The sequence below is a fragment of the Sapajus apella genome, unplaced genomic scaffold (genome assembly GCF_009761245.1).
Source record: "Sapajus apella isolate SASKATOON/1434 unplaced genomic scaffold, GSC_monkey_1.0 scaffold17, whole genome shotgun sequence".
Taxonomy (NCBI): Eukaryota; Metazoa; Chordata; class Mammalia; order Primates; family Cebidae; genus Sapajus; species Sapajus apella.
In genome coordinates, this window is record NW_022436957.1 from 30,757,472 (window position 1) to 30,829,560 (window position 72,089).

Here is a 72,089-nt window from a genome sequence, read left to right on the forward strand (position 1 = left end):
TATTCTTCACAGAACTAGAAAAAAACTATCTTAAAATTCATATGGAACCTCAAACAACCCAAATAGCCAAGTCAATACTAAGCAAAAAGAACAAAGCTGGATCATGCTACCTGACTTCAAACTATGCTATAGGGATACAGTAAATAAAACAGCATGATACTGTTACAAGAACAGACAAACAGACCAATAGAGCAGGTAAGAGAACTGAGAAATAAGGCTACACACCTACAATCAGCTCATCTTCAACAAAGTTGACAAAAACAAGCATTGAAGAAAGGACTAGTCAATAAATGATGCTGGGTTACGTGTCTAGCCATATGCAGGAGATTGAAACTGAACCCCTTCCTTACACCATACACAAAAACTAACTCAAGACAGATTATAGACTTATATGTAAAATCCCAAACTATAAAAACCCTGGAAGACAACCTAGTCAAAAATCATTCAGGATATAGGCACAGGCAAAGAATTCATGACAAATATACCAAAAGCAGTTGCGACAAATATACCAAAAGCAGTTGCAACAAAAGCAAAAATGGACAAATGTGATCTAAGTAAAGATCTTCAGTACAGCAAAAGAAACTATCTATAGAATGAAGAGACAACCTTCAGATTGGGAAAAAAAATTTTGCCAACTATGCTTCTAACAAAAGTCTAATATCCAGCACCTATAAGGGACTTACATTTACAAGAAGAAAACAAACAACCCTATAAAAAAGTGAGCAAATGGCATGAAAAGACACTTTTCAAAAGAAGACATACCTGTAGTCAACAAGAATATAAACAAAAGCTGACTATCACTGATCATTAGAGAAATGCAAATCAAAACCACAATGAGATACCATCTCACACCAGTCAGAATGACTATTATTAAAATGTCAAAAAATAACAGATGCTGGTGAGGTTATGGAGAAAAAGGAACATTTATACACTATTAAAATGTGGTATAGTTTTTCTGTATCCCCACCCAAGTCTCATCTTGAATTTTAGCTACCATAATTCCCATGTGTCATGGGAGATACCCAGTGGGAGGTCAGTGAATCATGGGGGCAGGTATTTCCCATGCTGTTTTCATGATAATGAATAAGTCTCATGAGATATGACGGCTTTATAATGGGGATTTCTTCTACATTAGCTCTCTTACCTGCCACCATGTAAGACGTGACTTTGCTCCTCAGTCACCTTCTGCCATGATTGTGAGGCATCCCCAGCCATGTGGAACTGTGAGTCAATTAAACCTCTTTCTTTTGTAAATTACTCAGTCTTGGGTATGTCTTTATTAACAGTGTGAGAAGAGACTAATATAGTAAATTGGTACCAGGAGTAAGGTGCTGCCATGAAGATACCTGAAAATGTAGAAGCAAATATAAAACTGGGTAACAAGCAGAAGTTGGAACAGTTTGGAGGGCTCTGAAGAAGACAGAAAGATGTGGGTGAGTTTGGAAATTCCTACAGACTTGATGAATGGCTTTGAGCAAAATGTTAGTAATGCTATGGATAATGAATTTCAAGTTGAGGTGGTCTCAACCAGATAAAGAACTTGTTGGGAACTGGAATAAAGTTGACTCTTGCTATGTTTGAGCAAAGAGACTGGTTGGTATCTTCCTTTTCCCCTAGAGATCCATGGAACTTTAAGCTTGAAAGACATTATTTAGGTCATCTGGCAGAAAAAAATGTCTAAGCAGCAGAACATTCAAGAGGTGACAGAGCATTAAAAAAGTTTGGAAATTTTGCAGCCTGATGATGCAGAAGAAAGAAAAACCTGGCTAGGCATGGTAGCTCATGCCTGTAATCCCAGAACTTTGGGTGGCCAGGGTGGGCAGATCACTTGAGGTCAGGAATTCAAGACCAACCTGGCCAATATGGTGAAACCCCATCTCTACTACAAATACAAAAATTAGCCAGGCATGGTTGTACTTGCCTGTAATTCCAGCTACTCAGGAGGCTGAGGCAGGAGAATGGCTTGAACGCAGGAGGTGAAGGTTGCAATGAGCCGAGATTGCACCACTGCATTCCATCCTGGGCAAAAAGAGTGAGGCTCTGTCTCAAAAAAAAAAAAAAAAAAGAAAAGAAAGAAAGAAAAGAAAAGAAAAGAAAAAAGAAAGAAAAGAAAAGAAAAACCCATTTTCTGGGGAGGAATTCAAGCTGTTCTGCAGACATTTGCATAAGTAACGAGGAGCCAAACGTTGACTGTTAAGACAATGGGGAAAAAGTCTCCAGGGCATGTCAGAAGTCTTCACAGCAGCCCTTCCCATCACAGGCCCAGAGATTTAGGAGAAAAAAAATGGTTTCATGGGCCAAGCCAGGGCCTCCCAGCTGCTCCAGCTCCAGCCATGGCTAAAAGGGGCCAAAGTACAGCTCAGGCCATCACTTCAAAGGGTGAAAGCCCCAAGCATGGTGTTGTTTCTACAGGTGCACAGAAGTCAAGAATTGAGGTTTGGGAACCTCCACCTAGATTTCAGAAGATGTATGGAAATCCCTGGATGTACAGGCAGAGGTGTGCTGCAGGGGCAGAGCCCTCATAGGAAATCTCTGCCAGGACAGTGCCAAAGGGATGTGAGGTGCAAGCTCCCACTCCAAGTCCCCACTGGGGCACTGCCTAGTGGTGCTGTGAGAAGAGAGCCACCATCCTCCAGTCTTGAGAATGGTGGCTCAACTGACAGCTTGCACCATGTATCTATAAAAGCCACAGACACTCAACACCAACCCATGAAAGCAGCCAGGAAGAAGCTATACACTGCAAAGCCACAGGGGCAGAGCTTCCAGAGACCATGGGAGCCCACATTTTGCATCAGTGTGATCTGAATTTGAGACATGGAGTCAAAGAATATCATTTTGGAGCTTTAAGATTTGACTGCCCTGCTGGATTTTGGACTTGCAGGGGACCTGTAGCTCCTTCATTTTGGAGAATTTCTCCCATTTGGAACAGTTGTATTTACCCATGTCTGTACCCTCATTGAATCTAGGAACTAACTTGCTTTGGATTTTACAGGGTCATAGGTGAAAGGGACTTTCCTTCTCAGATGACACTTTAAACTGTGGACTTCTAAGTTAATATTGAAATAAGTTAAGACTTAGGGTGACTGTTAGGAAGGCATAATTGGTTTTGAAATATGAGGGCATGAGATTTGGGAGGGGTCAGGGGCTGAATTATATAGTTTGGCCGTTTCCCCACCCAAATCTCATCTTGAATTGTAGCTCCCATAATTCCCACATGTTGTGGGAAGACCCAGTGGGAAATAATTGAATATCAGGGCAGATCTTTCCCATGATGTTCTTGTGATAATGAATAAGTGTTATGAGATATGATGGTTTTATAAAGGAGAGTTATCCTATATAAGCTCTCTTGCCTGCTGCCATGTAAGTTGTGACTTTGCTCCTCATTCACTTTCTGCGATGATTGTGAGACTTCCTCAGCCATGTGGAACTGTGAGTCAATTAAATGTTTTTTTTTTAAATGAATTACCTAGCCTCAGGTATGCCTTTATTAACAGCATGAGAATATTCTAATACAGAATGTAAATTAGTTCAACCATTGTAAAAGACAGTGTGGCAATTCCTTGAAGACCTAAACTCAGAGATACCATTTGACCCAGCAATCCCTCTACTGGATATATACACAAAGGAATACAAATCCTTCTATTATAAAGACATATGCATGCCTATGTCCATTGCAACACTATTCACAATAGCAAGGTATGAAATCAAATTAAATGCCCATCAGTGGTAGACTGGTTAAAAAAGTGTGGTACATATACACCACTGAATATTATATAGCCATAAAAAAGAATGCGATCATGTCTTTGGCAGGGACACAGATGGAGCAGGAGGTGATTATCCTTAGCAAACTAACACAGGAACAGAAATTCAAATACCATGTGTTCTCACTTATAAGTGGGAGCTGAATGATGACAATACATGAACACATAGAGGGGAACAATGCACACTGGGTCCTATTGAAGGGTGGAGAGTGGGACAAGGGAGAGGGTCAGGAAAAATAACTAATGGGTACTGGGATTAACACCTGGGTAAAGAATTCATCTGCATAACAAACTCCTGTGACAGGTGATTACCTGTTTAACAAACCTGCACATATACCCCTGAATGTAAAATAAAAGTTAAAAAAAGAGTAAAGACAAATCAAATAAAAATGGCTCTTTTATTAAGAGCCATGTAGGCAAAAAGGAAGTGGCATTTGTTTCAGTGTTGGAAAGTAAAGAACTGTAACCCCAGAGTCCTATATCCAGTGACAAAATTGGCAAATATCTGACATACTGATGAAGAAAAAGTGGGAGAAGATTAACATTTACTAATATTGGGAAAGAAATGGGTTTTCTCACTATAGACTCTGCAGATATAAGAATCATAATAAGATAATAATATAAAAACCTTTATACTCTTAAATTTGACAACTTAGATGAAAAGAAACAATTCTTCAAATGCCATAAAGTCAAAACTAAGCAAAATGAAAAAAATAATTTTGTAGCCCTATATCTATTAATAAATCTGAATTTATAATTCCAAAATATTTCTTGAAAATAGAAATTCCAGACCCATACTTTTAGTGAATAATTTCACCAAAGGTTTAAAGAATTAACAAAAATTCTACAAAAACCCTTCAAAAAACAGAAGAGAGAAAAGATTTCTCAAAACAAGACAAAATTTGGAAAAAGGAATCCATAGACAAACATGTTTCCTGAATACATGTCCAAAGAAAAGTAACAAAATCTTAGCAAATGTAATTCAAACATAATTTAAAACACTTATACACCATGACAAAGTGGAGTTTTTTTTCCAGGATTGTAAAGTTGTTTCAATGATCAAAAATCAGTAAATATAATCCACCATATTAGCAAACTACAGGCATTGAATGAACCTATGCCCATCTATAATAGACTGGATAATGAAAATGTGGTACATATACACCATGGAATACTATGCAGCCAGAAAAAATGTCTTTTGCTGGAACATGGATGGAGCTTGAGGCCATTAACCTTAGCAAACTAATGCAGGAGCAGAAAGCTAAATACCACGTTATCACTTATATATGAGAGCTAAACAACAGGAACACATTGACACAGAGAGGGGAACAACAGAGGCTAGAGCCTACTGGAGGATGGATGCTGGGAGGGGAGAGAGAATCAGAATAATAATTATTGGGTACTAGGCTTAATACCTAGTACCTAATACTTAATGAAATAATATGTACAATGAAATGCCCATGAAACATATTTACCTATGTAACTCACCTGCACATGTTCCCCTGAACTTAAAAGTTAAATTAAAATGACTGATCTTTATGACATTTAATGATATTTAAACAAATTATTTATACTGGAGAGAACTAAATGTAGATAATTTTATATTAGTATGGATATTAGTATATTAGTATGGATATTGTTGTTCTTCTATTAAAAAAAAAAACAAAAAACAAAAAACCTCTTTGTGCTCTGTTTTCTTTGAAATTAGTCCAAACACCAACTGTGATCATTTTCAGGGGCTTCAGGTCAGTTTCCATTTAACACAAAATATTTAGTTTAGATTTTAGAAATATGAAGATCAAAAAGTAACATAGCTTGTTGTTTAATAAAGAGGAGTTTAAATTTGTGAAGGGTAGCAAATAAGTTATACAACAGAAAAGAGGAGGAGTCATTAAGGGAACATAAACTGTGGATCAGAATATTGTCACCATACCTAACTACAAGGCACAAAAATAAAAGTGGATATTATGAATTGTTGTTATTCTCATGCCCTAAAAGCCTTGAATCGTGTAAGAATTTTGGGTAAGATATATTGAAATTTAGAAAATGACTGTTTCTAAAATAGGCAAGAGAGAAACAAAGTGGCTTTTTATTAGGATAAATAAATGCAGTGGGCAACCCAACAGAACACATTTGGAGTCTCACTTGTGCTAGATTCATTGTGCACTAAGTGTGTTTACCTTATCCATTAATACTCTGTCAAAGTTTAAGTATCCAGGGCTTCTTTGTCTGTTGGAAGATCTTCCAATGAAATGAAACTTATACAGGAAATAATGGAAAATTAAGAAAAAAATCACTGAACCCTATGGTTTTGTATGCTCCTTGTACCTATACGGACTAGTGTGTATTTTCAAATTGCTGCTCTAAAATTTCAAGTTGTTTGTGACAAAAGCTTAAATTGCTTAGACTTTGCAACTCCCAATATATCTGTGATACTTATGGAGGAAGAAAAGGAAAATGAAAAGAGTAGCAAAATTGTTTTTCTAGTTAAAAATCTTAGAAAATATGCATTAATTCATTCGTTGAGTAAACATTTATTAGATGTTTTTATAATCTGCTAAATGTAATAGGAATTGGAGGTAAAAATGGCATAGAGGACTTTTCTTCTGAAAGAACTTATAATATTTACGAGGAGACATTATCTGTCAACAAAGACTTCAAATGTAATGTCCTAAGTGTAAGTAATGTCTAAGATCATGGCCTGGGGAGGAGAGAAAGCTTGGTTGCTTGTCATCAGCATTTCTTCATCAACACACTTGTTTTCTGAAGGGTCGCTAGCAGTTTGAAAAAGAAACAAAAACAGTGCAAATACCAATATTTGTAAATTATTTACTTTTTTAAATAATATTTTTAGATTTTTTTAAATGCTTACTTGAATTCATTTGTCTTTTGATGTTTTCTTGAATGGGGCAAATGCGGAGCGATTAGAGCTAGCAGAAAAGGATTATATAGGACCTTTACTCATTCTTCTTTATCTATGTCACTGCCAAAAGAGAGTACTTCAATAGATGAGAGAAAGAAGGAAAAACATAGCATTCTAAATCTGAGATTTAACTTATTTTTCTATCCAACTTTACCTATTATGATTCTTTACAAGGGAACATCAAGTATTCTTAAATACACACACACACACACAAAACATTGTACTATCATTTTCATTAATGTATTTGCAAATTTAACATTGTACTATCATTTTCTTTAATGTATTTACAAATTTGTTTTTTTTATTTTTATTTTTTTGGTGGCGGGAGGAGTTTCATTAAAATCTGGGCATGAAAAACAGAACACATCACTCATGAAAATGACAAGTTGGAGAAATCCTGAGACCCATTGATCACAAGATTCAGGCTATGCTAGAAAAAATTGTATTTGCCACATTGAGCAGTTAGAAGTTGTCATTGTAACTATTTTAAGGAATTTACTTATATGATCAGATCTGCATATTAGACCAGTCCCTCCTTTGGATGTGTAGAGTATGATGTTGTGTTGGCTCAAAATGACAGAAATAATATAAATAAAGATATTTTTGCAATAGTTCCAGCTATAAATTAAAGGGCTTGGTGTTAGTGTTGAGTGGAGTAGGGAAACAACTCTAGAGAGGAGGGGACAGATTTGAAATATATTACAATGGTAAAATGTATACTATATTAGTAACCAATTGGTTCTGGTTCAGGTTTCTGCCTTTCTGCCTTTTATTATGAAAATCAAGACAGATTTTGGGGAACAAGGTAATAGATGAAATTTAGAAAACATCAGAGTTTGAGTTATCTCTGAAATTTATGAAAGAGAAAAGTATAGATTTATATGAAGCAGTCAGTGTTAAGGTCTGAGGCTAAATATGGTTGTGCTGTCTGGAGAGAAATGCCTGGGGGTTATTCTTGGTTTATAAGTGCAAACTTAACACACGGGCTTTTGGTTAAAGAGGGAGACTGAGAATGGGCTCTGAGTAAACTTACTTTAGTGGCTAAAAGAGAAAAATGACGTTTTGATTGACCTTGAGAAGTAGAGATCTGATATTTGAGCAAAAATATATAACAAATTAAAAAATGAGAAGATGGGAGAGTTTGAAGAAGAGATTTTCAGCAATGACAATCATACACAGCAGAAAAAATGAGTTAAAACTAAAAGGTTCCATTATGATCTGCCAATTAGAAATCAGTGAGTACAGTAGTGAGAACAGAGTCATTGAACTACTGTAGAAAGTAGCAAGATTACAGTGGATTGAAAAGTTAATGGAAGTTGGCAAAACTGAGCCATCAGATGAAATAACGCTGGATTAATGCTTCCCTGAGGTGATGTCCATTCAAGTGACACTTTGAGTCTATTTCTCTTCAATATTTAAAACTCATTTCTGAGGATAAACAGATAGTGTGGACCAAAAAAGTACCTCTTTTTCTCCAGGTGTTTCTTTTACTGAATCAGTTAATTTACTGAAGTCGGATCTCCTTCCTGGCAAGAGAAGAACCATGTTTTGGATCCTGGATACGTGACTAGGTATGTGCCACTACTAGAATCTTCAAATAACTCCTCAATTTAAACTTGCAGATAGAGAACCAGCCAAGGAAGAACACTCTATTTGTAGTTGCACAGTCTGGAGAGCAAACATTATTTTTCCTCACAAGCAAAGCTTGGGGACTTAACATAATAATGTTTAATTCTCATACAAACCCTGGTTATGTGACTCTTCTCTAAAAGTGATGGTGGTCTCTAAGCTCCTGTCATGTTGTGTAACTCTATCTTCAGCAAATGGTTGTAAGATTGCTATTACAGTATTTAGTCATCAAAAGGAGTGGGGTTGGACCGTTAGCATGTCACACTGACATTTAAATGTCTCAGTTCAGAAATAATATACTACTGACAACTGCTTTCATTGACAAGAACTAATCACATGGCCTGATATAGATTCCAGAAGGCTGGGGAATATAATTTAGCACCTAGGATATAGTTCCACTTGCCTTGGAAAAGGAAATGGGTTTGGTGAGTATGATCAGTTTCTGCAAGAGTCTTCCCTTTGCTTATCATATATATTATTCCTTCCTTCACTACACATAGAAAACGTTCTCCCCTTCCTCAGAAAGACATCTCAACTTTCCACCAGTTACTCCATCCAGCTCAAAGTGTAGGATTTTTGGTTCCTATACATTCAAACAGATGAGATTCTCAACAGTCTGGAAACCCACAAGCTAAAAGATAGGTAATCTACTTTCCATACCACATCCAATTAAAAAATGGTGGCTCAGAGGCATATTCACATCAATAACCATCCCAAATTAGAAAGAAACAAATGGGAACATAGAATAGTTTTCAAAATGTTCAATTGTAAAATCCCAATAAACAGACATTGAGAAAGTACAGATCCTGATCTCTGTATGGAACTCTCATCTCTGCTGTTTTCCATGGCTCCAGACTGTACCCTATAAGAGACTTTAATGACATAAAAATAAGTTTTGAAGATTGTATCTTCCTAGTTTGCTGTGCAGCTGTTGTAGCTCCCTTGTTATGCAATGCTTGTTTCAAGACTCTTTGAAACGTTACGTTTTTTTTTCAGATAAAGACTTTGGTTGATTTTATAATATGGTTCCCTCAAAAACCTAGTAGGCATCTGATCTGCATTTTTCCATATGCCAGTGACCTCTCTCACAATCCTTTCCTAGTCATTGTTTTAAAATCTGCTTTATTTCTGTGCCCATTCGCCCTTTACTTTGTTCTCTCAACATAATAGAAGCTTTATTCATGAGACTATCAGTTTGAATGGAGAGGCTATACCCTCAATCAGACCTTTGTTACAAGGTGGAGTCACTATCTTCAACTGAGAAATCATATTACACCTTTGTTGTTCAAAGTCTTTTCTGATTTCAAATACAACTGAAGTCCAGAAGCTCTTGTTTCTTTCCAAAGCTGTAAGACTATACATATGAAAAACTGAAAGAATTGTAAGAATATGAAGAACTACAAGTATATTCATATGAAATATGAAGACTAGGTAAAACTGAATTTCTAGACTCAGTATTCCATTTCATTTATATTTGAAATAGACATATCCTTTCCAGGTATTTATATAAATCAAATATAGCTACTGACCACATGAACTCTTGAATTTTTGCTTTTTAAACATCTTTCCCTCAAATTAAAACCCAGTTGATTCTAGTCTGACTCCTAATTGTTACAGGCAGCAATGCTACCAAATTTATTGCTTATTCATAGCATGTCCTCCCTGTAGACTCTGATGTTAGGTTATTTGTCACTTCATTCCTATTTTCATTATTGCATTGAAAATTGTAACTTTTGTTATGTACACATTTTACATTAAACTACTAAATTTTTGTATTATTCATGTTAGATTGGCTAAAATCTCAGTGAATTAACACAACAAAAAATTATCGTTCATTCACATTAGAGTTCAATAAGGTCAATATTGGAGGTATCCACTCTTTTAAGTCACCCAGGGACACAGGATTCTTCTATGTTGGAACTTTGCTCTTGTTATGATTATCCTTTAGAGATGAGATTGATTCTCACTCAAAATTTGGTTTTGATATCAAGACTCTTAATGCTATACACAAACATACTTTTTTTTTTTATTTTACTCACATAATGAGGCTTTTTGGGGAGAGCAGGACAGGCTCCTTTTAGGTTATACATCTATTGATAGAGCAGAGAGGTGTGATTGGCACAGGGTTTTCAACTGGTTAGAGAATCAAGGCTACATTGAGGATTCCCTCATGTGGGCAGAGCCATGCATGTTTTAAACTTCCCATTGAAATCAAGAGAGGGATCAGCCAGATTTTATCTGCTTGCCCCAATATGAGCAGAAGAGGGAAAGGGGAGAGTGAAGCTTGAATACCACCAGAAGTCAAATATCAAAAATTGAATTCAACTCTATTAAAGCTTTCCTCTACATGTGACCTCCAAAGTTGCTGGGAAAGGATAAGAGAGTGGAGGTTCTCACATTGCAATCGTTTATGGTATAGGTCTGGAATTCATCTTTATAACTTCCACCTGTAATCCATTGAGCATGACTAGTCATATTCCCACCTCTCTTTCACTTTCTCCCAAATACAAAAAGCTAAAATGTAGTCATCTTGTGGACTCAGGAAAAATGTGAGATGGTTTCATGTGCACTTAGGCCAGGCCTGATATGCTTAGTTGTGTGATTTAATTATGAACATTTTGAAATAAAATAATAACCAGGGATGCTATACTCAGATGGTTTCATCAAGCTTATAAAGTGATAACTTTGCAATTTCACAAATATAGAGCAATATAATCTCTCCACAATTCTCAATTTGATGAATTTTATACCTTTAGCATATGCTACTAGGGGAGAGAAAAAGAATATGAAAGTGAAGATGAATCATTTTGAGCACTTTAAAATTCCTAAATATATTGTATTACACAATAAGCATTTTAAGTTGTGCTTTCTATATGAGGGAATAATCATGCAGAATAATAAACAAACTTGTGTCTTCTAAACCACATTAAAACCATGCTGGATCTTTTCTTCTGGGTCTAACTAACATGATTTTACCAGAGTCTGGTATGTAACGAATGGTAACAAAATTAGTACTGAATAAATGAATAGGTAAATGAATGGATAGATTAATGCATGATTGGGATGTTACTGGCAGATACCTGCCTATTATAAAATGCTACTTCTATTTTCCTTCTGTTGGAGCATAGAAATACACTCCCAGTGAGCGAGAGCTAATAGAAAGAAAAAACACAAAAATTGGCATCAGAACAACTTGCATTAATGACAGTGTTTTGAAAGTATGTCACTGTGTGATGTCGGACAAGTTATCAGTGTGAATCTCATTTTCCTATAGTGTCACATTAGGATAGGCTTGTTATGTGAATTAAGTAATTAACTGATACAAAATATATGAAATAGCTTGCATGATTATAAATAATGTTTCATTGTAATTACATTTTTACACATTCTTATTTTCTGTCCTAGACATTCCCTTCACTCCACTCTTCTACACAAACCTATATCCACCCTCCTGTTATTCTCCCCCAACCAAACACACAGAGACCACTACAGACACCATGGATAAAAGCCCATGACTATAAAAAGCCATGAAAGGCCATCCTATGTGTCCTTGAAACGAAGAATAAGTTTGATAAACTATTCCATGAGGTGAATTCGAGTTATTTATAAGAAATTTCTTCTCTGTATTCATTTGTTCACATTACTTTCTCTGATTTTCTGAGAGAAATTAATCTTCCTTCTGTTGTATTCATGAATTCTCCTTACTTATCCAAATCCTTTATCTCTCATCAAGAGACAGAGGTAATTTGTGACTTAATTTTCTCTTCTGATAAGTCCTTTACTAATTTAGGGACTTCTCTCTAATCCAATATTTTTCTCTTTTGTTTTGAAATGAGATCTTTTACTTTAGTATTTAAGAGTTTTGAATCCTATGCAAATTTTTAATTGAGAAAAAGGTTACATCCCTTTATTTTGCTACTAAAGGTATTTTTAATTGAGTTAAATATTATTGATTACAATTTTGTGCATTTCTATTTGTGCCTTTTTTTCAAAGACCTTCAGTATTTGGCAACATTAGGATGAAGTAGAGCAAAAGCAAAGATAAAATATGCATGGAATAAACAAATATCATGTAAAAGCAACACAGAGCCAAAATATTAGCAAGAATTAGAACAAAACAAAAAAGTATGTTTAGGCAAAAGGTAAGGCATTCTGTTGTTCTTTTATTTATTGTTACTTTAATTTCAGCAAAAAGGAAAATAACATAAGAATCCATTTGAGTGTACACAGCAGAGAAACAATTCATTTCAGAATTGAGATGAGTCAAGACTGTGACCAGGCATGGTGGCTCACACTGCTTGTAATCATAGCACTTTGGGAGGCCGAGGCGGGTGAATTACTTGAGGTTAGGAGTTCAAGACCAGCTGGCCAACATGGTGAAATCTCTATCTCTACTAAAAATACAAAAAATACAACACTTAGCTGGGCATGGTGGCACATGCCTATAATCCCATCTACTTCAGAGGCTGAGACACAAGAATCACTTGAACCCAGGAGGCAGAATCTGCAGTGAGCCAAGATGTCGCCACTGCACATACACAAAAAAAGAGCCAAGGCTATGTTTACAAATCAGTGGAGATCAGAATAGTGAAACTTTCTGATGAACACAGTTTTTATACCATTATCTGATTTGTTCCATTTGTTATTTACCTATGATGTATTTACTGATGTGTATACTGAGTTTTAGCTTCTGCATATGTGTGAAAAAAATTATTGAAAAGTAGGAAACTCTTAAAGTTTTCCACAATATTTACAACAAACTGATATTTAAATATATTTCAAGTCAATCTTTTGATGGATTGATGGAGATATTTTATTGCCAAGGAATGCTCCCAAGTGAAAGAGGAGACATACTTCTTGAGTCTCTAATCCAAATGTTTGGTGTTTATTTTTCCTCAGTCTTTCCCTTGAAGATATTTCCCAAGTACCACTAAATTGGTATTTTTAAGATAAGCTTTCTCATTTATCTCTTTATTGTCCCTGTCTTCTGTATTAGCCTCCTTCCCATCAGCTTTCATTTTCTTGATATTGATCTTGTATTTCAGCTAGAAATATTCTTATGACTTTCAAATTTCTCAGGTGACAATTTAGATTTTGTATAACAAGAAGCTTATATAATCTTGAAGATACTCTAAGAAAAAAGACATAAATTTATTACAACTAGACAGAACTTTGTAAGGAATCTGTGGAAGTGAAGGGCCCTGGAGTTTGAGCTTCATTAGCTTCATGATAGATCTGCCCATTATGGTTAATCCACATCATACCTGCTCTTCCTTTCCATTTATTTTTCATCATACATTTACTGAAGGACAAAACATAACAAGGTTTCTACTGTCATTAGTCAGTGCCCTGTTTTTACTAACTTAGGTAGCTAGTTGTATAAAGAAGGAGCTGTTGACTTGGTAGAAACTCTTAAGAGATTAAATTCATATCAATGTATATCTGTCAATGAACAAAATTGAATCTATGAGACTGTGAGCTAGGCATTCAATTGTTTAGCCATGAAACTTTCACTTTGAAAGAGAATAAGCTAAAGAAAAAGAGGCATGGATAAAAAGAGTTAACATATGAGACCGGTTTTATATTTCTCGTGGTGAAAATTAATACATAAGTACAAAAGAAATTTTGGAAAAAGTTGCGAAGAGGCAAAGAATGAGTTAAAAGACATATCAACGTATTTATTTATAATTAGTTGATATTTAATACTCCTACTCCAACTGCTAGAGAAGCAGTATAAAGTGATAGAAAAACTGTAGGCTTTGAAATTAAATTGACCTCAATAAAACGTTGAGTCTGACACTTATTCTCTATGAGATTCTAACACCTATGAGGTTCTGTTGTATCAAATATGAACTGGAGAAGAGAATGACCAAGTTTTTTAGAGTTTTGTTATAGTATATGTGAGTATACATAAACAATGTTAAATAAATCAGTTATTATTTGATTTTCATAATAAGCTACGGACCTATATACATATGTAATACATATGCAACATACATGCTAATGAACATAATTAGCATTAATGAGTATTAAAAGTGTACAATGATCCATATTTAGGGCAGAACAATAAGCACATTATTTACATACTTTTCCATTTAATTTCTATGTCCAAAATATTTTTCCAAAATGACTTTGCACTTTTTAAAATTGTGGCAATAATTGAAAGTGGTTGTGAATTTTAAACATATAATTTCCTTCTTGCCTTCCAAACCTTGAACCAGAGAACCACACACCATCACCCCACAACTGCATGATAACAACTGTAGTTTAAGCTGATATCTCTATTAAGTATTTATAAAAAGATTAAAGTCATATTTTTTTCTATCCTTATAAGCACTATTCTATTTAAAGTAATGAGCCAGCTTGAATAGAAATGTAGCTGAGCTACGTGAGTTCAAAATTATTAATGATAGAAGTCTTAGGGAAAATATAGTCTGGAACAAAGGGCAGTTAGTACCTCAGTCAAAAGACACGCACAATGAGAGAGATCTGTGGAGAAATGTTTCCCAATACAAGCCAAAATCATAATCTTGTCCTATAACAGTTTGCAAAGTTATTTTACTCTACTACAAAAAAAAAAAAAATATATATATATATAGTGTATTTCTATTTGTTATTGTGTTAAAAATCTTTAATTTTATAATTTTAAAGGCTATGGCATAATTTACATGCGAAACCTTCAACATTTTAAAATTATACATTTTAGTGAGGCTTGACAAATATATACACCCACTTCAACCACCATCCCAGTTAAGATAAGGAACGTTTCTATAGTTTCAGAAATTTTTCTCCTCCTTTTCTCTAAGAAATCTATCAATCTAGGCAGAGACAAAGACGTTATTTATCACTTCTTTTTTCCTATTCTAGAATTTTATGTCAAAGGAAGCACATAGTATGTACACTTTTGTGTCTGGTTTCTTTTGATCAACATCTTTTTTTTTTTTTTTCTCGCTCTGTCACCCAGGCTGGAGTGCAGTGGCACGATCTCAGCTCAGTGCAACCTCTGCCTCCCGGATTCAAGTGATTCTCCCAAGTAGCTGGGACTACAGGCACACGCCACCATGCCTGGCTAATTTTTGTATTTTTAGTAGAGATGGGGTTTCACCATATTGACCAGGCTGCTCTTGAACTCCTGACCTCGTGATCCGCCTGCCTTGGCCTCCCAAAGTGCTGGGATTTACAGGCATGAGGCACCGCACCTGGCTGATCAACATTATGTTTTGAGATTTTTTTTTTACATTGTGAACATCAGAAGTTCAAATCATTTTATATATACTTAGTAGTGAATTTAAGAAACATAGGGCAATATTGATAAATATTTGGATTATTTACAAGTTTTGCCTAAAATGATTAAAGCTGTTATGAACATCCTTGCGTACATATTTTTGTTGCTGCATATTTTTATGTTTTGCTTCCCTAAGAATACAAAAATTTTTGTTTTGTTTTGTTTTACTCTGTGAGTAAGAAACTCTTAGTTATATTCGAAGGAAAGGCAAATGAATGGGTCAAAAGTCACTCTTACACATTGTTGCTGGGAGTTAAAAATGGTGCAAGTGTTATGGGGGTAAATTGGTTAGCCTGTAACAAACATTTTTTTCATATTGTTTTATAGTTGCTAATATGTAATATTTTGTAGATTTTTAGAAATGTGATTGGATTCAAGGGGAAAATGCTTATGAAGAAACTGAGATACTGGCGGAGCACGGTGGCTCACACCTATAATCTCAGCATTTTGGGAAGCCAAACTGTGCAGATCACGTGAGGCCAGGAGTTCCAAGACCAGCCTGGCCAGCATGGTGAAACTCTGTCTTCACTAAAATTACAAAAAATTAGCTGGGTGAGGTGGTGGGCACCTGTAATCCCAGCTACTCAGGAGGCTGAGGTAGGATAATGGCTTGAACCTGGAGGCAGAGGCTGCAGTGAGCTGAGATGGCACCATTGCCCTCCAACCTGGGCAACAAGAGGGAAACTTTGTCTCAAAAAAAGGAAAAAGGAAAAGAAAGAAATTGAGATATTTATCTTACCTTAAATCGAGACTTATTCTATAGTTATAGTAAATGCAATTATGTACTGTTGTTAGGGATATCTAGACCTAAGGAACAGAATTGAAACAAAACTGACTCAGTTGATTTATGACAGAGACAGCACTATGTATCAGTGGGTACAGAAATGACTATCCGACAAATGGTATTGAGATAATAGGAAATTTAAATGAGACAAAAATATATTTAATCCCTATAATACATACAATGTCAATTCCTGGTGTAGTAAAGATGTCCATGTGAAAAGCAAAGATTTAAGAACTTAAAAAATAAATTTTGAAAAATATTATTTAGGACATCTCCATATATTAAGACATAAAAAGCATAAATCATCATGGAGAAGATTAATAAATACAACAACATTATCTTAAGATGTTCTGTTCATCACCAAAAAATAAAAGTAAAATTCACACACTGAGTTTGGATAGTTCCAAACTATAAAACTAACAAAAATTAGTTTCTAGAATATTTATCAATAAATTAATTTATATTGTAATCATCAATAGAAATAGAAACTATTCTTTGGAAAAAATAGTCAAAATTCAAGAAAAGTTACATCATAGATGGAAACATCTAATATACATATAAAGAGGTATTTAATTTCATTAATAATGAAGTAATATAAATTAATTTCACAAGTGGAGATTATTTCAGACTCACCAAATTGTCAAAAATAGAGAAAATAATGATAATAATAATTGTTGACAAGAATGAGGACTTATGAGAATGCTTACTGGTTGCAAATTGAGAGCCTAAGTTAGTTCTCATTAGGTTCTAATGGGAGTGTCAGAAAGCCCAAATTATTAGTGACTTAACCTAAACAGTGGCTTATTTTGCCCTCACATAGTATTAAATATCCATCACTATTATGGAGATTCATTATCATCTGTACTATCTTCATTCCAGCAAGAAGAAACTAAGAATGAGAAGAGGAAGGGTACGCTTCTTCCTTTCGAGATTGCACATAATCTCTCTCTACATCCCATTGGTCAGAACTCAGCCAATGAGATGCAAGATACAGGAAAATAGGCATTGTATTACCTTACTAGTCTTTCCTACAGACAGGAAAAATTGTGGTTGTTTTAGAAAACAATTTGATATTATTTGACAAGTTGAAGAAGCATAAACCTGACAAACCAACACACCAACAACTAACGTTAGGGCTATATCCCAGAGACACACATATTTACACAGAGATATGAACAAGAATGTTCAAAACAACATTTCTTAAAAAAAAAAAGCATGAAAAATCCATAACTGTTAGTTAATTATAGAATGGATAAAATGTTCCATATTCAATGAAATACTGTAAAGGGCAGCAAAAATTTAGACATATAATATTGAACAAAAATGTATGTTATACAAGAATACAATCATCCAGTAGTTATTTTTTCCAAAATTATTATACTATGCATAATCTATCTTTAACTCTAACATCCTATGTCTCAAGTGGGTTCACATGGACCCTACAATTTGGCTAAAAACTGTTATTTGGTTTGAGCTTTTGGCTTCAGATTTTGGAAAGCTGAAGAGCTTAATGTCTACTTCATTACTGTCTCTGGCAGATTTGAATTGAATTTAACCATGTGATAACCTTATTTACTGTATTCTAATCAATGCAACAATTAGTAATACGTATAAGACATATCTGAATTCATTTGAATACTGGTATACTTGCTTTTAAAGATAAGTTTCCATTATAAGTTTAACCTGAAAAAATCTTATGTGTCGTATGTGTTGAAATTCTACCATTCAGTTGATATGTAAGTTTATATTTACTTTTGCAAGAGTATATTTTGTGATGATCATAAAGTACACACAAAAGAGTTAAGAAATTTCAAATAGTTAAAAAGGAAATGAATTGCCAAGATGAATATTAAGGGACTACTTCCTAGAAAATTTATGGATGACACAACATTCTGTTTGAGCTAACAAATGTGTATATAAATTTAAGTGTCAATTCCAGGCAGAAGAGACTACAGTGTTTGATATATTTGCTTCAAACAGCTTTATGAAAGCTTTATAGTTTTATTTATTTAATTTCATTTAAGTCTTTAATCTTTCAAGTCCAGTTTCAAAATCCTTCACATCTTGTGAAGATGAAGTAAAAGAAGAATATTACCTTTGCCACTCCAATATTTCCTTAGAAAACCCCCAAAATTATATACGACACATAATAAAGAAAAAACAGAGAGTGAAAAATAAGACAAAGTGAGGTCCTTCTCCAGAAATGCTAGTTGAAAGTGAGTATGTGGAGCATTAAAAATAAGCATTGAAGTGATTCCTGGGGCAATTCTGAAGTTTAAAATGACTGCTAAACTTTAACTATAATATTATAACTGTTATAAAACAACATTTCAGATTTATTTTTGTATCCCAGAAGGTTCATTTATGGCACTGATGACATCTTCTTTTCAGCTGTTGCTCATTTGGCATTTTGCAAAAATACGTACTCAGTGCCTTCGATTTTATCATTAAGGCCCAGTGCCTGGGCTTTTCCTCTTTAAAGAAAAATTAGAAATGGATGTGTTTATTTTTCTTTTAGATCTGCTTAGCCTGGTTTTAAGTTCTAAAGTATGTCTCTCCTTATTAGTTTATCGGTCCTTTTTTTCTTTATTTTACATTCATTTTCTGACTGCTTCTATGCAGACAGTAAGTCTGAAGTATATATTTCAAACTACTCTGGATCTTCTCTGACTTACTTAATAAGTTTTATTCTCTAAGACAGAGTATTTTAGGTACAAGTATTTCTGTCCTTTAAACTCTTAGTATTTCAATTTCATTCAAATGTTTATTTTCCTTAACAACAAAAAATAACACATTATTCTTATTTTAAATATCTCTTTCTACTTGTTTATGAATAAAATTTACCCTCCTTCTTTAGGCAACAATACCATTTGGGTCAATGAATGCTAAAACCTTGGTCCAAATTTTTCTAATTAGTAAATTCTGGTTGAAGTTGAGATCATATGGTGAGGTTTTAAACTAGAGTACATGGAAAACCCACTTAATTTCATAAGATTGGACAACATGTTCCTTTAGTTCTAAATACAGTTCAAAATGACATTAAGAGAAACTGAATTGGGGGCTTCTGAACCAGGATTACCCACTTATGTCTGGCAGGCAACATACAAACTATTGGACTTTACCCTCATGATTCTGTCTGCTATTGCAAGTTTTAAAATTCAGCATATATATTTAGCTGAGAAAACAATAGAGGTTTTTTTTGTTTTGTTTTGTTTTGTTTTTGCCTTTACCCAATGCACACATGCTTGGAAAGCTCAAACACTTAGAAATGCAACTTGTTTTGTAAAGGCCTTAACTAGGACTAAATGTCTTTCTTCTTTGATCATGTAATCCTTGTGTCAGCAGATTCTGCATGGTTAAAAGCTCAGCTACTGTGGGTCAGGGTAAGGGCAGCCAGAAGTCCCCATTGTTTATGCTTACTGAGGCTTGCCTTTCCTGAAACAGTTAAAAACCTACCAAAATATAAACTGCTGTAATCCACCAAGGTCAAAAAGCCACATGACATAAATGCATTGATATATGATGTCTCTTGCCCAGGCTGTGCCAGAAACATAATCCTTTCTTCTCCAAATATCAGCTCAAGGTTTCCATGGAATGATCCAAGATACTGGGATATTAGGTAATCATTGAATAGCAACGCTATGGCCTGAAGCCAAGTTAGAAACTAGTTGAGAGACAGGCAAGAAGTCAAATGGAGATTAATCAAACTATATTTTTATTGCTGCTAAGGCTGACTTGGTAGATGTAGCTTAGACGTGAAGTTACAAATAAATTCCTAAAACTACATGAATTAGATGAACTTAATTTTAAAAGGTAATAAAGTCAAAAATGGCTGAGTCAAGCATAAACACAATCCTTTTCCTGAACTTCCCCATCAGAGAATCCCTTCTTCCTTGTGATAGTTAATTTTGTGTTTCAACTTGACTGGGATAAAGGAAGATCAAACACAGCTAAAACATTATTTTTGGGTCTATCAGTGAGGATGTTTCAGGAAGACATTAGCATTTGAATTGGTAGACTGGGCAAGTAAGATCGTCCTCACCAAAGTCAGTGTTACCCAATCCATTGAGGATATAAATAGAACAAAGGACAGGACAAAGAAGAAGGGAGAATTTTCTCTCTGATTGAACATCCAACCTCTCCTGCCCCTGGACATTGCCACTTCTAGTTCTCATGCCTCAGGGTTTGGACTAGAAGTATAATACCAGCTTTCATGGTTTTCCAGATTGCTGATGGCAGATTATGAAACTTCTCAGCCTCCATAATTACGTAATCCAATCCCTAATAATAATTCTCTTCATATGTGTGTGTGTGTTTGTGTGTGTGTGTGTGTGTGTGTGTGTATCACATTGGTATGGTTTCTCTGTAGCATCCTGACTAATACACTTCTCCATTGAGGAGGAAAGTTTGAAGCTACAAAAATAAACTAGTACAATTTGTTCCATGATTAGAGTTTGAAGAACTAATTTCTTTGAGTCTACGGAAAAATTGCATTTGGCCAAAGTGGCAAAATGATTCAATGCCGAAAAGACAAACAGTGTTGGGGAAACTGGATGCCACATGCAAATTAATAAAGTTAGAAACATATTTTATTTCATATACAAAATTTTAACAAAATGGATCAAAGAGACAAACTATAAGATCTAAAGCAATAAAAGGAGAAAACATAGAGGAAAAATCTTTATAATATTGCATTTGGCAATAATTTCTTAGCTATGATACCAAAAGCACAGACAACAAAAGAAAAAATAAATAGACTTCATCCAAATTAAAATGATTTCTGTGTCAAAATATACTATGAACAGAGTGAAAAAATACATAGAATGAGTGAAAATATTTGCAAATTATATATCTGATAAGAGATTAATGTCTGCCATATATTAAAACGTGCTAAAGCTTAAGAACCAAATATATCCAACTCAAAATGGGCAAAGGGCTTAAATAGATATTTCTTCAAAGTTATACAAATGTCCAATAAACACAATAAAAGATGTTCAACATCATCAATTATTACAGGAATGCAAATCAAAATTCACACCTATTAGGATGCCTATTCACAACACTAACAACATCAAATACAACCAGGAAATGAAAAGTGTTGGTATAGATGTGGAGAAACTGGAATGCTTGCACACGGCTGGTAAGGTAAAATGGTGCAGCCACTGTGTTAAACAGTCTGACAGTTTCTCAAAAAAATTAAAGATAGAATTACCTTATTATCCAGGAATTCCAATTCTGGACATATGCACAAAAGAATTGAAAACAGGGACTGAAACAGATAATCTGTACATCTGTGCTAATAGCAGCATTATTAACAACAGCTAAAAGGTGGAAGTAACCCAAATGTCCCTTAATGTATAAAATAATAAACAAAATGTGGTATATACATAGTGACATATTCATCCTTAAAAAGTAGGATAATTCTGACACATGCTACAACATGAATAATCCTTAAAGATATCATGCAAATTATAATAAGCCATTCACAAATGGACATACACTGTGTATAATTCTACTTATTATATGAGGCACCTAGAGTAATCAAATTCAAAGTGGAATGGTGGTTGGTTGCCAGGGGCTAGAAGCTTGAGGAGACAGAATAGAGAATTACTGTTTAACAAGTATGAAGTTTCAGTTTGGGAAGATGAAAATGTTTTGTAGATGAATGCTGGGAAAGGGTGCACAACAATGTGAATGTACTTAATGCCACTAATCTGTGTACTTAAAATGGTTAAAATAGTAAATTTTATGTTATGTATATTTTGGTATACATTAAAAAAACAGTTAATGTCATTTGAAGGAGAAAATAACCAGGACTATAGAGAATTGGTCTCAATATTTATATGGTAGATTGCAACTACTTGGTTAGTATTAAGTCGATTCTATTAATAAGCATTTAATAAAGGGTATAACATCTGAAAAAAATGACATGAAAAATGTACTTTTGCTTTGCAATGCTTATTCTGGAGATTTTAGATCTTTTTTATTGATTAATTCATTTGTTTTAGAGTTACAGGTATAATTTTTGTTATTGTACTGTACTTTACTTCACAGATATTATACTTTTTATAACTTAATGGTTTGTGGCAACCTTGATTTTTTCAATAGCATGTGATCACTTTGTGTCTCTGTGTCACATTTCTTTTTTTTTAATATTTCAAACTTTTTCATTATTATATATCTGTTACGGTGATCTGTGACCTATGATCCTTGATGTTACTATTATAATTATTGTGGAGTACCACAAACTGCACCGATATAGGAAGGTAAATTTAATCAACAAATGTCTGTGTTCTGTCTGTTTAACCAACTGGCTGTTCTCCCATTTTGCTCCCTCTTCAGGCCTCCCTATTCCCTGGGATACAGCATATTAAAATCAGTCCAATCAATAACCCTACAATGGCTTCTAGTTGTTCAAATTAAAGGAAGAATCACACATCTCTTGCTTTAAATGAAAAGCTAGAAATGATTGTGCTTAGTGACGAAGACATGTTAAAAGCTAAGATAGGTTAAAAGCCAGGCCTCTTTCACCAGTTAGCCAAGTTGTGAACACAAAGGAAAAGTTAATGAAGCAGAAGTGCTACTCCAGTAAACACACAAATCATAAAACAGTGAAATCCCCTCACTGCTGATACGCAGAAAGTTTCAGAAGTCTGGATAGAAAATCAAACGAGGCACAAAATTCCCTTAAACCAAAGCCTAGTTCAGAGAAAGGTTCTAAGTCTCTCCAATTCTATGAAGACTGAGAGAGGTGAAGAAGCTACAGAAGCGCAGTTCGAAGTAGCAGAGGATGGTTCATAAGGTTTAGGGAAAGAAGCTATCTCTGTAACATAAAAATGCAAGGTGAGGCAACAAGTACTGATGTAGAAATTGCAGCAAGTTATCCTGATTATCAAGCTAAGATTATTGATGAAGATGGCTACACTAAACAATGTATTTTCCATGGATGCAAAACATCCTTCTATTGAAAGGAGATGCCATCTAGGACTTTCATAGCTAAAAAGGAGAAGTTTATGCCTGGCTTCAAATCGTCAAAGGATAGGCTGACTCTCTTTTAGGGGTTAATGCAGCTGTTGACTTTAACTTGAAGTTAATGTTCATCTACCAGCCTGAAAATGTTAGATCTCTTAAGAATGATGCTAAATTTATTCTGCCCATGCTCTATAAGTGGAACAACAAAGCCTGGATGACAGCACTTATGTTTAAGCATGGTTTCCTGAGTATTTTAAGCCCACTGTTGATACCTACTGCTCAGAAAAAAAAAGACTATTTTCAAAGTATTACTGCTTACTGACAATGCACATAGTAACCCAAGCACTCTGATGGATATGCACGAGGATATTAATGTCATTTTCCTACCTGCTAACACAATATCAATTCTGCAGTCCATGAATCAAGGAGTAATTTTGACTTTCAAGTCTTATTATTTAAGAAATACATTTCATAAGGCTATAGGTGCTATAGTGATTCCTCTGAGACATCTGGGCAAAGTAAATTGAACACCTTATGAAAATGATTCACCTTTCTAGATGCCATCAAGAACATCTGTGATGCATGAAACTTCAGAAAATAAACTTTAACAGAAATTTGGAAGTATATTTCAACGCTCATGAATTACTTCGAGGGGGTTCAATATTTCAGTGGAGAAAGTCACTACAGATGTGGTAAAAATAGTGTGAGAACTAGAATTAGAAGGGGAGCCTGAAGATGTGACTGAATTGCTGCAATTTCATGGGAAAACTTGAATAGATGAGTTGCTTCTTACAGATGAGTAAATAAAATGTTTGAGTTTTTTATTTTTTATTTATTTATTTTTATTTGAGACGGAGTTTCGCTCTTGTTACCCAGGCTGGAGTACAATGGCGCGATCTCGGCTCACCGCAACGTCCGCCTACTGGGTTCAGGCAATTCTCCTGCCTCAGCCTCCTGAGTAGCTGGGATTACAGGCACACGCCACCATGCCCAGCTAATTTTTGTATTTGTAGTAGAGACGGGGTTTCACCATGTTGACCAGGATGGTCTCGATCTCTTGACCTCGTGATCCACCCGCCTCGGCCTCCCAAAGTGCTGGGATTACAGGCTTGAGCCACCGCGCCCAGCTGTTTGAGTTTTTTAAAGATGGAATCTACTCCTGGTGAAGATGCTGTGAGTATTTTTGAAATGACAACAAATAATTTAGTATATTTATAAACTTAGCTGATAAAGCACAGGCAGAGTTTGAGAACAGCAACTCCAATTTTGAAAGAACCTCTACTGTGGGTGAAAATGCTATCAAATGGCATCACATGCTACAGAGAAATCTTTTACCAAAGAAGAGTCAATCAGTGTTGCCAACTTCATTATTTTCTTAATTTAAGAAATTTCCTCAGGCACTCCAGCCTACGGCGAACACTACATCCTGATCAGTCAGCAGCCATCAATACTGAGGCAAGACTCTACCAGCAAAAAGATTACAATTAGCTGAAGGCTCAGATGATCTTTGGAATTTGGTAGCAATAAAGTATTTTTAAATTCAGGTGTGTAAATTTTTTTAGCATTAATGCCTTTGCACACTTAATTGACTACAGTTTTTACATACACTGAGAAACAAATAAATGTGTAACTCCCTTTATTGAAATATTCACTTTATTTTAATGGTCTGGAACTGAACCCACAGTCACAGTACACCTGTACTTAGAATCAGTCTTGGCATTTCAGAGTATTGTGGATCTTCATTTAGGTAAGTTAATGTGCTACTTTCTACTGTGTAATCTTGGACTAGTCACTTAACTTTGTTGAAAAGCAAAATAAAAATTTATAGTTAGCTTGAGAGTATAATTACATCTAATTGCCAAAATATGCTTAGCATATGGAGTAATTTGTTAATAAATGTTAGGATTTTTTGTTGTATTAAACCTAAATGGATTCTGTATACATTTTAGACTATTAAACATATTCTATAATTGCCTTCAATGAAACATTACATAAATGAAACAAAAATCAATGATGAAGATAATTCTGTGAAAGCAGAGGCCAAAAGAGTTGCTTTCACTGACTATGTAATTCCATTCAATTAGTTTGTGTTGTACCCATCTCTGTGTTCATACACCAAGTCAAGATTAGATATCTTAGGTAGATAGATATCTCTATTCTCATAATGCTGCAATGGAGAAGATTTCACATCTATTTATTCTAATAAACTTAAACTATAAGTCTTATGATTCTATGTAAAAGATTGACATTCAAATATTCTACTAACAGTAATCACTACAATGCAATAAAATGTCTGAACCCTACTGACCACATTGAAAATGCATACCATAGTTACTGGCAACAGAAAATCAGCATGTGATTATAAACATCAGTAGTTATTATGTCTCCTTCCCAATTATCTGGGCATATAATATAATACTTGAGATATTTATACAGAAAACCCAAAGTAACCATTAAGGTATTATTGTAATATAATATTGTTGGTAGTTTCATGATGATGAATATTACAATTATATAAAAAAACCCAACTAACCATTAAGGTATTATTGTTATATGGTATAGTTGGTAGTTTCATGATGATGAATAGTATGATTACACAGCGGTATTTTTGGTCTCAACTCATAATGATGGCGTCCCTTTCTTATAAACTCCTATGAATTAAAATAGAAAAGGGGGTTTTAGATTTTATAAGCAACATGGGCAAAATAATACATTGACAGAGGCATTGGGCTGTATAAATTAAGCATGAGATGATCTTACTAGTTTTAGTAAATTAAGAGATATATTGACTTTTTGGAAAAAAAAAATACAGAACCACGGTTTTTCATCCATTTCTTTATACTTTCAGTAAACGCTCATGGTACGACTGAGTTCATATATCAAATAAATTAAATATAAATAAAACTATACAGAATGCTTCAGTTTGTTCTCTCACTGAATTTTCTTTTTTTTGTAACATCCTTTCCATGGCAAGGGAATCATTTTATTTATTTCAGGAGAGATTATTACATTCTCTGTTATCTTTATTTTGCAAAGATGCCAGAGTTTGTGAACCCCAGGAGGTCTTGTTTCTCCATGTACTTTTTGCGGGCATTGAGAGAGGAGTGCTTAGAAGGAGAGCCGCATATAATAATAAAAGAGATTCTGCTATTTGCAGATGCAGTAAGAATCTCCAAGATTCAGGTGGTAATTTCACTCTGTGAATCATAACCATGGTCTGCTGCTGCGTGTGGTAAAGGCCTTGATTTCATTTATAGGAAAAATAAACAGTTTACCACCTTTCTCCAAATAAGTTCCAAATTTTTCCATTATTTATACACAGGAGGCCATTAAATGTGTGTTAGAATAACTTCAGCAAAGCTTTAGAATATAAAATCGACATATAAAAATCAGTAGGATTACCGTACACCAACAATATCCAATCCGAGAGCCAAATCATAAACAGAATCTCATTAACAAGTTGCCAAAAAAATAATAACATATGTAGGAATAAAGCTAATAAGGGAAGTGAAAGATACATACACAATGAGAATTATAAAGCACTACTCAAAGAAATCAGAGATAACATAAACAAAAGGGAAAATATTCCATGCTCACATAGAGGAAGAATTAATTTCATTAAAATGTCCATACTGCCCAAAGCAAATTCCAGATTCAATGCTATTCCTATAAAACTACAAATGACATTCTTCACAGAACTAGAAAAAAAAAACTATTTTAAAATTCATGTGGAACCAAAAAAGAGCCCGAACAGCCATGGCAATTCTAAGCAAAAAAGAACAAAACTGGAGACATCACCTTACATGACTTCAAACAATACTACAGGGCTACAGTAAACAAAACAGCATGGTATTGGTACAAAAAACAGACACATAGAACAATTTAACAGTATAGAGAGCCCAGAAATAAGGCTGCACACCTACAAGGATCTCAGCTTCAACAAAGCTGACAAAGCCAAGCAATGGGGAAAGGATTCCTTACTCAATAAATGGTGCTGGGATAACTGGCTAGCCATATGCAAAAAAAATAAAACTGAACCCCTTATTTACACCATATACAAACATCAACTCAAGATGGATTAAAGACATAAATGTAAAATCACAAACTATAAAAACCATGGAAGACGACCTAGGCAATATCATTCTGGACACATGAACTGGCAAAGATTTCATGACAATACATCAAAAGCAATTGTAATCAAAGCAAAGATTGACAAATGGGATGTAATTAAACTAAAGCTTCTGCATAGCAAAAGAAACTGTCAAAAGATTAAACATGCAACCTAAAGAATGGGAGAAAATATTTACAAACTGTGTTTATGTTTTTTATTTTTTGAGACGAAGTCTCACTCTATCTATCGTCTAAGCTTGAGTGTAGTGGCCTGATCTCGGCTCACTGCCACCTCTGCCTCCTGGGTTCAAGTGATTCTCCTCCTGCCTCAGCCTCCTGTGTAGCTGGGATTACAAGCATCTGCCACAATGCCTGGCTAATTTTGTATTTTTAGTGGAGATGGGGTTCCCCCATGTTAGCCAGGCTGGTATTGAACTCCTGACCTCAAGTGATCTGCCCGTCTCGGCCTCTACAAACTATCTTTTCTGACAAATTACCATTCTATAAGGAGCTTTAAAAAAAAATTACAAGCAAAAAAAGAAGACATTAAAAACGGGCAAAGGTCATGAAAAGATACTTCTCAAAAGATGGCATACATGCAGCCACAAAGCTTATGAAAAATGCTCAGCATCACCAATCATTAGAGAAATACAAATCAAAACCACAAAGAACTATCTCATATCAGTCAAAATGCTATAATTAAAAATAACAGATGCTGGTGAGGTTGTGGGGAAAAACAAAGGTTATACACTTCTTGTGAAAGTGTAAATTAGTTCAGCCATTGTGGAAAACAGTGTGGTGATTCCTCAAAGAACTAAAAACAGAATTACCATTCAACCCAGCAATCCCATTTTTGAGTATATACCCAGAGGAATATAAATCATTCTATCATAAAAACATATGTTCATTGCAACACTATTCTCAATAGCAAAGACATAGCATCAACCTAAATGCCCATTGATGGTAGACTGGATAAAGAAATTGTGATATATAGTATTCCATAGTCTATATCTATATCTATATAGTATTCTATAGTCTATATATATATATGTATAGATTATATATATATAGAGATATTATATATATACACGATATATATATATTATGGGCAATGACCTCCAGAACCATCCATGTCATTGCAAAGGACATGATTTCATTCTTTTTATGGCTGCATAGTAGTCCATAGTCTCTCTCTCTATATATACAGTATTCCATAGTCTATATATATCTATGTCTATATCTATCTATCTGATATATATCTATATCTATATATATCTATATATATCTATCTGATAGATAGATATATAGATCTATATCTATCTGATATATATCTATATCTATATCTATATCTATCTATATCTATCTATCTGATAGATAGATATAGATATACATATATATAGACTATGGAATACTGTATATATATAGAGACTATGGACTACTATCTATCTGATATATATCTATATCTATATCTATATATATCTATATCTATCTATATGATAGATATATAGATCTATATCTATCTATCTGATATATATCTATATCTATATATATCTATATCGATATATATATATATAGACTATGGAATACTGTATATATATAGAGAGAGACTATGGACTACTATGCAGCCATAAAAAGAATGAAATCATGCCCTTTGCAATGACACGGATGGTTCTGGAGGTCCTTACCCTTAGCGACTAATACAGGAACAGAAACCAAATGCCACATGTTCTCACTTATAAGTGGGAGCTAAATGATGAGAACACATGGATACAAAGAGGGGAACAACAGACACTGGGGGCTACTTGAGGGTGGAGCATGGAAGGGGGAGAGGATCAGGGAAAAATACCTATTGGGTGCTATGCTTAGTACCTGGGTTAGGATATAATCTGTACACTAAAACGCTGTGACATAAGTTTACTTATATAACAAACCTGCATATGTACCCCAAACCTAAAATTAAAGTTTAAAGAAAAAATATTGTGTTAGAAAATTGGGTATCAAACATTTTCTAAGGGAGCATACACATACATTATACATATATACACAAAAGAAAATCTAAAAAGAGATTCTAAAAGGAATCTGTTGTAGGCTAATGACGATTTCTGTGGATAAACTCTGTCTTTCCTTTTACTCAGTTCAATTGTATTGAGTTATTTTAAAAGAAGGCAGCAATGGGCTACCTGATTCCCTACATCAGTTTCTGAAAATCTCATCCTCCTTTAATGATAGAGTCACAGAGTGGCTGCAAATAATGATCACAGGACAAGTAAAATGTTCATAAAAATAAATGTAGAAAGTGCAGGACTAAATTCAGAGAAGAGTTAAGACCTCAGGAACAAATTTAGAGAACTATGAGAGTATTACTAGTATGACTAGGAACCCATGTCTTCAATTACTATGTGCTAGACCTGGGCGCTATGTGTAAAAACTGAAAAGCATCCATTGAACTTCCTTTGTTTCATATTCTTACTTTAGTTTTTTTACATAAAGAGAAAAAAGATTACCATAAATGAAAGAACACTGAAAGAGCATATCACTATGGGAGAGAATATTTTTCTTTTCAAATCTATAGAAATAGGTGCAAACTGTAGAGCTGTGTGCAAAAAGAGGCACTGAAAAGGCATTTGTTGGAATTTGGGGACATAATGTTATATAGTGAGTTATGCATGGCATGGATTTGAATGACAGCAATTCAAATGAACATGTAAATAGAGTAGAAAATAAAATACAGCTGCTGAATTTTGTGGAATGGGGACAGAATACGTGGATTATATGGATTAAGAATTCCACAATCCACATGTTGATTCTGATAGCTATGAGATAACAATGTTCCATGGAATTCTATTGGGTGTAGAATTTGACAATTACTGTTACAGACAAGGCAGTGCAAAAGGAGGGCAATGAAGAAAGAACATTCAGAGCAAATAGAGGATGAAAACTTTACTGTAGTTTTTCCCATATGTCAGTAATAAATTCTTAGCAGTTGTCACTCCAGTCACAATATGGTTAGACTTTCATTAATTTTTAATTTGTTACATGTATATAAATGCCTAATTATGGGTTAACAATATATAGATTCTTCCCTGGCTTAGTGTTTGTTTTTTGTGGTCATTGCTCAAAAAATATTTGTTAACATCCACATTTTTGCTTGTGGATATTATGTTTAAGCAACAATAATATGTAAAGGACATAAAATTTCCACTTATGGTCATAATATTCAGTGTTTATAGTAAAATTCAAAAAAATTTCAAAAGTAATCAATAGTAGAAACTCAGCTACTTAAAAAAATTAAAAGAAGAAAGATTTAACTCTCCATCTCTGCAAATTTTGAAAACTATGATTCAGTGCAGTACATGTGCACTATCAGAATCTAACTGAGCCAATTAATGTTCTAGGTCATTTTAAACTTAGTTGTTCCTAGAAAATGATGTACTGTTTTGTTTTGTTCACAGAGTGGATAGCTTATAAATAGTAATTATTTTCCTACCGTTCTGGAGGCTGGAATTCCAAGACTGCAGTTTGGTTTCTACTAAGTTCTCTCTCATTGGCTAGCAGATATCCTCTTTGTCTTCACATGGCCTTTCCTATTTGTCAGCATGCCCCTATTGCCTCTTTGTATGTGTAAATTTCCTTTTCTGATAAGGTTATAACAAAGATTGAACTGGAACACACACCAACAGTCTCATGTTACCTTATTCAAGTCTTTAGTGGGCATTTCTCCAAATACAGTCACATTCTGAGGTACTGAGAGTGAAGGATGCAACATATGAATTTTGGAAGGGGACACAATTCAGCTCCTAACAGTCATGCCTATTCAAAATAATTCAAAATATATAGAAAGTTATAGGGTAAAAATTGAGAATCTCTCTCTGCTATTCCCTGCCTCACTTACCAGAGGTAAGTGCAGTTATTATATCTTAAATATTTGTGAAGGAGATTACCTAGCGATTAAATAAACACATTATTTGTTCTTAGCGAACAAAAAGCTAGACTGTATTTCTGTCTCCCTTACAGTGAGGTATGGCCATAGGACCACATTTTGACCAATGAAATGTGATCCTAAGTGTTGTGCTACACTTTTAGGCCAGGTCCATACAAACTTGCCATGTGTATGCCTCTGTGTTCTTCCTGTCAAGTTTAATACAGATCAGGATGTTGAAGATGGCAGAGCCCATTTTGAAGGAGCCCCGATCACCACCTAGAAGTCTGACACTCATGTAGAATAGAAAGACACATTTTAAATGCTACATAAGCAACAAATTAACTTCAATTTTTTAAGCCACAGATATGGGGGCTTATCTGTTACAAGAGCTAGTGTTATCATAACTAAAATTATAGAAGCATTCTAAGTTTACACACATGCATATATGTTGTCGATTATGCTACACAACTATTTCTGCAATGTTCCTTTAAAAATGTTGTTCATCAAACACCACTATCAAGAAAGCGAAAAGACAACCCAGATTATGCTACACAACTATTTCTGCAATGTTCCTTTAAAAATGTTGTTCATCAAAGACCACTATCAAGAAAGTGAAAAGACAACCCAGAGAATGGGAAAAATATTTATAAGTCATATATCTAATAAGGATCTAGCACAGAATATATAAGGAACTCCTACAACTCAAAAACAAAAAGGCAACACAATTATAAAATGAGGAAAAGATTGAAAATATATTTCTCCAAAAACAAAATTGCCAATAAACGCATAAAAAGATTGCCAACACCATTAGTCATTTAGGAAAATACAAATGAAAAACAACAGTGAGAGACTATTTTATTTCCACTACAATGGCTATAAAAATTTAAAAAATAATAATAACAAATAATTGGCATGAATGTGGATAAATTGTAACATTCATGCATTGTCTGTGGGAACATAACATGATTTGGCCACTGTGTAAAATAAGTTACAATTTCTTCAATCATTTAAACATAGAATTACTATAAGACCCAGCAATTCCACTCCTAGGTATATACTCAAAAAAAACTGAAAACAGGTGTTCAAAGATTCATGCATAAATGTTCATAGCAGCATTCTTCACAATAGCCAAAAGGTGGAAATAGCTAAAATGTTCACCAATGGATGAAGGAATAAAAAAAGTTACTGTAGATTACTTTTTAATGGGGTTGATTTTTTTCATATAAATTTGTTTAAGTTACTTATAGACTCTGGATATTAGACAATTGTTGTATGGATAGATTGCAAAAATTTTATCCCATTCTGTACATTGTCTGTTCATGCTAATAATAGTTTCTTTTGCTGTGCAGAAGCTTTTTAGTTTTATTAATAGATGCCATTTGTTAATTTTTGTTTTTGCTGAAACTGCGTGTGGCATTTTTATTATGAAATCTTTTTCCCTGCCTATGATTTTCTCATAGGGTTTTTATAGTTTTGGATTTTACATTTAAGTCTTTAATCCCTCTTGAGTTTTTCATATGTGGTATAAGGAAGGGGCCCAGTTTCAATTTTCTGCATATGGCTAGCCAGTTATCCCAGCACTATTTATTAAATAAGGAATCTTTTCCCCATTGCTTGTTTTCGTCACGTTTGTCAAAGATCAGATGGTTGTAGGTGCGTGGTCTTATTTCTGAGTTCTCTATTCTTTTGCATAGTTCAATGTGTCTGTTCTTGTACCAGTACCGTGCTGTTTTAGTTACTGTAGTCTTATAGAATAGACACTTCTCCAAAAGAGACATACATGTGGCCAAGAAACATATGAAAAAAACCTCAACATCACTGATCATTAGAGAAATGCAAATCAAAACCACAATGAGATACCATCTCATACCAGTCAGAATGGCTATCATTAAAAAGTCAAAAACAACAGATGCTGTTGCTGAGAGTGTAAATTTGTTCAACAGTTGTGGAAGACAGTATGGCAATTCCTCAAAGACCTAGAGGCAGAAATACAATTTAATTTAACAATCCCATTAGTGGGTATATACCCAAGGGAATATAAATCATTGTATTATAAAGATACATGAACATACATGTTCACTGCAGCACTATTCACAATAGCAAAGACATGGAATCAACCTAAATGTCCATCAATTATAGACTGGATAAAGAAAATGTGTTACATATACACCATGGAATACTATACAGCCATAAAAATAAATGAGATCATGTCCTTTGCAGGGACATGGATGGAGTTGAAAGCCACTGTCTTCTGCAAACTAATGCAGGAATAGAAAACCAAACACTGCATGTTCTCACTTATAAGTGGGAGCTGAATGATGAGTACACATGGATATAAGTGGGGGACAATGCACACTGGAACCTGTCACAGGATGAGTGGAGGAGGGAGAACATTGATTTTAGGTTACCTAGAAGCATAATGTATTCATCATGTTTACTGTCAAACTACTTTGTTTTGTCTTCAACTTTAATGTTGAGTGGCTCTTCTACTCTTTAGAAATATGCTGCCTGGTTAGCTTTTCCTGCTCCATCATGGGCTTTAGGTATCAATCCAAAGGGTGTGTTATTGTCAAAAGCTTGATCACTCTACCATATGTTATTTCAATTGTCAAAGAGTCCCTTATATTTTTTTCTTTAATATATTTAGAAAAAAAAATCATAATAAGGTTGGTTTTAGGAGTTAGAATGAAGTACATAAAAATAGCTTAAAATTATAAAATATATATTGGTTTTCTTCTGAGGAGAGGAAAAATGTAAGGTGATGAGGCCAGAGAAAGCTTGGATCAGAACAAAGATGTATAAGCAGAACGGATACAGCCCTCCTTTTGGAGGCCACAATAGTCCTGGGAAAATTGAATCTACAGATACTAGAAAAAAAGCAGGGGCCGGCAGGGGGGGGGGGGGGAGCTCAGGAAAATAAAAGCAACATAAAAATTTAGAGAATTTTATACCACATTTTAAAACATATTTTCCACTAAAATATATTAATGGAGATTTAATTTGAAAATAATAATATCTTCCACTAAAATGTGCAGTAAAATGTAGCAATAAAATGTGGCAGATATCTAATGAACTATGTTTTCAGCACACATTATCTGTTTACTTTTCACCAGAATGCTTTAAAATAGGCACAATTTTATGACGAGTTTTAAATATTACACAACTAAGGGTCAGAGCTATGCAGAAGAACCAGAATTTATATGTAAACATTCATTAAGATTTTGGCTCTTTAACCAAAATTCTAAGCCAGTTTAGGACTCACTTTCCTATTATTCACATAGCTAGTTCCAAATAAAGCATAATAAAGTTCAGCAATTTGCTCAAATTACACAGCTGGTAAGTGGTAAAAACAAACATAGATTCTGAAATAACATGTAAAATATTATAACTAAAAAAGACCTGGTAAAAGGATTCACAGTTACGAGAATGACCTTTCTATAATAAACTACTATAAAACTGGATAAAACATATTAAACTATTGTTTTCAGACATTGGTCAATAGTCAGTGCAAGACTGTGGTCAATGAGATTAAACAAATGAGAATTTTTGATGACTCCAGCTTATTGCCTGGAGTTAGTTTCCAAGCTGTAGTGTAGGAAGTGTCAAATCAAATGGAGCCCAGTGATCTTACTGAGTTGATAAGATAAATATTAATGTTAACAGAAATTTAGGCAGCTAGAATTTGAGAGACCAAATACTGAAGGGAGGGAGCTATACAAACATAAGGTCACCAAAAGCTGGGAAAAAAAACAATAGAAATGGTAATCTAAAAGTTCCTAGAACTCATACAAGGGAGAGACTAATCTGTGCTTCTACCAGGCAAGAACTCAGAAGGATATCACCATTTTAGTATGATTTAACTCATTTTAGAATAAAGACTATTTTGGACCTTCCTTAGCAAAGTTTAAGTTCTGAAAGTACTGTATTCATTATAAGTAATTAACTCTGTGCTAGAAGAAAGTCAAAAGCTCTTTAAAGAAATGTAACAGAATTTATTATGCAATGAAGTAATATTCACAGTTCCAGGCATCCAGTGAAAAATTGCAAGCCATGCAAAGAAGCAAAAAATTATGATCCATTAATCAATAAATAAACCAGCCCAGAAATGAGATGATTGAATTAGCATACAAACCCCTTAAAAGATGAATTACAAATATGTTCCGTATGCTAAGGAGTATAGAAGAAATAGCATACATGGTGAAGAGAGAAATGGAACATATAAAAAATACAAAAATAAAACTTTTGGAGATTAATATATTATATATAAATATGTTATCTATTTGTCCTCTATCTCAATAGTAGAAATAAAATATAATTCCCTTAAAGACTGACTATATCCTATGAAAACCCATATTAAATATAAAGACACAGAATATAAGTAAAAAGATATTAAAATATGCAAATGATAATCAAAGAAAAGGAGGGGTATCTATGTTATTATTAGAATAATCTTTAGAAGAGAGAATACTTTCATAGACAAAGAGGAATACGGTTGATCCTTGAACAACATGGATTCGAACTGTGTAGGTCCACTTATATGAGAATTTGCTTCTGTTTCTGTCACCCCTCAGGCAGCAGGACCAATCTCTCCTCCTCTTACTGTTCCTCTTCAGCCTACTCAACCTTAAGACTATGAGGGTAAAGACCTTTATGATGATTCATTTTCACTTAATAAATAATAAATATATATATTCTTCTTTATGGTTTTCTCAATAACATTTTATTTTCTCTAACTTACTTTAAGAACACAGTATATAATACATTTAACATACAAAATAGGTGTTGATCAACTCTTTATGTTATCAGTAAGGCTTCCAGTCAAAAGTAGGCCATTAACAGTTTCATTTTTGGAGATTCAAAATTTATACCTGGATTTTTACTCTTCAAGGAGTTAACATGACTAATCCCTGCATTGTTCAAGGGTCAACTACATTTCATAATGAAAAGAGGTCAAATTATCAAGTGGATACAATTTTAAATGTCAGTGCACACAACCTCAGAGTTTAAAAAAGAACAAAGAAAGAACTTTAAAAAATGGAAGTTCCAGTGTTACAGTGGGACACATCAACTTACTATTTGACAGAATATATGAAAAGAAAATCAATAAGCGTATGGAATACTTGAACAACACTATAAAGTAGCATGATCTAACTGACATTTATAGAACACTCCACCCAACACAGCAGAATACACATTATTTTAAAGTGCACTTGAAACATTTACCAAAATAGAACACAGGCTGAGATATGAAACATTATTTAATATTGTATGAAAAAGTCTACGTTGTAACTCTTACAAATTACCATATGTGAACAAATTGAAATCGATAATATACATAAATGTAAGAGAAAAAATTATAAAACTTCAAGAAGAAAGTAGGAGAAAATACTTGTGAGCTAAGTTAGGCAGCAATTCCTTAAGCAGACAAACAAATTAACCATAGAAGAAAAAAGTGTAAGTTTAGCTGTTTAAAAAACATGGTTAACGTTGGTAAGGAAATAAAAAGGCAACCCTAAGAGTGGGAGAAAATATTTGAAAAGGTGTATCTCATACAGGACTTGTATCTAAACTATTTAAAAGAACTTTTATATCTCATTAATAAGAAAGCAATCAAACCAATTAATATGGAGAAAGATTGGAACAAATATTGAAGCAAAGAAGTTATATAAAATTTCAATAAGCACTATTAGGCACCCCGGAAAATGCAAATTAAAATCATAATGAGATACCACTAACACCCATTACTTGGCAATGTCACTCCTAGGTATTTACCCAAGAGAACGGAAAACCTATGTCTATTTAAAAAAGCCTTACATATAAATATTAATAGCAACTTTATTCACAGTAGCCAAATCCTTGTAACAATTCAAACATCCATCAACTGAACAAACACACTATGGTTTACTAAAATAATGAAATATTGTTCAACAATAAAAAGAATAAAATGTTAATATACATATAAATTTGGATGAATTACAAAGGCATTAGACTAAGTGAAGGAACTCAGACACAAAATATTTCATTTTATGTGATTCAAATTTTTAGCAAAGGCAAAACCACAATAAAAGAACAAAAAATAATTGGTTGCCAAAGACCAGAAGCCAGGCAAGGAGACTGACTACAAAGAGGCACCAGAACTTTTTAGGATGGTGGAAAGCTTTTATGTTTTCATTGTGGTACTGGTTACATAAATGTATTACATTTGTTATAACTCATTTAATGATGCATTTAAGACTGGTGAATTGGATTGTATGTGTATTATTTCATTCTCATGCTGTTAATGAATAAATACCTGAGACCGGGTCACTTGTAAAGAAAAGAGGTTTGATAACCCACAGTTCAGCCTGGCTGGGGAGGTCTCAGGAAACTTACAACCATACGTGGAAGGGGAAACAAATACATCCTTCTTCACGTGTAGCAGCAAGGAGAAGTGCCAAGCAAAAGAGGGGAAAGCCCCTTATATAACCATCAGATCTTACCAGAACTCACTATCATGAGAACAGCATGAGGGTAACTGCCCCCATGACTTAATTACCTCCCACCAGGTTCCTCCATGACAAAAGGAAGAAACTGGCTGAAAGAAAGGAGCTACAGGCACCATCCAAGTCTGAAATCCAGCAGAGCAATAAAATCTTAAAGCTCCATAATGATCTCCTTTGACTTCATGTCTCACATCCAGGAAATGCTGATGCAAGAGGAGTGTTTCCATGGTTTTGGGCAGCTCCACCCCTGTGGTTTTGCAGGGTACAGCCTCCCTCCTGATTGCTTTCACAGGATGGCATTGAGTATCCGTGGCTTTTCCAGGTGCATGGTGTAAGCTGTCAGTGGATCTACCATTCTGGGGTCTGGAGGATAATGGCACTCTTCTATCAGCTCCAAGAGGCAGTGCCCCAGTGAGGACTCTGCATGGGGACTTCATACCCACATTTCTCTTATGCACTGACCTAGCAGAGGTTTTCCATGAAGGCCCCGCCTCTGCAGCAAACTTCTGCCCAGACATCCAGGTGTTTCCATACTTCCCCTGAAATCTAGGCAGAGGTTCCAAAACTTCATTCCTGACTTCTGTGCACCCTCAGGTCCAACACCATGTTGAAGCCACCAAGGCTTGGGGCTTGCACTCTATGAAGCAATGACATGAGCTATACTTTGGCCCCTTTTAGCCATAGCTAGAGTGGCTGAGATGCAGAGCACCAAGTCCCTAGGCTGCACACAGCAGGAGGGCCCTTAACACTGCCCATGAAACCTTTTTTTCCACCTAGGTCTCTGGGCCTGTGATGGAAGGGGCTACCACAAAGGTCTCTGACATGACCTGTAGACATTTTCCCCATTGTCCCGGAGATTAACATTTAGCTTCTCATTACTTATGCTAATATCTGCAGTCCACTTGAATTTCTCCTCAGAAAATGAGTTTTTCTTTTCTATTGCATTATCAGCCTGCAAATTTTCCAAACTTTTATGCTCTGTTTCCCTTTTAAAACTGAATGATTTTAAGAGTACATAAGTCACATCCTAAATGCTTTGCTGTTTAGAAATTTCTTCTGTAAGATACCCTAAATAATCTTCCTCTAGTTCAAAGTTCCACAAGTCTCTAGGGCAGGGCAAAATGCCACCAGTCTCTTTGCTAAAACACAGCAAGTGCCACTTTTACTCATTTCCAACAAGTTCCTTATCTCCATCTGAGACCACCTTAGCCTGGGTTTCATTGTACATATCAGCGTTTTTGTCAAAGCCATTCAACAAGTCTCTAGGAAGTTGCAAAATTTCCCACATTTTTTTTGTCTTCTGAGCCCTCCAAACTCTTCCAACCTCTGCCTGTTACCCAGTTCCAAAGCTGCTTCCACATTATCAGGTAACTTTATAGCAGAACCCCACTCTACTGGTACCAATTTACTGTATTAGTCTGTTCCCTCACGCTGCTGATAAAGACATACCCAAGACAGCATAATTTATAAAGAAAAAGAGGTTTAATAAACTCACAGTTTCACATGGATGGGAAGGCTTCACAATCATGGCAGAAGCTGAAAGACACATTTTACAAGGTGGCAGTCAAGAGAGAATAAGAGCCAAGTGAAAAGGAAAACCCCTTATAAAACCATTAGATCTCATGAGACATCACTACCATGAGAAAAATATGGAGGAAACCACCCCCATGAATCAACTATCTCCCACTGGGTCCCTCCCACAACATGTGGGAAATACGGGAGCTACAATTCAAGATAAGATCTGTGTAGGGACACAGCCAAACCACATCACTAGGGCAGTGGCAAAATGCTGCTACTCTCTTCACATAGCAAGAGTGACCTTTACTGCAGTTCCCAACAAGTTCTTCATCTCCATCTGAGACCACCTCAGCCTGTACTTCATTGTCCATATTACCATCAGCATTCTGGTCAAAGCCATTCGATAAGTCTCTAGGAATTCCAACTTTTCCCACATATTCCTGTCTTTTTTTGAGCCCTAAACATCGATCCAGTCTCCGCCTGTTACCCAGTTCTAAAGTCACTTCTACATTTAAAGCAGTGCCCCACTCTCTGTGGTATCAATTTATTGTATTAGTTCATTTAAATGCTGCTAATAAAGACATACCTGAGACTGGGTAATTCATAAAGGAAAAAGGTTTAAGGGACTCAAAGTTCAGTCTGGCTGGGGAGGTCTCAGGAAACTTATAATCATGGTGGAAGGGGAAGCAGACACATCCTTCTTCACATAGTGGCCACAAGAAGTGCCAAGCAAAAGTGGGAAAAGCGCCATATAAAGCCATCAGATCTTGTGAGAACTCACTATCATGAGAACAGAATAAGGGTAACTACTCCATGATTAAATTAGCTCCCGCTGGGTCCCTCTCACAGCATGTGGAGATTATGGGAACGATAATTCCAGATGAGATTTGGGTGGGGACGCAGTCAAACCATATCACTATATAAATAATAATAAGGCTTATTAAATAATCATACCCACTTACCCACAAAAGCAAGACTAATAAAAAATGATTTGGAGCCTAACTCTCTGGGTTTCAATTCTGGCTCTGCTAATCAGTAATTTTGTGACCTTAGATACCTGACATACCCGCTCTATATTATCTGTACCAAGAGGATAATGATGTCTGCCTCGTAGGCTTGTTCATCTATGTAAAGCTCAGCAGAAATAAGTGATCAGTGAGTACTTGCTGTCCCTGAGCTACGGCTCCTGACTTTGTTACTCAAATATTAAAGACATTAATTAAATCCTTTAAATTTTATTTATTTTTTTCAACATTAGACATGTTATTTCTACATGGATCTCTATAATCTTTCAAGCTCTCTGATACCCTAAAGTCTATAAATACATGAAAAATGTTTTCACTCTCTTAGAAGACATTCTTCAAAAAATGGATTTAGGGAAGGGTTCTGAAAGAAGCAACTGCACTCTGAAAATATTTATGTTTGTCTAATAGATAAATTTACTTAGTTTGTGAAACTCTTAAGATGGTATTTATTACCTTAAATAAAATATGTTTTGTCATGGAGATAGAGTAAAAATGCATAAATTTGACCAAAATCGAATGTAATTTTCACCAGAAGCATATTTTTACAACTTTGCTTTAATTTATCATACATTAGATAAAATTATCTTTCAAGATTGATAAAAGCCTCTCAATTTGTTTAATGTAGGCCCACAAGTGTTCTTTGGTGCATACTATTTAGGGCATCAAACTCAACAGCTTGTATCTGATCAGCATTTCCCCCCCAGTCCTCGATAATATAGTGATGTTCGACTAGCTGGAGGCCACACATATTGGGTAGTAGAATCTTGACAAATGTTTGACAGGATTACGTGTTTTTTCTATTCAATGTGTTTACCTTAAAGTGATTTATAGTGGAACCAGTTAGAATCTAATGGTAAAAAGACTGAGTACTCAAGAGTTACTTGAGTTACTGTATAGAATTGAGGTGGAAAGTCTGTACTCTTTGGAAATTCTGCCAAAGAATCTTTCACTTCCCACAGGAAGAAGGGGACATGCTTCAAGAGATCAGCCATCTTGAAACTCTTACATATAAATCATGCATTTTTTTTCTGTCATAGTATAACATAATCCTTGCTTTCAAATCTCTTAGACAAATATATTAATTTCAATTAATAAAATGTCCTTGCATCTTCTTGCATTCACTATATGAAAATTCCTGATGATTGCTTGCATATTTAATAAATAATGTTGCAGCTGTCATATTTCGGCTAAAAATTGGTTTACCCTCTGATAAATGTTTGAAGGGAGAGAAGCATGATTATATTTCTTTTCAACATTTTCTTGAAAGGTGTTTTATGAAAAGACAGCCAAGCTATTGAGTCTAATTCATTAGCAGGCCTGCAGCCAATGTAAGTGCTTGGGGGTCCTACTGGATGTCATCATGCACTTTCCTCACTGAGGATGAAAACCCTACATGGTTGCCCAGCCTCAGTACCCCAGGAGGATCTTTAAGTCTAAAATTAAGGCTCACTGACTACTGAAATAATGTGTTTTATCTTTAGTTTTTCCCATGTTTTTCTGTGCTTTGAGGTAATATCCTTCACTTGTAGGGTATGATCCATTAATAGGGGAGTTGTTTAGAAGAGTAGAGACTTTTCCTCCACTCCAAAGGCTCCCATTATTCATCATATAAATGGGAATACATAAAGGTATTTCTATCATGTTTAACTCCATGTGACAGTAAAATTGAAGTTCAAACTCAACTTTCCCATCTTCTAGAAATCAAGATAATTAATTTTAATTAGTAAATCATTCAGAAGTTTGTTACTGTCACTGGGTACTTGGTTTTTTCTAGAAGATAACAGTTTAGTGAAATTTCAGTCAAGGAGGGAATGTAACTAAAGGTACTTAAAAGCAATTATAAAATAATCCAAGATAGAAAAATCACAACTGGATTGCAAATTCCATATAATTAATGTGGAGAAAAATGGAGCACCTTCTTTTAAAAAAATTAATCTGATGTTTGCCCAAACCACTTTCTGATTTTTAAGTGGAAGAATAGGGTATGCACACACCCACACATACCTCATCCTCCCCACAAAAAAGAGAAAAAAAAAATAAATTATATATATATATATATATATGAATAGGTCCTTAACACCTATAGAGTTAGATTATTGGTTTTAGATCTTTCTTCTTTTTAAAAAAATTGGGCTGTTTAAAGCTATGAATTTTCTTCTGAGTATGGCTTTCACTGAATCTCACGTGTTTTGGTATGTTGTGTTTTCGGTTTTATTTATCTCAGAGTATTTTCACTTATAATTTCTTTTTTATTTATTGGTTGCTTAAATTTTAAATTGGTATTTAAAAATTTTTAAACAATGAAAATTGAAAAAATGGAAACAATATGCAATATACTTAAAACATACACAAGTTGAGTCAAAAAAAAAATAAGTACTAAAGAAAATATAATCATTGATTTAAAAGACAAATGATGAATTTTCTGATTCCTTTTAACTTTGGTTGATATAATTATATTACCCTTTTCTCTAAATTTTTATTTCTATAATTGGTGTTATGAGTTTGTAATTTACTTAAATAATTTAGCCTAGATAGAGTGACATGGTATTTAGATCTATGTTATTCCATTCTAATCTAAGCCCTAAAATACTTTATTGTCTAATTAAGAACACAGATTATTGGTTTGGGTAAGTACAATTTGATCAAAAAGCCACACTTCAGAGGGAGGCACTTCAGGCCTCCATCTATCTTAATATCAGATGATTTCAATTACATAATAGTTGTTTAAAATCATTTCCACTGAAGAGTTAGGGATATGAAACATATGACTTGGCCAGAAATATTGTTTCGGGACCTTCAATCTTATATGAACAGAAAAAAAAAGTAACTATCAGTTTGGGTACACTTGGGAATTTTCCTGAGGTTGAGTTTTGAATTATCCTGAATCCAGGGGCAAATTTATGGAGGCTGCTTGAACCCAACTAAACGTTTATATAAATAACATCTTCAGAATTACAGATCCTTTGAAGATTGATTCTGGGAATACAAAATGGTGGTGCTACCCTGGAAAACAATTTTTTCTTTTCTTCAAATGTTAAACATAGATTTACCAGCAATTTCACTCCTAGGTATCTAGTCCTAATTTTTCCATGTCTTTACCAACACTTGTAAATTGTTCATTTTTTATTATTGTCAGTCAAGTTGCTGTGGATTACTGTCTTACTGTGCTTTTGATTTGCATTTTCCTAAGGACTAATAAATGTGGAGAAAATTTGTATATACTTTAGTAAAGTGTGTACTCAAATATTTTTTCCCATTTTAAAATTGGATTACTTATTGGTTGGGCACAGTGGCTCATACCTTTAATCCCAGCTCTTTGGGAAGCTGATATGGGCAGATCACTTGAGGTCAGGAGTTTGAGACCAGCCTGGTCAACATGGTAAAACCCCGTCTCTAATAAAAATACAAAAATTAGCTGGGCATGGTGGCAAGCGCCTTTAATCCCAGCTACTCAGGAGGCTGAGGCACAAGAATCACTTGAACTTGGGAGGCAGAGGTTCCAGTCAACCGAGATCACACTATTGTACTCCAGTCTGGGTGAGAGGATGAGACTTCATTTCAAAAAACAAAAACAAAAACAAAAACAAAAAAGATTGGATTAAAGATTGAGTTGTAAGAGTTTGTAATATATTCTGGATGCAAATTCCTTACTGGATATATGATTTGCAAGTATTTTCTTCCAGTTTGTAGCTTTTTTTTCTTTTACTTGATAGTTTCTTTGATGCAAAAAGTTTTTAATTTTGATAAACTTCAGCTTATCTTTTTTTAATCAGTTGTGCTCTTAGTATTATATCTAAGAAATTGTTGCAGAAATAAAAATCACAGTTATTTACCCTTATGCTTTCTTATAAGTGTTTTAGCCTTTACATTTAGGTCTATGATCCATTTTGAGTTAGTTTTTTATGTATGGTGTGAGACAGGGTTCCAAACTCATTCTTTCGCTTATGGATATTTAAACCTTCCAACATCGTATGTTGAAGAGACTACTCTTTCACCCACTGAATTGTCTTGAAAAATATGCAAAACTCAATTGGTCATAAATATAAGGGTTTATTTCTGGACTCCTATTAATTTGAATCTCATATATATATATATATATATATATATATATAGAGAGAGAGAGAGAGAGAGAGAGAGAGAGGGAGTCTAATAGTGCATCAATGGCAGAGACACAAGCGTCTAAAACCTTCATAGCCTGGGTAACATTATGTGAATAATCTGGAACATACACACAACATTCAGTTTTGATTAAAACACAAGTTCTGCCTTGAGCCTCTGCTAAAATGTTCAAAGCCATATGATTTTGTAAGGCCACTTGCCTAATTTGAGAAGTTTCCTCAGTTTAGAGTGTAGGGTCATGATGTGTATTATTGAAAGCTGCAGCCATGTGTTTGGCTAGGGTTTAAACTTACAGCTTGATATCAATTGTGGCTGCCTGTGGGAAAAATATAGCTATGGAGTAAAACCTCCAAGATACTCATTTTTGTTGCCTATGGCAAGCCTTTACAATTTCGCAGTTAGATGGCAGAGAATCTAATTTGGAGAGAATACATCTGGGGAGACAAGTCTAATTCACATACATGTTCCAGTTCAATTGTAAGTATGGCCAGCTGTGAGTTCCACAGGCCCATAACCATCCCCAAGGAAAATGTAGGCACCTGGTTTTTATGAATTATGTTGCCATCCTATCCACATTTGGTCTGTTAAAAGAAGGGTCTAATTATACTGTTGAGGTGGCAACCATTCCATCTCATGGGTTCCAGTTTGGTGGTGACTGTTATGTGTCAGAATAATAGGGTTTTCTTGGATCACTGATCTGCTCTTTAACAGAACATTGTAAAAGGTTATAAAAGATTTGTGGAAATCTTACCTTAGGGTCAAACTGATTAAAATTAGATACATTTTTATAAGGTTTTATTAAAATTAGCTTTAACATATATACACCATACAAAGGTAAAATATGGTTTTTTCTTTTGAACAAAATTTGTCATGTAACAGAAAATATAAGATTTTTGTTTACATTTGGAATAAACTGCAAAGGCCAAATGGAGAGAAAGAGACAGATACAGTTGGCCTCATGCTATATTTATTAAGTATCATTGTTTAGGAAACTGAGTCTCTGCTTTATCAAAGAATAAAATTTTTGTATTATCATTTTGGCTAAATGAATGACTATTTTATAGTAACCTGTAATCTTATTTTTAATATCAAGTGCCTTAAGCTTTTGATATTTAGAATGCTTTTCATGAGCAAAATTTAAAGTTCTAAATTCAGTCTTCTTGACCTAAAACTAATTTTTTGGGATATTAGTTTCCCTGAAATACAAGAGAGATATATTATGCTTATTAAGCTTATTATGTCAGAATTATACAGGAAGCATTATTAAATATGAGGTTGTACTTAATTTTTTTGGTTATATTTATATGGATATGTTGTTAATATGTGTTTCAGGATTGTATGACATTCCTGAAATTCTGATATATCTTAATATATGTTATTGGTAATAATCATGGTTATTATGTTAAATTGTTGTATACTACAGAAATAACCAAATTTTATTGTCAACTGTGTCTTTGACTATAGCTGTCCAAAGACATTTGTCATCCATAATTGATGTTTTGCTTTGATCCTTCTCAAAAAAGTGATTTATAATCAGCTACTGTCTAGGGCTTGCTTTTTCAGGGGAATTCTTGAAAAGGACTCTTCAATGTGGGTTTCTGATAACACTGGAGATTGTGCCATTGGATTAGAGAGAAAACTTTCAGAGCACTAATTGAAAGGCTGATATGTTCATAAAGATTGCTAATCAAATATGAAGCAGAGCAGGAGTTAACTGTGTGGACTGAACTAATGGAGGACTACAATTATTTTTATGCCTTTTTTGTTTGAAATATTGCTGATTCCTTTTGTTTTGTGTTTCAGAGTCTGGAGAATTTGTTTCCTTTATGCTATTTATAACCTTGAAATATACCTGAAGTGTATTGAGTAGAGCATATGTTTGTAAACAGAATTTGAGTCAAATTTTTTTTCTCTTGGTCTAATTTCTCCAGAATTCATTAATTATTTGTGAAATTCTTAATTCATGGCAATGTATTTATTTGCATAAGTTCAATAAGAATCAGTTTGCTCGTGTAATGGGACACAATTGGAGGAACTGTTTATTTTTCCAGGGCTTTACTGAAATGGCCTTGTGAAAGGTCTAGCAAAGCCAGTTCAGGAGAACCTATTGGGCAATGATTATTGTTGCACTTTGTGTGGGCAATCATGCCAAGCGTATGGGACTGCAGCTAATTTTGCAGGTAGATTAGTTCTGCTGTGATTTGTCTTTGGTGGGAGACTGGAGACAGAAATACTGTCTTTTGGAAGAAAACTCTAGAATTAGATTAACCTTTAATTCCTAAATGGCCATGTGGTCGCCGATGCTATGGAGATGCCTTCAACACCACTCCTTTAGCATCAAGCAGCCAGAAAGATCAAGACCAGATTCCTTATGAGTAAGGAATTTATAAATAGAAAAGGGGGAATGAAACTGACACAACAGTTCCACAGATAATTTTTGTTTTGATTTTTAATAAACATAGAAATTGATCCTTCTCGTCTTAAAGCTTAAAAGTTATATTTATTTTATCTGAGTTCTTTCCTCAGGAAATGATTTTCAGGCCTCTCAAAAAAGTATCAAAGAACTAAAACTCACCAGATCACTACATCCAGACTGGACTTCTCATTTATCATGATTGCTTCCTTGCCTCTCCCTATTTTCTATTTTCTTACACATTGTTACATGTGTAAGAAATGCTATATAAACCTGCTATATAAAACCTGCTATATAAACCTCCTAATTTTAGTCAGTCAGGGAGACGGATTTGAGAATAAGCTCCCAACTCCTCTGCTGCAGCACCCAATTAAAGTGTAATCATTTTCTCAGTGATTGGCTTTCTTTTTAGCAAGCAGTAGGACCTAGACCACACCTCTGGTGTTTTGGTAACACTAGGACAGTGGTTTTTGAATTATGATGCTCAGACCAATAACAACAGCATCACCTGAGAACTAGTTGGAAAAGCAAATTACTAGGCTTCATTTGACTCGCTGAATTAAAAACTGGAGATGAGGCTTAGGAATCTGTGTCTTACAAATATTTTTATGATTCTGATGTACACTAAAATTTGAAACCCACTGTCTTAGCACAAAATAGCACATTAACTGGCATAGAGTAAATGGAAAGCCTGAAGAAATGAACGTTGCCATAACTGTTACATTACTAATACTGTTTAGCTGAATTAATAAAGGAATAAAGTTAATAGTTACGATTTTTAACCCCTTTTTCCTCCTGTAAATAAGTGGACAATAATATTTATAGCCAGTATATAGGGAGAGGCGGAGAGAACTCCCTTTGAACATGAGAAGAAAAGTAATTGTCTTCTGAATGCTCTTCAAAGACACAATAAAGAAAATATGTTAATTAAAGGTGGAGCAGGTCAACAATTGAAGCATAGAACAAAGGGAGGCAAAATTGGCAATGATTTTCAACCCTATTTGCAGCGGAGGCACAATTTTGCCTAATGAATTTGGCTAGTTATTAAAGTCCCAGTGGCAAGTCTATTACTTTTGAAGGTTTTCTGAAACTGATGTATGGCATTAATTATTCATAATATATAACTGCCTTTCTGTGCTCTGATCGTTTTTATTCACTTTCTCATGCATGTCTATGTACTTGTTACTTAAATGCCAAGGGTTCAGTCTAGGTCCTGTTGCTCACACACAGAAAGTCAATTACTGAGTCAACAAGCATTGCTAGGAAAGAAGGCTGTATTCACCTGCTGCAGCCAAGGAGTATAGGAGGTCAGTCTCAAATACAGCTCCTCAAATGACTAGTTACGTGTTTATATAGCAGGGAAGAAATGTAACTATGTGTGGAAAAGTAGAAATTATGGAAGGATAAAGAAGATGAGTTGGTCAACACAAAGCAGATGGTAGGTTAGGCAATCAGGATGGATGAGGAGTCTGATGTATCATTGTCCAGATGTGGTGATCTGGTTAGTTTCAGTTCCTGAATACTGTCTGGGAGGACTGATGGTTTATTTCCTGAGAAAGGAGCTCAGATAAGACAAATGTAAGCTTCTCAAGTTTTAAGACTAGTGGGGTCAATCTCTATTTTTATTGTAAAGAAACCATAAATATAAGTTCTGTGGGACAATTGGACATATTTCCTACTGATTACTGCTCAGACATCCCCCTTGACTATTGTAAGAGGAACTCAAGTATCAAATCCTCTCTCCTCAAATGTCAGCTTCTTCTGCCTAGAATGGGCAAGTAAAAGTTGGTTCTTGCTTTCGAGTTGTACACTTAGAAGACTTTTGTCATATTTTGCTTCATAACAACCCTATAAGTATTATTATTATCTCTATATATGAGAAAACTGAGAATCAAAGAGGTTAAATAATATTATTAAGTACACAACTAAAAGGAAACTCAAGACTTAAACATAGGCCAAGGAAACAGTGGCATTCATGATTGAAATACAATGGCAATTGGCAGGAAAGAATACAAATTTAGGCAGGTGCAATAGGAGCTTAAGATAAGTACAACCTGCATGAAAGCAACAACGGGAGCCTGCAGATTTGAGAGTTTGATATATTTAAAGTGACCATACCTAATTTGAGATGTTTCCTTTTTCAATTTTTAAACCTAGTTTCCTCCATATTTGACAGGTGTTTTCTCATTTGAAACAAAGAAAAGTCTATATCAACGATTTCCAATGGTAGTGGGATCACCCCAAGGAAGTATTTGGGAAATATTGAATGACATTTTTGTTGCCAGAATGATCAGAAGGCACTATTGCTATTTAGTGGGAAGAATCATTAACCTTCTTCACAGGGAGGTGTCACACAGCAAATGCTTTTCATGTTCTCTGTAAAAATTTTAATTATCTCATTAGGTATTCTTATAGGTGGCTATCCAGTCCCTATCTGAGCCTAGAAGTGAATACATTCATTTTCAAGGGAAGATTGAGCACAATAGCTCATCTTCAGAAAATCATGTAATTTATGACTACACTAAACATAATTAAAACCAAAACAGCACAACTGTTTCAGGGAACATTTGTTTCAATGGTTTAAGAACAACTGAATAACAATATTACAATTAATAACAATAACTACAGTTATTCAGGTCTTCTAGTCTGGTTATGCTGAGGACAAATATATATTATTTTTATTATGAATTTATTTCTATTTTTACATTTCACTTAGGGTATTAATATACATGCATAATTATGTTGAAGTAAGATTACATTACTTAATAATTTTTCCAGAGTGACAAAATAGAAGTTTTAAATTGGAGCATTAATTCTGATACAGTTGATAACCTACTCTCTCTAAGATACTCTGATAAACATCATTATATCTGGAAAATATCTTCATGCAGTTGCTATTGTTCAATAATAATTTTGTACAAATAATACAAGGAGAAAGTCAACTCTGCAAAATATTTTGTAGAATTCTATATAAATATATAAATTGATACCATCTAGTATTTGTTGATCAACAATTTGCTTTGGAAATGAGGTTTGTATTAATGAAGATTAGAATTACTTTTCTAACATATTTCAAGTTCAGTCCATGGAAATTTTGTTTATACTTGAAGAAATTTTTAATCTGGCAACTCACCAGTACCTAATACTTAGAGTTTTACATGAAACATTTATTATCCAAGAATTACCATATACACGCTTCCAAAACACAGTGGTACAAATTTGTCGGAAGGCCTGCCATTTAGCTAAGTGAAATCAAAGTAATCTTTGCATGGTAAAAGACAAACTAAAATGTGTGAGGGAGAGTTCCACTCTTTAGACCCTCAAATTCTCAAATTGCAGGCTTGGGTCTAATTCTCTGGTGGGCCTTGACAGGATACCCTCTTCACCAGCTTTAGATGCCAAAAGAAGGTTTACTTAACGTTTTGGAATACTGAGGAAATGACTTAGTTTCCTTCTTCTTCCATATCTATTACTCTTTAGATCACTGTTTTATACTGACACATGTGAATTCCCATAGGAAGGAGCAGAGGAAATTTTTGTCCTGAAACAGATGATTAGGAAAAATCAGACAGCATTTAAAACATGAACATGAACAAGACTTCTAAAATGAGTAAAATAACACTAATACTTTGATGACTGCTGAGCAGGAATTGTATCAGAAAAGAACAGCCATGGAAAGTTAAGAGAATGAAATAGAGCAAAACACTTTGAAGCATTTTTTTTTAATAGCAAGTTTAAGTTTCCTAGAGAAACTTAACAGAGTCACCTAGAGAGCTTTGAGAGCTACCAATGCCTGGTCCCCAAACCCAGAATCCTGATGTAACTGCTTTGAAGTAAGGCCTGCGCATCAGTATAAGCTCCATGGGTGGCCCTACAATTCAGCCAGGTTTAACAACCACTGACCAGCCACTGTATCCTTATGGCTCTGCCAGTATACACCTATGAGTGATTAGTACTAATTTGAGCATTTGCTTTGATTAAGTTCATAGTTTTGCTGTATACCTCAGGGCTATGTCACCGTTTTTTGTTTTTATTTTTTTCTAATAGTAATAGTATTCTTTTTCTCTCTTTCTCTCTCCCTCCCTCACTCCCTTACTTCTTTCCTTTCTCTTTATTTCTTCCTTTCTACCTTTTTCCTTTTTTCCTTTCTTCCTTTCTCTGTTTCCTTCTTTTTCTTTTTTTATTTAATTAATATTTATTATTAAGTGTTTTGTTGTTAGTGGTAATATAAGAGTTACTAAGTTACTAAGCTCTGGGGAAATAAAATTTAACCAGCCCTACTCCCTGTTCCTGAGGTGGTTGCAATCTAAAGTTCTTAGAGATGGACAGGGGTGAATTAGGCTATATTGTTCAAACCATATCTCAAGTCACTACACATATTAAACCATCTCATTGATAATAACAAATACATACACTCATCACATTTTGTCAGATAAACTATACAAGTTTCCATGTCCTGTCTTATTATCTTCATAACACACCTTGATTGGTATTCTTTTATTTTTACCTGAATTTTTGATAATTCTTGACAAAGAAGGAAACATACGTAACAAAAATAAGACTTAGTGCCTGTATCTGCGATTTTAGGAAATAATTTATTAGCGTTACCAGATTTTCTTCAAAAGATGCTGACTCCTCACTATTAATCTGAAATTAAAGGTTATGTCATGTACTTTGAAAGAAGAAGTTATTCTCAGATCTTTACTGAGGCTATGTTACATATATTAGTTAACTGTCCAGAATACTTGAGAATATTTTATTTCATGAATGGGCACTTGTGCTTCTTTTCTCTATCAGTGCTTTTTAGTTTTAATATTTATTAACTCTTGCCATTCCTTTTCTCTATTTGCTCATCCCACAAATATAGAACTCCTTTGAAATGAAAAACAGAAGACATTAAAAATTATATGTGAAGGCAGTGATGCATATGGGAATTTTAGATAAGATGAATCTGAGATAGGTTAGAAGCAGAGGTGTAAGATGGATGAGATGATGGAAGTAGATCTTTCTGCAGAACCACTTCAAGACCAATACAGAAAACTGAGTACTTTCAAGACTTGAACTCTATACTCTCTCACATTTTCTATAAGGAAAGAAGACAAATGTTTCCATCCAGAACCACTGTTCTGATACATTCTGATATGCTGGAGCAGAGCTAAGGTCATTAGGCAGGGGAATTGGAATTGCTGATCCAATTGTTCTCAGCCATTCTCTGAATAAAACTCTAAAACAAAATGTAAGTACCCTGGAAAGTGTCCTGAACATTTTTAAAATGTATACATAATATTTTACATATTTATGGGGTACATGTGGTTATTTTTTACATGCACAGAATGTATAATGGTCAAGTCTGGGTGTTTGGGGTATCCATCACCTTGAATATTTATCCTTTCTTTGTGTTGCTAATAGTTCAAGTCCTTCTAGCAGCTACTTTGAAATATATAATATACTGTTGCTAACTGTAGTCAGCATAGTCTGTTAGGGAACATATGACTTATTTCTTCTATCTGTAAGTTTGTACCCAGTCACCAATCTCTCTTCATTTCCTTCTCCTACTCTCACATCGTTTGCAACCTCTGGTATTTATCACTTTATTCTCTATCGTCATGCTCCATGAGATCAACTTTTTAACTCCAACACATGAATGAGAACATCTGGCATTTGTCTTTCTGTACCCAGGTTATTTCACTGAATAAAATGAACTCCCATTCCATCCTTGCTGCAAATGATATGATTTTCTTATTGCTTTATGGTTGATTAATATTTCATTATGTATAATTTATATACCACATTTTTAAATCCATTCCTCCATTGATGAACACTGAGGTAAACTCCATATCTTTGCTATTGTGAATAGTACTGTGACAAACACATGAGTGCAGGTATCTTGTTGATATACTGATTTTAATTTTTTTCCTTTAAATAGATAACCAGTAGTGGGATTGTTGGATGATATGGTACTTCTGCTGTGGTTGTTTTGTTGTTATTGTCATTGTTTTGAGAAATCCCCATACTGTTTTCCTTAGTGGTTGTACTAATTTACATTCCCACCAATAGTGTATGAGCTCACTTTTCTCCACATCCTCACCAGCATTTGTTACTTTGTCTTTTTCATAATAGCCATTCTAACTGGAGTAAGATTATATCTCATTGTGGTTTTGATATGCATTTTCTTGATGATTAGTGATATTGAGCATTTTTTCATATACCTGTTAACCCTCTGTATGTCTTCTTTTGAGTAATCTCTATTCATGTCTGTTACATACTTTTACATAGAATAATTTGTTTTTTTATTGTTGAGTTGTTTGAGTTCCTTGAATATGCTGGATATTAGTCCTTGTTAGACGAATAGTTTTCAAATATTTTTTCCCATTCAACAAGTTATCTCTTCATTTTGTTGTTTTTTCTTTGCTCTACAGGAGCTTTTTATTTAATATAGTCCCTTTTTAAATTTTTTATTTAGTCATCTGTGCTTTTGAGGTTCTAGCCATAAACCTTTGCCCAGACCAATGTCCTGAAGTGTCCTGTGAACTTTAAAAATTATTCATTAAAAATATTTGAACATGGCCAGCTACGGTGACTCATGCCTATAATCACAGTACTTTGGGAGGCCAAGGTAGGCTGATCACTATGTCAGGAGTTCAAGACCAGCCTGACCAACATGGTGAAACCCCGTCTCTACTAAAAATACAAAAATTAGCTAGGCATAGTGGTGCATGCCTGTAATCCCAGCTACTCAGGAAGCTGAGGTAGGAGGATCGCTTGAGCCTGGGAGGCAGAGGTGGCAGTGAGCTGGGATCTCACCATTGCACTCCAGCCTGGGTGACAGAGCAAGACTCTTGTCTCAAAAAAAAAGTATATATATATATATATTTGAACATTCCTCTCAGTGCAACCCAGTAGCTTAGATTCAAAATTCATTTTAGAGCTGTTTTTCCTTTCTTGCTTTCAGCCTTGAAACATACTTTAAAACTTTTTGTTTACCTCCTTTCCTACCCTACACCCTGTATACAGTACTCACTTATCTAATTATGTGCTCGTTTAGTTATTCCATAGGCTAATTTTAAAACAAACCACACATGGAGACCTAGCTGCAAAATTCCAGAGATTACCTCAATGTGGTGAGTCTACTACTCAGCCATTGTTGAGATGATGCAACCCCATGCTCCAGGTGGACCATGACTCAAGGTAGCCACCAATAAAAGATGCACAAACCTTGTACCCAGCACAAATCCTGCATGCCTCTGTTTCCAAATTCCCCATTTTAAATCTCTCTTCCCGGCCTAAAGTTTGCTAAGTTCTTTTAAGAGCCAAAGCCTGGCCATTGCCCAGCTGCTAGCATTTGAATAAAGTTGTTTTCATTTCACCACACCCCACTTCTTGTGTTTTGGTCTCTGAGCAGTAAGCAGCAAACCTTGAGTCAGCCGTATTAGTATATTTTTATGTATGTATTTTATTTTATATTATATTGGATATAAGTATACATTATTATAAACATAGTATTTTTATGTATAAATTAATGAGTATAAACATTCATATAAAACTTAATAGAATAAGATAAAGATTTAATATTAATATAACTTTAATTATTTTTCTTCTGTAATCCAATAAATGTTTTGCAGTCTCCACTTCGGATATGATTATTCTTAGTTAGTCTCATTTTTAGAACGCAATGCTTAAACTCAGAAAGAGCAAACAAAAATTAACTGCTTTCTTTGAGACAAAAATAAATTTATAAATTTTAATAACATATTTATCCATATTCCAAGGGGATAAAATAGAAGGCAAACATAACTTTCTAATACCAATATTTTCAATGACATACTCTTGCTTCACCTCTTTGCATTAATGCTATACATTTCTCTTAATTAATATTTAATGCTTTTTGTAAGAAAACAAAATGGCACTTGTTTGAGCTTGATAAAAAGATTTTTTATTGATAGATAAGGAGAGAATTTTGACAATGTTGTGTATAGTAGACATTGAAAAGAACAGCAGCAGAATACTGAGGAAGTGGGAGGGCTGAGTGTAATTTTTTTATATGTTGGTGAATCATTAATCTCTACATCATAAATATTTAGCTATGTTTTACATTATGATTTATAAGAGACATTTTCGTAACCAGATTCATAACTTCATTTTTATACAAGAATCTTTTCTTCTAATAATCTCTTGTATTTGCTTGAGGGGAAGCTGAAATCACATTATCCAGTATCACAAAACCATGATTTATTTGAATTATTTGATTTTATTTCAGCTTCAGTTACAGAAAGTGGAATGAATAACACACAGAAGTTATGACATACTATACTATTCCTACTCCATTTAAACACCATTTTCCTATCTTGAACCCCAAAATATATTTCCATTTCCCTTCCATACACAAATATCCACTATACTTTATATATCTTTAATATGCTTATAAAATACATACCAATGATGCTTATATGTGTTTTGTTTTGTATATTATGTAGGGTCTAGCTTTATTTCTCCCCAAAGCCAGCCAGTTTTTCCCAAACCAAGTAATCTGTCACTAAGCCAGTGGTTCTCAATATTTTTGGTCTCATCAAACCTTTATAAGTTTAAATTGATAAAAATAAAAAAGATTATTTGCTTATGTGGGTTATATCTATCAATATTTATAATATTATAATTTAAAATGAAAAGTAATTTAATTATTTATGTATAACTTTATTTCTAAATTTTTTTTTTCTTAAATACCTCCTAAAGGAGTATCAGGGACTCCCATGGCTCTGTATCAGCTTTGAAGAGCACTGAATAAGAAATCAGTTACTTGTTTTATCTAAAATCCTCATTGACACATATGTCTGGTTCTAAGCTGTCTTTATTCCATTGGTCTATTTATTTTATCTTTTATTCTGTAAATGAGATTAGAGAAACTATAAGTTATATAACGGTTAAGAAAGTGTACCAGAATTGAGCCCTGTATTTGAGAAATTTTACATGATGATTTGTGGTTTACCTGTTACTATTGGCCATCACTGACCTATAAAATGAAGAGATGAAGATGTCTTCTAAATACCTTCCTGCTCTTTTGTTTTCTGAATATCTTCCTGCTCTTTCATTCTTTGGTATAAGCAAAGCTCAGCACTAATCAACATCATAACTGGATGAACACTGGCCAAAATATTCATGTTGCTTTTTAACAACCATTTAACATTTCCTCATGAATACTTAATTATTTCCAACATTTATCTTTTATTTTTTATTTAAACTTTTAGGTTGAAGGGTACATGTGCAGGTTTGTTATGTAGGTAAACTCATGTCACAGGTGTTTGTTGTACAAATTATTTTGAGACCCAGGTACTAAACCTCATACCCAATAGTTATTTTTTCTGCTCCTCCCTTCATCCCACCCTCCACTTCATCCCACCCTCCACCGGCAGGTAGGCCTGTGTCTGTTGTTCCCGTCTTTGTATCCATGTGTTATCATTATTTCAAATCCACTTATAAGTGAGAATATGTGATATTTGGGTTCTTATTCCTACATTTGTTTGCTAAGAGTAATACTCTCCAGCTGTTTCCAAGTTCCTTCAAAAGGCATGATCTTGTTCATTTTTTTTTTTGTTTTGTTTTGTTTTTTTTGAGATGGAGTTTCGCTCTTGTTACCCAGGCTGGAGTGCAATGGCGCGACCTCGGCTCACCGCAACCTCCGTCTCCTGGGTTCAGGCAATTCTCCTGCCTCAGCCTCCTGAGTAGCTGGGATTACAGGCACGCGCCACCATGCCCAGCTAATTTTTTGTATTTTTAGTAGAGACGGGGTTTCACCATGTTGACCAGGATGGTCTCGATCTCTTGACCTCGTGATCCACCCGCCTCGGCCTCCCAAAGTGCTGGGATTACAGGCTTGAGCCACCGCGCCCGGCCCGATCTTGTTCATTTTTTATTGCTGCATAGTATTCTATGGTTTATATGTGCTACATTTTCTTTACTCAGTCTACTAGTAATGGGCATTTGGGTTGATTCTATGTTGTTGCTATTGTGAATAGTGCTGCAATAAACATACCTCTTCATTATTCTCTATGATATAATTATCTATATTCCTCTTGTTATATACTCAGTAGTGGGATTGCTGGGTTGAATGACAGTTCTGTTTTTAGCTCTTTGAAGAAATGCCACACTGATGTCCACAATGGTTGGACAAATTTACACACCCACCAACAGTATGTAAGTGCTCCCTTTTCTCTGCAACCTCTCCATCATCTGTTATTTTTTAACTTTCGACTAATGGCCATTCTGAATAGTGAGAAATAGTATCTTACTGTGATTTCCAATTGAATTTCTCTAATAATCAGTGATATTGAACTCTTTTTCATATGCTCATTGGCTGACTGTATGTCTTCTCATGAAAAGTGTCTGTTCATGTCCTTTGCCCGCTTTTTAATGAGGTTGTTTGATTTTTCTTGTAAATTTGTTTAATGTCCTTATAGATGATGGATATTAGACCTTTGTCAGATGAACAGTTTGTGAAAGTACAGAAGCTCCTCAGTGTAATCATATCCCATTTGTCAATTTTTGCTTTTGTATCAGTGGCTTTTGGTATCTTCATCATGAAATATTTGCATGTTCCTATGTCCAGAATGGTATTGCCTAGGTTGTATTCCAGGGCTTTTATAGTTTTGGGTTTTATATTTAAGCCTTTAATTCACCTTCAGTGAATTTGAGTATACTGTGAAAGGAAGGGGTCCAGTTTCAATTTTCTGCTTATGGCTAGCTAGTTATATCAGCACTGCTTATTGAACAGGAATCTCTTTTTCTGTTGCTTGTTCTTGTCAACTTTTTGAAGATCAAATGGTTGTATATGTGCAGCCTTATTTCTCGGCTCTCTATTCTGTTCCCTTGGTCTATGTGTCTGTTTTTATACCAGTACCACACTGCTTGGGTTACTGTAGCTTTGTAATATAGTTTGAGGTCAGATAGCGTGATGGCTCCTGCTTTGTTCTTATTGTTTAGTATTGCCTTGGCCATTTTGGCACTCTTTTGGATGCATATCAATTAAAAAGAGGTGTTTTTATTTTCCTAATTCTGTAAAGAATGTCATTGGTAATTTGATAGGAATAGCATTGAATTTGTAAACTCCTTTGGCAGTTTGGCTATTTTAATGATATTGATTCTTCCTGTCGATAAGCATAGAATGTCTTTTTTTTTTCCCACTTGTTTGTGTCATCTCTAATTTTTTTGAGCAGTGCTTTGTAACTCTCATTGTAGAGATACTGTATCTCCTTGGTAGCTGTATTTATAGGTATTTTATTCTTTTTAGTAATTGTGAATAAAATTTCATTCCTGATCTGGCCTTTGTCATGGCTGTTGTTGGTGTACAGGCATGCTAGTGATTTTTGTAGAATGATTTTTTGTCTTGAAATTGGCTAAAATTGCTTATCAACTCAAGGAGCTTTTGGACTGAGGCTATGAAGTTTTCTAGATATAGAATCATGTCATCTGCAAACAGAGATAGTTTTACTTCCACTCTTCTTATTGGATGACTTTTATTTCTTTCTCTTTACTGATTGCCCTGGCCAGGACTCCAAATACTATGTTGAACATGAGTGATGAGAGAGGATATCCTTATCTTGTTCCAGTTTTCAAAAGGAATGCCTCTAGCTTGTGCCCAATCAATATGATGTTGGCTGTGGGTTTGTCACAGAAGACTATTATTATTTTGATTTATGTTCTTTTGATACCTAGTTTTTTGAGAGTTTTTTAACATAAAGGGATATTGAATTTTATTGAAAGAGTTTTCTGCATTTATTGAGATGATGATGTGGTTTTTGTCTTTAGTTCGGTTTATGTGATTAATCACATTTATTGATTTGCATATATTAAACGAGCCTTGCATCCCAGGATAAAGCTTACTTGATCTGGACTTCGTTTGTGAGCATTATGTTGAAGATTTTTACATCAATGTTCATTAAGGATATGGCCTGAGGTGGTTTTTGTTGTGCATCCACCAAGTTTTGGTACTAAGATAATGCTGCCCTCAGAGAACGAGTTGGGGAGGAGTTCCTCCTCCTTAATTTTTTGAATAGAAATGGCACCAACTCCTTGCAGAATCTGGTAGAAATTGGCAGTGAATCCATCTGATCCAGGGATTTTTTTTAATTGTTAAGCTATTTATTACTGATTCAATTTCAGAAATCATTATTAGTCTGTTAAGGGATTCAGTTTCTTCCTGGTTCAGTCTTAGGACAGTGTATGTTTCCAGAAATTTATCCAATTCTTCTAGATTTTCTAGTTTTTGTGAATAGAAATGCATTAGTCCATTTAATACTGCTCTAAAGAACTGCCTGAGACTTAGTAATTTATAAAGGATAAGAGGTTTAATTGACTCACAGTTCTGCATGGTTGGGGAGACCTCAGGAAACTTACAATCATGGCAGAAGGTGAAGGGGAAGCATGCCACCGTCTTCACAAGGGGGCAGGACAGAGTGAGTACAAGCAGGAGAAATGCCAGACACACATAAAATCATCAGAACTCATGAGACTCACTCATTATCATGAGAACAGCCTGAGGGAAACCATCCCCCTGATCCAATTACCTTCACCTGCTCCCGCTCTTGACATGTGCAGATTATTACAATTCAAGTTGAGATTTTGGGTGGAGACACAGCCAAACTATATCAAGAAGTCTTCATAATACTCTCTGGTGGTTATTTGTATTTCTGTGGGATCAGTAGTATTAACCCTCTTGTTATTTCTGACTGTGTTTATTTGAATCTTCTCTCTTTTCTTCTTTACTAGTCTAGCTAGTGGTATACCTATCTTATCAATGCTTTCCAAAATCCAGCTTCTGGCTTCATTGATTTTTGAATTGCTTTTCATGTGTCTATTTCCTTCAGTTCAACTCTGATTTTGGTTATTTCTTGTCTTCTGCTATCTTTGGGTTTGGTTTACTCTTGCTTCTCTAGTTCTTTTAGTTGTCATGTTAGGTGGCTAATTTGAAATATTTCCAGTTGTGCCTACATTCACGCTGGTGGTGGTATTCACATTGTTCACAGTGGGGGACTGGAGGCAGGGTGCTGATGAGTGCAGGACTGTGTGCACCTTCCATGTGTGTTCTCATTGGCACCGTGGAGAGAGGCTTCAGGAGAAGCTCAACCTACCAACACCTTGATCTCGGACTTCTAGCCTCCACAACTTTAAAAAAATGAATTTCTGTTGTTTAAATAAACAAACAAAAAGGCAAAACAAACATGGGCAGAGATTCATCTAAATTTGGGACAATTTTTTAAAATACAGATTCCTAGGCCTCATGGCAAAACAAATAAAATAGAGTCTCTGAAGTGGGACATAACATCCCTATTTTTGCAAGACTCTCAGGTGTTACTTGTTCTTATCAATGTCTCAGTGGTATCACCTTGTTTAAGATAATTTAATTCTATTAAAAAACTGACTATTTTATAAATTCTCCCAAAGATGCCAGCACCATTCTAGATACATGGGATAAAACTTTATCCTTCATTACGATTACCATTTTGGGGCCATAGGGCTGAATTATTTTGAGAAATACTCATTGAGAAATGCTGTTATAATGTAAAATATATGACATACTAGTAATTTTCCATGAATCATCCAAACAGTAATGATATTAAAGTTACTAACCAGCATTTTGATTTTGGCTTTATTATTAACCAGACATATAGCCATGGGAAAGTCACCTAACCATTTTTAACTTATCATCTGAAATATAAGCGAAATTAACAAATGACCATGAATACATTTTCTAAATCTAATCATTTGTAAAGTGGGAGAAATGAAGGTAATTGTCTCAACATGCATTAAGTTCCAAGTTACATAACGGATAATAGTGTTTTTCTTAAAATCCTATTGCATAGTAAGAGTTTAATAATTGTTGTGTATTATTTTTGTCTCTTATTTATGCTATAGCTCTGTAAAAGATATTTGATAGTTTAAATTTGCCCGGGAGTGAATATTCCACACTGAAACCAGAAAATTATCTTACAAGTGATAAGTAAGTTTTTGTTTTTCAAGCTAGATATATCTGCCTATTCTTGCTTCCATACTTTTTGTTAGACAAGGCCAAAAATTAGAGCTTCTAAGGCAATAATAAACTTTCTCATTAAGCTCAAAACTCTCAAAACATTAAAACTACTCTCTCTCCACCTACATATTACAATACTCACAGGAATGCGATCTTTAGCATAAAAACCCTTATTTTTGATGTTTTGTGTCAATGTTTTCTCTTCCCATGATAACAGCACATTTGTATCACCAAGTGGGGCTTGTTTTCGGTTAAAGAAAAGACCTCACGTTATGTCCTTGATGTCTGCCTTCAGTCTAACAGCTCTATAGAATACTGACTACGTCAAAAGCACATTATCAGAGCTTTGATAATTACATTAAAAATGTTAGAGTTTTCACCTACTCTTATTTGTTTGCTTTGTTTTAAATATTTGGATAGCATCGGAGTCAGAGTCCTCTACAACTAGAGTCAGCATTCTCTAGAAATAGAACCAATAGGATGTGTATATGTGTAGAAAAGGATTTATGATAAGGAATTGGCTCATGTAAATATGGTGCCTAACAAGTCCAAATTTGAAGTGTGGGCCAAAGGTTCGAGACAGGAATGTCAATGGTGCAGATAAAGTCTGAAGGCAGTCTGCTGGAGAATTATATTACTCCAGGAGGCTGGGCTTTCTGTTCTATTCAGGCCTTCAACAAATTGGATGAGGCCCACCCACATTATGGAGAGCAATCTGCTAACTCAAAGTTCACTTATTTAAATGTTAATCTCATTCAAAAACACCCTCCAAATTGACACAAAATTAACCATCACAGATGGTGTGTAATAGAAAATACAATGTGCAACATCTATTTTAAAGCAATATGTAACACACAATTTTGTAATAGAAAGCTTTAGATCCTTAATTCTTATTTCTTATTTTATTCTTGACTTTTTGCATGATAAAGATCAAATCAGATGTACCTTTGAGAGTTCTGAGATACAGATGGACATTTACAGTTAGTGCTGAGAATGAGATTACTTACAGAGTAAACATAGAAAGAGAAAAGAATAGATCTGGGACCTGAGCTCTAAAACATTTCATCATTTTGAGGTAAAGAAGTCATAGCAAAGTTGACTGAAGCAACAATAAATGAGGTAGTAGGAAGAAAATAAGACTGTGTGGTCTTATTGTGTTTGCCAAATAGTGTTTCAGGAAGGAGTGATCAATAGTGTCAAATGCCATGAAGGTAAAGATGGGGACTGAATAATGGCCATTGGAGTTAATGATCTGAGCAGATCTAATAGCCTTAACAGAGAAGTTTCTGTGACTGGTGGGAATGAGAGAATTGTGTTGCCATCAGATGTTAGAACAGTTGGTCTTTCAAGTATATATATATATATTTTTTTTAATAAATTTTTGATTCATAAAAAATTTCAGTAGAAAGTATAGAGAATTCTCATATACTCCATCCCCCCAGTGCACAGTATCTCTTCACTGACAATATCCCACACCAGAGTGGTGTATCTGCTACAATCAATCAACCTATGTTGATTCATCACCACCTACATTTTATAATTTACATTAGCATTCACTCTTGCTGTTGTACATTCCATGTATTTTGATAAATGCATAATCTCCATTATAATATCATGCAAAATAGTTTTACTACCCCCAAATTCCCTGTGGTACATCTAGTCATCCCTCCCTCCATCTTAACTCCTGGCAGCTACTGATGTTTTACTGTCTCCATAGTCTTGCCTTTTTCAGAATGTCACATAATTGAAATCAACAGCATGTAGCTGTTTAAGATTAGCTTATTTCACTAGTATGATGCTCTATGTGTTTTCATGGCTTGACAGCACATTTTTTTTTTTACCATGGACTAATATTCATTGTCTCAGTGTATCGCAATTTATCTATTTACCTATGAAGGACGACATCTTCCTTATTTCTGAGTTTTGGAGATTATAAATAAAACGGCTATAAATATCTATCTTCAAGTTCTTATATGAATGTAAGTTTTCAACTTATTTGAGTTAATGACAAGAAGCATAGTTGCTAGATGTTTAGTTTAGTTTACTGTGTTTAGTTTTATGAGAAACTGCCAAACTTTTTTCAAAGAAACTGTACTTAATAGCAATGAATGGGACTTACTGTCTTTTCACAACCTCGTTGGTTTTGTTGTCAATGTCTTGAATTTTAGTGACTCTAATAGGTGTGCAGTGGTATCTTATCATTTTAATTTGCAATTTGCTAATTAAATATGATGTATAGCATCTTTTTGTATGTTTTTTTGGTGAGGTGTTAGCTTAAAAGTGAAAACTAACAGCAATTAAAGTAACACACAAAAATAATTTTTAAAAAATGTTAAGAGAAAGGTGATTTCTCAGTAAAAGAAACCATTATCAGCCAGGTGCAGTGGCTCATGCCTGTATCCCAGCACTCTGGGAGACCAAGGTAGATGGATCACGAGGTCAAGATTTCAAGATAAGCCTGACCAATATGATGAAATCCCATCTCCAATAAAAAAATAAAAGATTAGCTGGGTGTGGTGGCACGTCCCTGTAGTCCCAGCAGGTACCAAAACAAATACACAGAACAATGGAACAGAACAGAGGCCTTGGAAATAACACCATCTAATCTTTGACAAGCCATCTAATCTTTGACAAACCTGACAAAAACAAGCAATGGGGAAATGATTCCCTGTATAATAAATGGTGTTGGAAAAACTGGCTAGTCAGCTACAGAAAGCTGAAACTGGATCCCTTCCTTACACCTTATACAAAAATTAGCTCAAGATGGATTAAAGATTTAAACATAAGACCTAACACCATAAAAACCCTAGAAGAAAACCTGGGCAATAGCATTCAGGACATAGGCATGGGCAAGGACTTCATGACTAAAACACCAAAAGCAATGGTAACAAAAGCCAAAATAGACAAATGGGATCTAATTAAATGACAGCGCTTCTGCACAGCAAAAGAAACTATTATTAGAGTGAACTGGCAACCAACAGAGTGAGAAAAAATTTTTGCAATCTACCCATCTGACAAAGGGCTAATATTCAGAATCTACAAAGAATTTAAACAAATTCACAAGAAAAAAATAACCCCATCAAAAAGTGGGTGAAGGATATGAACAGACTTCTCAAAAGAACACATTTATGAAGGCAACGAACATATGAAAAAAAGCTCATCATGACTGGTTATTAGAGAAATGCAAATCACAACCACATTGAGATACCATCTTACGCTAGTTAGAATGGTGATCATTAAAAAACCAGGAGACAACAGATACTGGAGAGGATGTGGAGAAATAGGAACGCTTTTACACTGTTGGTGGGAGTGTAAATTAGTTCAACCATTGTAGAAAACAGTGTGGCAATTCCTCAAAGATCTAGAACCGGAAATAGCATTTGACATAGCAATACCATTACTGGGTATGTACCCAAAGGATTATAAATCATTCTATTATAAAAACACATGCACATATATGTTTATTGCGGCACTGTTCATAATAGCAAAGACTTGGAACCAACCCAAATGCCCATCAATGATAGACTGGATAAAGAAAATGTTCCATGGCAGATATACACCATGGAATACTATGCAGCCATAAAAAAGGATGAGTTCATGTCCTTTGCAGGGACATGGATGAAGCTGGAAACCATCATTCTTAGCAAACTGACACAAGAACAGAAAACCAAATACCACATGTTCTCACTCATGAGTGGGTATTGAACAATCAGAACACGTGGACACAGGGAGGGGAATATCACACACCAGGGACTTTCAGGGGGTGGGGGCTAGGGAAGGGATAGCAGTGAGGTGGGGGGCTAGTGGAGGGATAGTAGTGAGATGGGGGGATAGGGAAAGGATAGCATTAGGAGAAATACCTAATGTAGATGACGGGGTGATAGATGTAGCAAACCACCATGGCACATGTATACTTATGTAACAAACCTGTACATTCTGCACATAAACACCAGAACTTAAAGTATAATAAATAAATAAATGGTTTTAAAAAAAATAACGTGTGTAGCACCTTCCACTTCACACTCTTTCTCCTGCTGGCCAATGAAGACATGCTTGCTTCCCCAACACCTTCTACCATGATCGTAAGTTTCGAGAGGCCTCCCCAGAAGCAGAAGCCTGTGCAGCTTGTATAACCATGAGCTCATTAAATCTCTTTTCTTAATAAATTGCCTAGTCTCAGATAGTTCTTTATAGCCATGTGAGGACTGACTAGTGTAAGTAGTGATTGGCTCAGGAAAACTCCAGGAGTCTACAGGATGCATCAGTCAGAAAATGAAATTTTCTGTTGGTTAAGGTAAGACCTATGTATGAATGAGCTTCCACTTAACACTAGTGTACTGTTTTAAAATAAAAATCTGACATTAACGAATTCCTTAAAGGAAGAGGGTATAAAAATACAGTACTGAAACTAAATAATACCAAACAACTTTGAGAATTTTTTTTATCAACAATGCAATGTACAGGATAATTATATATTTTAGTGCTATGAATAGAATTGACTCTAGAGGTGGGCATTGACGTATGAGTGAAAGGCTCCAAAAGTGTTATGGGATCTCTGGGGTGTCACTTTCCTGGCTGGAAACCTCTGTGTAGCTGCTACAGTCAGGCAGACAGCTCCAAGTGCTGGCACAGGTGGCAGCTCTCTGTGAGTCTTCAGTTGGAACAGGCACACTACATGCAGCTTTCACAGCTGGCACTGAGGAACACAGTGGAACCTGGAAGCTTGGAGATGCCAGGAACTGCAGGGTCCCAAGGAGGGAATCACAGACCTGGATCAGGGAGCCCTCAAGATGCCCTCAGTACCCACTTCCTCTGCCACACCATGCTCATTGGTGCCCAGAGTCTGGAGGGGACTGAGGTGGCCAGGGACTAGCATGTCAGAACTTCCTCCAGTGGGTGCACCCCTATTTCGTCTGCAACAGTGCTCGGGATTGGCCCTATGTTGCTCTGAGATCAGAGAAGGCATTGGCAGTGGGGAGAAGCCAAGAAGTGGAAGCAGACACTTCCAAGCCTGCAAGGGCAGGAGATGGATTTCCTGGGCTCCGAAGAGCACATGGAGGCCTGGGTCCCTAATCCAGACTTGGGTGGCTGCACCTGTGCCTGGAAGGGTGGGGCTGCTGCCACGGCTGTACCCCCTTGCAGCCTGGGGCCAGAGATCCAGGTCCTCACTCTGCCATCCAGGGCAGGTGCAATATCTGCACAAGCTGCCCCCATTGCCCTGATGCTAAGGGGTGGCCCAGGGAAGAGCAAATTGAGACTCCAGGCCCAGCAGTCAGGAGTGTTAGCTCGGTGATCACCCTGACACAGGGTGGACCTCAGAGATGAGGCCCCAAGAGGTCCCACGCACAGCCTCCTCCAGAGGCACCCTCGGCAGGGTGGGTGCTGTGGCTGTGGCTACTCAAAGTGGGCACCACTTCCACTTTCTGCCACGGGCACCTGAAACATGGCCTGGCCCCTGCATTTGGTGTGCAAATTCGGCACCACCCTGGGACCAGCTTTGCTTCAGGGACCCTCTCTGCCCGACCTCATTGTTTCCCTGCCAGTGGCCATCCCGGCCACATCCCATCATGGCAGCCCCCAGGATGGAGGACTGCAGGGATTTGTTCATCTCCTCCCCGCCCCCTCCCCCCACCCTGCAGTGGCCAGTGTGATGGCAGCAGTCACCCCAGGTAGCTTGCCGCTGCCATCAAAAGGGCATCTGCATGGTTTCTTTTGTCACCGCTTTGCATTGTTCTCTGCTATCTCCTAGGAGTGTAGCACATTTTAGTCATCCTTTGAAGATATGACAGCTTCATGAAAACAATCTGTTGAACTGACTGAATTTTATTCTGTCTTCCCTGGAGAATATCAGAGAAAGAATAGATCTAAAAACCATTCTGCAGCACACACTTAATATAGAAATTAAAAGTTTGATAAAGTAATGAGCAGCTTGGGGGAAGAATGACACATTTGTCAGACTCTTCATGATTCTCTAGGATAGTAATGACATCCATAATTGGTGCTAAGCAGAAAGTGGAGGGGAGTGGAAGGAAAAATAATTGATTATTAATTTATTCCATTGGAACACTGTCAAAGCTGTATTGTCTTGAAATTTTCTGTCATCTCTTTTTGAGTTGTTTGAGTCTAATAATTTAAACAGAGTGTCTACATAAATAACTTAGCAGAAAACAACTATTGGCAGCTTATTGCTCTGACAAGTTTCTGAGGAGTTGAGTGGTGTGGAAAGAGCAATGTTCTTGGAGCAGAATGTTTGGTTTTGAGAACTCAGTTTGGTATGTGTTAGACAAATTTAACTTCGACAAAGTCTCAACCCTTACTAATACTCAGCTCTTTTGTGTATAAAGTGATAATATTTTCCATGCTAATCTCACAAAACTATTATGAGAAACACACGAGATAGTGTGAGAGAAATCCATTTGTACAAGGTAAAGCGCCACACAAATACCCATTAAATAGATTTTACATTTTGGTATACAACAAGACAAAGATCTGACTAGGACACAGACCTAATTATCCTAGAACAAAATGAGGAAATTCAATTTAGATAGCAATGGTTCTTATCCTTTAATTTTTGTATTATTATTTGTTCTCTTCAAGGGCAAACAGATGACTTTCTTTGTGTATTATACTTGTTCTGTTTGCTAATCTTTAATTTACATCCTCCCAGGGAAACAGTAACCTAACCTCTATAACTCATTGCCTGGACAACTGAATGACTTTCTTTCATCCTTGATTTTCTAATACTATCAGTACAATGTAATTGATACACAGGGTTTTGAGAAACAGTCTACTAATCAATGATAAGTAATATCAATAGTCACTGCCATTGTGTAAGGGCAAGGTGATGCTTTGCCAAAATGCCTTGCAAGAGAAAAAGAAACAGGGTTGGGCAGCACTTCAGTGATATTTCCTGCTGATGCCTTGGCCTTCAGTCAAGAAAATATTTAAATCAGTCCCTAACACCAATGGTAATTTAGTTTTTATAGACCCACAGGGAAAGAGACTATGCACACACATATATGAGTATAAAAACTTTTCAGTCATAATAATTCTAAAGATCAGAAAATTATAATTTTAAAGCATAAATTACATGAAGATTACAAGGCCATATATATTACTTTACCTAGGAAATGATGTGACATTTTAATGAATATGTTGAAAGTGGAAAAATAGAAAGGGTGCTTCTAAAAGGAGGAAAGAGATCACAGAAGTTCAATTTGATGGAGAAAATGAATAAAGGGAAATAAAGGGGAGAATATTTGGTATTATATGACAATGAGAGTCTAGCAGGTATGTGAACAGGTATACCCTAAATTTTCTACTTTTCCTTCCTTTGTACATGCTGTCTTGTGTTTTTTATGGTTAAGTGAGAATGCATGTCTTCTCCAGGAGTTTGAGCCATGGAAGATTCTAGACATAGCAGCCAGTGCTCATTATGTCCAGGTCCAGCTCACCAGTGCTGGTGATACTGCTTCTACCTGCATCATAGAACTTGGTTACATTTTTCTATATTTACATATCCAGATTTGTGCATCCTTGGCTAATCTCTAAACTGGTGGAGACTGAACAGTGTGTTTCACTCTGTTTATGTCTCTTATTATACTAACAGCCTTCTGTATATAAAATATTCATAGAAATTTCCTGGTAAATGGCCTTGAGACAAGATATACCTATGATGTTAAAATACGAGCCTGGGGATCACCTTAACAGAAGGGGATATGAAGGAGTCCAGTATTCTGAGAGGCAGCAGAGCCATCAGGATGTTAGGTGATGTTGTGCCCTTCTCTGCATCCTGTCAGGAAGAGATGCAGAAAGACTGTCTCATTACTGGCAATGTGAACTTCAATCAGGTGGGTAAGTTGCTGTTTGCCATATTCCTCTACTGTAAAGTTACCATTTTTCACTTTATGTTAATCTGTATTTTGTGGGGAGATATTTTGAGATTGGGCAAATATATCTTTTTTGCCATACTCTATTCTATTAAATTTAGCATACAATTATTATCGCCTGCAGTTTACTTAATGAATATTTTGTTTCCATAATTTCATCTGAATTTATTAATCAGAATTTTATTAATCAGTTGGCAAGTACAATCTCCTAGTCACTATTTATTATATGGTTTGGTTTCAAAAAGGGTAAAACACTGGAAAGCATCAAACATGTTAGAAAGGCCAACTTATAAAAATATTGTGTCAAATGCTTGTAGTAACTTACCACCTTTGGTCTCTACACATGTATTAGTGTCATGACTGACAAGGAAAGAAATTAAAGTCACAGGTTTGATATATCAAAAGGGAAGTACAACTAAATAATACAGACCTTCTACTGGATGACATTATGTAACATGATGAGAGAGACCAATTCTGAAAATTAGATCACCACATAGTCAAGAGACAAAATAAAACAAAAACAAGGGACAATTTTGGGGGGAAATTGAATAAATTGTAGGTTCTCAGAAAACCTTTCTTTGAGTTCATTTTTATTTCATCTTTAAAGTAATGAATAATATTGAGTCTAGGTCTTTCTTTCATAGATAGTGACATGGTTTTGCTGTATCCACACTCAAAGCTCATCTTGAATTGTAACTCCCACAATTTCCACATGTCATGGGAAGGAACCCAGCGGGAGGTAATCAAATCATGGGGGCGGGTCTTTTTTGTGCTGTTCTCATGATAGTGAATACATCTCACAAGATCTGATGGTTTTAAAAATGGGAGTTTCCCCGCACAAGCTCTCTCTCTTGCCTGCCATCCACGTAAGATGTGACTTGCTCCTTCTTGCCTTCCATTATGATTGTGAAGCCTCCCCATCCAGGTGGAACTATAAGTCTATTTTTAAACCTCTTTATTTTTTCCAGTCTCAAGTATGTCTTTTTCAGCAGTGTGAAAACAGACTAATACAGGTATCATATTCTAAAAGTATGAATTGATTTCACAAAATCACACTCTAAACATATTAAATGGCTTCCAAATTTAAATGAATGCTCTTTGCTTCTTAGAAAAGAACTGTATAATGAGTCTTGGTTAGTTAAGACACAAAAATACAAACCTTCTTATGGTACAAATAGCTTGGTGTAAAGCCTAACAAAAATTTCAATCTGGGCTAGAGAATTTTCTCACATTTCTGCCTGGTAATGGCAGCAAAATCACATGAGAGTCTTTTTCTGGCCAAGATTATAAGGTCAATTTAAAAGATTTTGCTACTGTTTCATTTTCCCACAGGGAGTAGTCTTTCTGAAGGTATTACTCCAGATTTCAAAACTGCTAATTGGTATGGTGCTGTTGGGTAAACCTACCATCAATTATGAAATAAAAATCATGTTTAATGAGTTTTTTGAATTCATTCAAAGTGCTTTGAACTTGCTCTAACAGACAGCCACAGTGGCAGATAATGTGGATTGGTTACTGAAAAGCTCTTCATCCTCCCTCTCCCTTGAATATCCCTACTGAAGAGACTAGACAGGTAACTTAGTCACCAAGTCAGCTTCTCTGGAAGCCAGAGTAGCCTGATTAAAGTAGTTACTTGTTTTCTAATTTTCAGCTTTATTGAGGCATGACTGACAAATAAAAATTGTATATATGTAAGATACAAAATGTGATGGATTGGTATATACGTAAAATGTGAATTAATTACAAAATCAAGCTAAACCATGACTATCACCTAACATACATGCTCATTTTGAGCATGAGAACACTTAAGATTAATCTCAGCAAATTGTAAGTACAAAATACATTATTATCAACTATTGTTACCATTGTGTACATTAGGTCTCCAGAATTTATTGATCTTATAACTTAAAATTTGTACCCTTCGCTGACATCTCTCCATTTCCCTCACTCATCCAACCCCTAGTAACCACCATTCTCCTCTCTTCAACTCTTTTATATTCCATATGTAATTGAGATTATACAGTATTTGTCCACTTGTGTTCATCTTATTTCATTTAGCATAATGTCCTCCAGTTTCACCCATTTTACACAAATTACAAGATTTCATTGTTTTTAAGGATAAAGAATGAATTGACAGAAGTAGGCTTCAGTAGCTGGGTAATAATGAACTTCACTGAGCTAAAGAATTATATATACACACACATACATATACATATATGTATTTATATGTATGTGTCTATACAAAATTTTATTTATTCATTCATCTACTAATGAGCACTTAGGTTTATTCCATTTCTTAGCTATTGTTAATAGTGCTGCAATATGTCAGAGTGTAAATATCTCTTCAAGATAGCATTTTCATTTCCTTTGGATATATATCTAAAACCGAAATTGCTGGATCACATCATAATTTTATTTTGATGTTTGAGGAACGTCTATATGATTTTCCACAACGGCAGTACCAATTTACATTCCCACCAACAGTGTACAATGGTTCCTATTCCTCAACATCCTCATCAATATTTGTGATCTTTTGCCATTTTGATAACAGTCATTCTGAAATGTGTGAGATGATATCTCATTGGTCATTTGATTTTAATTTCCTAATGATCAGTCATGTGGAGCCCCTTTTTATAAATCTGTTGGCCATTTGTATGTCTTCTTTATAAAAAAAATCTGTTGTGTTAATTTGTCCATATTTTAATTATATCATTTATTTTTTTGCTATTGAGTTGTATGAGTCCCTTTCATATTTGGTGTATTAATCTTTTTTTGGATGTATGATTTGCAAATATTTTTAAAAGCCACAGAGAACTAAAATATGTATTAGAATTAGTAGACAAGTACATCAAAAAGCTGTCTTAACTTTAATTCACGTATTTTAAAGGTTAAATACAGAAATGCAAGATATAAAGACACCATAAGTAAAACTTCTAGAGCTGAAAACTAAAATGTGTGAGATGTATACAATAAAAAATACACTGGATTGGCAGAATGAAATATCAGTAAATTTAAGGACAAACAATAAAAACTATTCAAAGTAGAACACAATAGAAAATGGAATAGATTTTAAAAAATGAAAAGAATATAAGTGAGCTGTAAGAACATTTTTACATGGCCAAAATAACATGAAATTGGAGTCCCTGAAATGTCTGCTTCCTCTCCACGACATTTAATTGATATTTTAATAGCGACATTTTCCCAATTTTTTTAAGATTATATATTCATAAATATAAA